Here is a 72,089-nt window from a genome sequence, read left to right on the forward strand (position 1 = left end):
CAGTTATATCTGCCTTGTGCATGTGATGGACTGTGTACCAATGTAACTATCTGCGTTATTTGATTGTCAACGTAAATCATCATCAGCGATATAAAAATTACCTACAACAATCAATATTAAGCCCTGATTATAATCCTTAATTAATTAATCCTGTAGTTCCATAGTCTGCATTGGTTTACTGATTAAACATGAGTTCAAAAAATGCATCACTAGTTGCGGTGGATGCCATAAAAAAATTAATATTTTTGATCGGTTCTAATTAAATGGGTCTCGAACATTCGATATTAATGCGTACAAAATAAACATCCACCGTTTCGGTCGCCTCACACAATTTCCAGCCCTTTCTCGATTATTCGATGACAAAAAATATTATTAATCAATGAATGCAAAAACCCTAGTGAATAATATTAATAAAAAACTATATTACGAAGTTGTGATTTTTTATTTCGACAGTGCCACTCATCCTATTACTCATTAATGATGGAATCAATTGACTGGCGACAGGTATCTAAATTTAAACCCTCACAGCTGAATTTCCAAGTCGACTAAATGTAGTCAATCAACATACGGACATAATCTACCAATCGAACCCGATGTAAATGCACCCCTTGCGATGAAATTCATCGACCTCGTATTTGATCAGTACATCGCGTAATTATTTCGAAACCCGCAGCCAAACGCTACATTTAGCCCGATCAAAGAGATCTCCGCGCGGTCCTCGAGGGCTCCGACTTCACCCCAGAGGCTGTCCAGCCATCATAGTTATAAGGGTTTTTCTAATCGCTCGCTTGTAGCGGGCCAGTCTGACTGTAGCCCAGACTCGAGGAGCCGAAGCAGCTGAAGGACCCCCAGGATGACGACCACCTACATCTGCCTAATTTCACGTCCATCCTAAGGTCACGTCAAATGCTCATACAAAGGACTAACAGGAAAACAAACGCTGAATCTGAATGTCTGGTCGTTGGACACGTGCCAGAAACCGAGAATGTCATGACATTAATAATTTCCTGAAAGAATCAACGGAGACGAGATCAAACTAGTGACAACTCAAGAATTTCTAAAAATCGTGTCTCCCATTCACGAGGATGGATTCGAAAATTCTTAGGTAATAAAATGTTATCGGGTTCTGTCTATCCTAGGGGATTGCGAACCCAATTCCACACCACCTTATGACAGCAGATGTAACCCGTGATCACGTACGTGGGATTACCCCACATAACTGATGATGGATTATTGATTTACCTCGAACTAGGTAGGAGCGACTCAACTAAGCATAAAGAGAATTTTTAAAAAGTGGAAATGAATGTTTGAGGAACGATTCGAACATTTGGAACAGGTCCTTACACAGGACCTTACGTTTCTTTGTTACCCCAAAACTGGGACTTTCCGCTTCGAAGTCTTGGATTTTGTGGTTCTAAACGTCTACACGAAATCCATTGGTCCTTCTCACGTCTTGGTAATTACACAATAGTCTTGAAGGTCCTGGGGAGGTCGTAAAACCCCGGGACCAGCTTGCCCATTCCTATTTTATGATGCGCGTCACATACTGCCTCGGTCGGAATTTTGGCTGGGGATCGACGCACATAACTCATAGAATCTTCCGATATACTCTGGATTCAAAAACTGGCAGGAGCTATGGTCCATAATTTCTAAAAGGGAGAGCACCCGATGCATAATCAGAAGGTCTCGGTTCCAATCCTGTTGCGTATCAAATCACGCAAAGTTACAATTTTTTTTTTGGAAATGAAATGATTTTAAATTATGTTTAAGAGATTTTCTTCATGTCATTTAATGGAATCCATTGCCCAGTCAATTTTTCTTGTAAAATCATATCGAGATTTATCCTGGTTCCTTACCAACCTAATCCAAAATCCTGTCGAACGCTTTCCTGTGACGTCACAAGCTGTGGAACGTTATGTCAATCTCCCTTCTCCTATGATCCACATCGAATGAAGATCATCAGAAATTAACTAGCTGCCAAAACAGGAAATATGATCTGAAATAGATTTAAAGATCTGACATCGTTCACCGTAGTAACCCTTACCTGTATCCCTGAACTGTTTTTCTGACCGAAGGTTCATCAATTTATATTGACAATTCCATGCGCTTCTGATGATGAATCTCCCTTCGTGTTGTTGATTATAAAATGGAATATTGAACAAGACAGAGCACGTAATTCAATCTGGCGTTCTATATGCAAATCAATATCCCCCCATTGGGATTGAAAGAGACCAAAAAGTACAATGAGATATTCCCCTTCATTTTTCGTGGCCTTGTTCTGAGAACTATATTTATTATTAGTTCATAATGCAAGCATTATCCCAATAAAAATTGGAAATCTTCATTAAATCAACGAATGTCAGGAATAAAAGTAAGACATTCATAGCATAAATTATCAAAAGGACCTCACAAGAATTTTTAAAAAATTATGACACCCCTTTGCTGCCCTCCGTTTTGCCCATTATAATAAATTATAGCGAGAAATTTGAACTTTCTCGCTTAGAGGAAGCAAATTTATAGCCCACCTAACTGGACGCACAGTTGAAACAAGTAACACCTTTTCTACTCGTAAAAGCGCCCAGTTAAATTCAACATGCTGATGCTCATTTACATCAGTGGAATATGACGAATTATTTGTTTACGTGTTTTCTCGTAGAAAACTTTGGTATCATTTGAGTGGAGAATTACAAACGGGAAGAGATACCTTCAACCTACAGCACCAATTTTATTTTTACAGAAGTCGTTGTGATGAACGTAACAGAGAAGTCGTATAAATAAATTCACTGCTTTTATATTGTTTTCGTTTTTTTTGTATTTAAAATGTTGCATAGTTATCCTTTGCCTGGATGTTCTACTTTACTTCGACTTTTATAACCAGTGAACGGCATTTAATTGAATTCTGGCGAAATATAAATTCCGTTTTATTCACATCTGGACCTTCAACCTCTTTCGCAAACATCTTTTTCGTGTTTTATCGGAAGTCAGTTTTCGCAATGGGAAATTAAATGAGCATTTTCTTTCATTATAAACGTATTTTCTAACAGGATTTTCATGTTTTCTATTCGTCGAAGGATATTACAGGACTTTTAGTCATTTTTCTAGGGAAATAAGAATAATTGTTTCGTAAGGGTTAGCCAATCTGAAACCGAACTTCGTTCACTACATCTGAAACTTTAAAAATAATTTATAAGATGTTTCTCATTCCGGTAAAGACTTAGACGTCTTGGAACTGGAAACTTTCTTCCCTCAATAACTGAATTCATCCAAAATAATGCACTTCCACCGTCTCCGAATCACCGACGAATTTACCCACTTCAACTCTCCCTACAGCCCTCCTTAATCGGATAAGCAGTTACTCCGTAATGCAGATGTCACAGAATCCCATTAACTTTGAATAACAATGATACAGAACTAACTGTTAACTGCATCCCCAGAGTCAAAGTGCATTAGTTTAATAACCAGACACGATAAGACACATGAATATATTCCCCATTCCATAATAATGTCGTTACCCATTCTCCTTACAATATAACATCATTAATTACCTCTTGAGGAGATGCCCTTTACGCATAATAACCCATTTCACCTCGGTCAGATTAAATCAGAATACCTCAATTACGATGTAGTCAAGAGTCTTTGTTACTCTGCCTACACGTACCAATAATTTTTTTTTCCACTTTGTTGCTAGGGACTAGAAAGCCCTACAGTTAGCATAACAACTGGTATTTGCACATGTGCCAGGATAATACGCAAGGATTACTGCGTCGTGATGAGAGTAACGCAGAGAATAGAGGCGATTGTACACTGACGAATATGCGATAAGAGGGTGAATGTACATTCGTGTACATGTTCATTAAACGTATCCATAAATATTTTATGTAATGCTCCCGTGGTAATTCTGGAAACAGTGTTTTCCCTCCGGAAATAACGAACGCAATATTTATTACTTCACTGATATTTCATTCGAAATCCCGCTATCGTTGTAAATTTGTTGGAAATTCGTTCTATTATGTAACATATTGAAAAGTCACTGGTGAAATTATTTTAATTAAATGGAAACCTGTTAATATTTTATGTCATTATCACTTTTTAAATGAACCTGGGTATGAGTCGAGGGCGAGTCCGTTACCTGCCAGAAACAAAAGGTAAAAGAAAAGGAAAAAACGTTTGAATGCCAGAAGTTCAAATATTGCAGGGCCATGAATACTCTGGTGAATAGAGTGTATAATGGATAGAGAATATGATCTTCAGGATTGATTGACGGGCACAGAATTCATGCAGTTGAAGAGAAAAATCAAGAACTGGATTAAATAGCGAATAATTATTAGGATGTGTGAGGAGTAGAATTTTGTTGATTTTTTTGTTTCTTCTGGTAATATTAATCGTAAATTTCGTTTATTTTGAATACGAAATTGCAGTTGATATTATTCACCGCTGTATTGGATTATTTTAATTCCCTTTAATATCGTACCATTTCAATTTCCACTCTATTTTTCGTAAAGTATCCATTGCCAATTTATTATTTATTTTGGTCAATTAATTTCGTGAATTTTAATGGATAACGCGACACGTCTTTTGATGTAACAAATGCTTTCCCGCAGAATTAGAATCTGTTTAGGCAGCAAAGCTACGAAAACGGATGACAACGAAATTGTAGCGTAAGAATACATATAACGTGAGACTGTGACTTTTCAGTTTGTGACGGGGGAAAATACTAAAATCTCTGGGTCCTGTACCTTCATCGATCCGTAAAATCGAATTAGGTAACTCATGTAGAAATTTAGGCGTCTTCCTCATAAACGACCAAAACACAGCTCCCGGAACGGGAAGACACGTAGTTTTGCAATAATCGGAAGACTCTCCGCAGCATGCGCAATTACATTATCAAACAATTTTCTCATTTGTGGACCGAGAAAGACTCATTAAGAGTCAATTATAAGACTTATCCTCCTTAAAAGATGTTGTGAGTGGAAGAAATAACTTAACAGTTTGGTGATCCTCTTGAGTTTTAAAGGTTTTTGAAAAATTACCGTGTAACTCACTAAAGTCAGTCGATTGTTTAGTAAAACTCGGAAGTCTGAGAAAAATTAGCCAACTGATAAATCATTTTTTGAAGGGAGTTACATTTCACTGAAAATTTACATCAATTTTATGAAATGTTTACTTGTAACACTGGAAATTGCTGACCGTACGGAAATTATCTTCTTTTAAATGTAAAAGAATGAATACTTTCACAAAATAAGGAGATTCGATAAATGAAAACACCACCCGATTATTTATTACTGTCTCGTCTGTTTGAGTCATCGGTTCAACGAAAGAATTTTTTGGAAGAGATTTTTCCACAAAAAAGTTTCTCCAAAAAACCGTTTATGCAAAATTCTTTTCTAGAGAATTTTTTCTCCAAAAAATTTATTGCAAAAAATTTTTTTCTCAATGAATCTTTAGTTCAGAATTTTTACCAGAGAGTTTCTCCCACGGATTTTTCTGCAGGAACCGAATTCTAAAGTTTGAGGACATGTTACGTTGATTCGTGGTAAGACCGAGATAAATTCAATCTGCCATTGGATAATTCTTCATCATTTTCTTTCATTTTGAAATATCCACCGGCAGACAAAGGATTTCTCTCCTAGCATTTCTCATAAGTTCAATCTAACGACATCGGCAAATGCTGAAGTATCTTAGAACCCGAACGATCACCATCATCTGACCTCAAACACGCGCGCCCCTTCAACTTAAGATACGGAAGATGAGTTTAGTTCGGTTGCATCGTCCATCCTCATTGGTTAAGGAAACTGGAGAGAGAACGTGGTCCCTTTCTATTCCCAGTGGTACCTATCCTACATCCCTCAGGACGACCCTAAGGTCGTCTCATCTGTACGGTTTCAGCACCTTCCGCCAACAACCAAAAGCGATTCAACTCCAACTAAAAAACAGTCGCCGCAACGCTGAGAGGTCAATGTACTGTTGTATCCAAAGAGAAGTCACACAGACAGGTAATTTACAAATGTGACGGTTTATTAATTAACAAAGGGAAATACAGGATCATGATCATCTGTAAGATCTACTGCCATCCGATCCAGGAAAACTCTTCTCATTAAGACGTTATATCCACTTGTAAATCAGAAAAAACGTTTTTTTTTCGTTAATTTTCATATGAAGAGGATTTTTATTTAAAAAATACATTAAAAAAAGGTACATATAGTGAATGAAGTGTATTTTAAGAACTCGCGATGCATTCACAATAATATTGGGTTCCGTTGTTCCTGTAGTAGATCTAGAGGAACTTCGCAAAAATGTCTGGTGAGGAAAATATCTCTGATTCAAATTATCGGAAATAGAAAAAATCAAAGGATTTATTTTCAGGATACATGAATATAGGTAATGATCGATGGGATAGTCAAAATGTTAATTTGTGACAAATGAGCGGCTTCAAAAAAAAAGGTTTTGTTTTGCATAAAACTTTACATTTTGAAGTGGCTTAAAAAATCGAAATCTTTTTAAAATTCCTATCAAGGTCACTTTATTTTATCGAGCCTTCCTTCATTTTTTACTATACCACACAGTAATGTTTCGGTCACTCATTGTAATTGGTTAACGATGAGCGCCGAATATAGCCGATTATTGCCGACGTTGAACTTCGTCTTGGGAAAGGTGGCATCAGACTGAAGTTTACGCCAAGATTGTAACGCAGCCCAATAATTTTTATCAGAATCCCACGATAAAAATTCTCAGATTTTTCTCTCGGGGCACTGGATGTTCCATCATAGAGACAGTTTGAGAGGAGGAATTCGAATGGAGATACCTAACAGTACTATTAGAAGCAAAATTCGTAATTAAACGTCTTCATCTGACCACCATATTTCATCTCCTTGAGCATCGGTGATAAAATAAAGAGCAAATTGTTTGTGTGATCGAGAATGGAAAAATAATTGCATCAACAGTTACGAGTCGCGTGTTACGAGCGCTACGTTTATATTCCCATAAAAGTTGAAGTAGAAGTGGGAAAAATTGTTCTGAGTAATTCGGGTATTCTGTCGTCGCTGGTGGATACCGAACGACCGCCATGTCTGGCTATCAGGGACTTGAAATAATAGGGCACTGGGGAATCCGCGCGTGAGAAGAAAAAAAAAGTGTTGCATTTAGTGAGCGTCGACGAGCGGCAGATCTACCGGTGCCGTATAGAATTGGCCCTGTAAAAACCGCAAAAGTTAAACTGCAGGCGTTTTATACGAGATTGTTTGATCGAGGGCTTTGAAAAAAACTGCAGGTGCTCCATCGGTACAATCTCATCAATTTAGAATATTTTCGCACTGAATAAAAATGTTGAAAAAAAATCCCGATCGATTTGACGAAAAATTGGTGGAGAAAGAACATTAGAACGACACCACCCAGGTAGGAAATCACCAATGGCCCAGGCTTCACCCAAGCTATTCCCAAGACTAGGTAAGTTTAGATCAGGCTTGGCATCCAAGCCTGGATCAATAGTGGATGAGCATTGGAATGTAACGTGGGGCCAGGCCTGGTAACGAGGGCTGGCCCAAGCTAACTTATTAAGGCTGGTCCAGGCCTTCGAACCAGCGCCGTTCCAGGCTCATATATTAAAAAATGCCGAGGCTTGGCCAAGGTTGGGATGTAGTTTGTATTGGAGTTTCCTCGACTGGCGCAATAATGAATAACAATTTATCGGGTGTAAATATGTTTATTCAAACAGTTTATAGTACACAACATATCCAGATAAATTACAAATGAACCAGATACCCTATGGCATTCGAAAAATTACTTTACACTTATGTAACAATATGGGGTTAACAATTAGGCATAATACCATAGGACGATGCCACCCTTTGGTTTCACGTGTAAGTAAAATCAGCATGCCGCCTAGTTAAAAAGAAATAAATGTCAGCCAGTTCGTCAGTCTGGGCCCAGGACTGGTCGAGACGCTATGAACCAAGGCTGAATGAACCAGACTCGTCCCAGGCTTGGCACAAGCTTGGTACCCAGGTTTGATGTCAGGGAAGGATCCAAGCCTGGGCTTTCTCTGGTGTGACTAAGATACCAAGTCTGCTGGAGTCTAGGATTACCAAAGCTTGGTCAGCCGGGCCTAACCCACGGTTGGCCCGGGCGTGAAGCTTGGCGATTCCTACCTGGGCAAATGCAGAACGGATAATATTCTTTTCACTCATAACCGTATGGAAAAATGCGGGAATGACTTTCGAGAGTCGTAGAAGAAAGTAAAATAGGAAAAGTTGGAGAAGCTGAGAACCCCCAGCTGCAGAAGACGAAATCAACTACTCAAAGTATTGAATGTGAAAGAGTTTTTCGTCAGCTTTGTCAGGTTTCAGAACAAGGACGGTATTGCCTCAAATAAAGTCTGTGAAGAAAGTTTTACGTAGCATGAATTGTTTGTGAATTTATATGACAAATTGAAGTCGATATGTTTGTGTGACTACTTATTCAGAGTCTGGCTCTACTTTGATAGAATTATTGGATTACTTCGATGGACGGGTGAATGTCTCCACAGGTCTGCACAGTCTTCAAGATGGAGTTCAATGACTAAAGTGGAAAGTTACCAGCAATGAATTTTGATAAAATTCAGAATAAATAGACAAGTCAGGATTTTCATCGATTTCTTTTCCTCGATAGAACCGGAAAATTGTCGATGGGACCTCCGATTATGGGAAATGCTGTATGTGCTCTCCTGACTGAATTTTTCTCTCCATCCGTCGAATAGCGTCGGTTGTCTATTTATTATATAGCTCAAAATTAATAAGTTTACACAACTAAGGAAATAATTTTGAAAAATATTTATGATTGTCCTCCCCCTTTGCATTTTCGCATTTCAGACAATTTCCCATACGTTCCAATAAAAATTAAAGAACGTGAAAATTAACTGACTACAATAATTCTCTTCTGAAGCCAAAATCAACAAATATTCTGCAAGAATTTCGTCCCCTTCATCGACAACACCAAAATCATTTAAGACAAGTTAAATTGATTTACTCCGATAATGTTACGTAACGCCCATCGAAAACACGCAGTAATAGTCGATCACGAACAAAGTTCTTGCATTCACGTTGACAAAGTTATGTGAGATAGCTGACAGCCATTAGATACAGGTTGAATATACAGGGTCTGGCGATTTAATGGAGACGATGTGCGCAGGTGCACCAACACCGCCGGTACTTAGCTACGACCTTCTCCACTTGGTTCACTTTACCTCGAGCTCCTTCACTCGTTCGAGTCTCTGTCTCTCTCAATTTCCTGCCTTCACTCAACCGGCGTTCATTTACCGTTCCTCTGACCCACCAGTTCCCCAATAATGCAATCAAATTTTATGGAGTTTACCCCGGTATAAAGTACATAACATAATATATTACCTATGTTATATTCAAACATAAATAGCGACCAATCCTACCAACACCGTCGTTCACTGTAATTCCGTTGCAAATATACCTTCAACTTCCCGCAATAATTCATCATGATTGTTTAAATACAGAATAGGAAAGTTGATTCCAGAAGTTTGAGTTAACGATCCCCGAGGGAGCTTTGAACATAAAAATATTGCAAATTAAAAAATACTAATTAAATCGTACTTCCTATATATGACCATCACCATTATTATTGTGATTACTCGTCTAACTATTATTGTCGGCAATTAATTATTAATATTATTAAAGTATCTAATTGAAAAGCAATTAATAATACAGCTGATTATGATTTTATAAACAATTGTACAAGACACTTTCATATTTTAGTTTTAACAAATGAATTTTTTCGCCGAATTGACCGAGTGTTGATCATAATAAGCAACTTATGACACGCTAAAGATCGATAGGGCAGTAATTGAAAAATTCCAATGAAAACATCACGGTGCCCGGGACACGGGGTTTTTGCTCTCCTTCTCACCATTCTCTCGGACGAATGAGTTTCCATGAGACACGTCCGTACAAAATTTACGACTTTATACAGGCCGCCGTGTACATAGTGGATGAAATGACATGGGAGTTTTCTGGGCTATTGCAAAATGCTCCTGAGCGCCTGGATAAAATCATATTTTACTCAGTTCATACAGAAGACATAATTTATTTTCTTCGCATATCGGTCTCAACTCAAAGTTGAAAATATCGTGGATATATACCAGACATCAACGAATGGGAAATATCAAGTTCACATCCAGAAATTTTCAAAGTCGGAGGGGAGATGTCTTTTGGTTGACACCAAATGAAAATCTCGAGTGTCATAAGGGTCTTTAAAATTGTTAAGGATTTCAGTAAAATTTATTTATGTTGATCGTTTCTATTGGATTATGGACAGGGATTTTCTGAATAATATCAAAACGATTTGGTTATAAACTTTAATTATTTATTATCACACGCAGAAGGTATGTCTTTCTTCTACGATGCCTCCAGAGCAACTGACCTTTAGTGACCAAAGTTTTCACGCGTTGGACCCGTTCCACAAAAGGGTCTTGTTCACTCATTTCTTTGTTTCCCTTTTTTCTTTCTGTTTATTAAAAATATTTGAAACATTCCAGCACTGATCTGATAAAAACTATAAAATAATGATATAGACTAAACGCAGCTAAAGCACTGTCAATAGTTTCATAAAACAACATAAACAAATTTCAACAATTGTCACGTTCACACGGCAGATCGTTGGGCCCAGATCGGCTGACCGATCATCAGTGAATAAATCTTTTTTTCAAAATTCTACCCCAGGTGATTTCATGAACTAGGCGTAGTATTTGGGCCTTACAACCTCAGCGCAGGCCCCGCGGGACTAACACTCCGCACATAATACGTCAGAAGCTGAGCCCTATCTAACTTAACTAAATTTTAAAAAAGTCAATCAATAGACGAATCAATCAATTAATTATCGAATATGAATTCTTCAATCTCATTAACAACTCTAGCTACATAATTAATAGGAAGCGATCCCTCAACCTGGTTCATTTGTCCGAATTATATAACCAATTCTCTAACTGACACATCCTTTATCATCGTCTGATCTTGAATGTTCTCTAATCTGTGATCGAAAATTCTGTAAAATACTTGACTCAACAGTCTGAGTGGACTGAAAGGTAATCCCAGTCTGAAGCTTTCGTCAGAAGTTTGTGTGCAGGATATAAGTTGTCTTGAGCAATTGCTGTCACGCCGTCATTGCTGTTGGCGAAATCAGATAAGCAGTTACCGCTGATGCGCTTATCGCTCAAACTTCAGAGTATTGGATTTACTTTATCTATTATTGGGGAAAAATTGGGGGTTCTCAACAGGTTTAACAAATTATAGGTGTTCTCTTACAGTGTTGGGGTAACGGTTAATTCAGTTTCTGAGGTGTTCAACCCAGTTCAGTCGACTTAGTCTGAGTTCAGTTTTCAAGTAAAATTTCAGGACTAAGAAAATAGGATTTTGAAATTTCCTGATTTTTATATAGATTGTGTTTATCTTTTAAATTGAAAAACCATTTTTATGGACTGGAATTTCTCTAAGGAATCGGTACAGAGAGGATGTGTTTTCCAAGCACAATTACTTGAATTACGTAATAAAGTAGAGAAATAGTTTCAATTATTCTCAGAATTATTATTTCAAATAACTCATTTCCAATACTTTTTTTTGTACATTTTTAACCAAAAGCTATTCTTCTATAATATTTTTTATTCATACTTGCGTTACTGTAAAAGTGCACAATTCCCTTCACATCAATCTCCACATAAAATCTAATATTTAATGGACCAACTGAATTGCGCGATCGAAAAGAGTTTCAAAAAATTTCCAACACTAATAAATTTTATGTGAATTGGGAGAGCAGTAAAACAACTCGGAAAGTGACATCGTCTCTGGCCGCCTCCGGACGCCGAAACCAGTGAGTAACGTAGAGCAGCTCAGACAAGGCAGCGATCAACGTATTACACTGAAATTGAGGGAAGTATACGAACCGTGACGCACCATGGTTGAGTAAAAGAAGAAAATCTTTTCACGAACGAGACATGCAGCTACTCTGCTGATAGTTGTTTTTCCCTTTCTCCCTTCCTCTTTCTCTACCATTCCACTTGTCAAGTTGTTGCTGTAAATTATGTTTCGTAAACGTTTTTTTACATTTCCGCGTGTCCTTTGTACATTACGGTGGCCCTAGAGTGTGAAATTACGAGAGACAAAGGGAAAAGAAAGATTTGAGTGGAGATGAATTGGCGAGAAGTCGAGTTAAGGGTTAGCAGACCGAAAAAATCAATAGTCTGTGGAGTCTCGTATTTCAGGAGAAGTGATTTTTTTTAAATAAAGATGAGGAGAGTCACAAGGCAGAGAAAAATCAAATTGGTGGGTATTTATATGGTAGAGTTTTCGTTTATTGTCTTTCAAAGATAATCGTGTATAATATTTATTGGAAAATTAGAACACAGTTCTTCTGTTTATCTTCAAAAATCAGTCGACAAGATTTATCACGTGTTTGAAAGAGTCTCCAGAAAAGTACTAATTTATGACCTGTTGTGCTTCGAACTTGAGAGCGTTGCAATCCTTACCACATGTGGTATCCTGAAGAAACTCTGCCCTCTGGAGTCATAAACGTCCTCTTGTTTTTTTCCCTTAGTAAAGGCTTTTCATATAGTAAGAAGTTAGAAGTGACTCCAGTGATAATAGGGACTCACTTAAGTCCAATTCCAACATTGAAAATCATTATTTATGAAAACAACCCCCACCTTTGTATAAATTGATGTCACACCTGGTAGGTGAGGAGTTGAATAGAATTTTAAATAATTAAAAAATTTTAGGAGGAAAACTGGCCTATAGTCCATGTTGAATGAGAACACAGAATGTTTACACAAAACTCTCTTCAGTATCACGTTCAATTTTCTTTGAAAGTAGAGCTTAAACTATTGGTAACAATACCAAACATGAGATATAAATAATTCACTAAATTCCGTTTCGAGTATTCATCCGGGGAGTCAATAGGAAAACACGAAACTCTCATGAACTAAATCATTGAATGTCTCTGTGTTGAATTCACACAGTTCAGACAGCGATGTCAAATCACAGGAATATTTGCATATCTACGGTTTGTACCTAAGACAGAGAAATGCAAGCTCACCTAGCTAACGTCAACGTCATGTTTACAAATGTCCCACGTCGTTAAATATCTCACTGAGCTACAAACCTCGGAAGAGACTGAGATAATTAATCTTAATTGATCCACGTCAACAGTGAAAATATTCCTGAGGAAAGAGAGGAATCGATACACGATGATATTTGCGATTCTAGGAATTCAGGCTCACTGATATGTTCATTACATGTTCAAGTCCTTTAATATCCGGTCAGCAAAGATTTGCTCGGCAATCCAATAAATCCCAATTATCTAATATTATCCAACTCCTATCAGCTGAAATAGCTCATTAACTCAGAGTAATTGCATCAGAATCTCCAACAAGATTTACCTTGAGAATTTTACTGCAATATCTTCATATCCTGTCAATATGAAGTGGTTTCTGTTGGATTTTCCATGAAATAAATAAATAGAAAGCAAAAATCAATCTCATTCTCTTCTGAGTGTTTATACTTTAAATTAAAAAACATTTTTATGAACTGGAAGTCTGAGAAGTGTGAGGTGTGGTGTTTAGGTTTGATTTTAAATATGTAGACAAAGTGGAATGAATAGGACTCTTTCAGAGCATGTGACTAAAGGTACAGGGTGTTGTTTCCCTTTGTAAATCTAGTTAGTTCCTAGAAGGACGACGTGGTAGCAGCGCCAGCTGATGCCTCACTAATCCCACGTCGTCCCTCAAAACGTAAACAAATACAACGCTAAAAATATTTTTGAAAAACGTACCGTTTAGGACGACACATCTCTGTCATGGCAAACAGTAATAGACAACTTCCAGTTGCACCCTCATGTGATATAAAAATCGTGCACCACAGTCTGGAAAATTGACTAGCAAACGATGAATGAATGTAGAAGATAAAGATGGTCTTTACTAACTACATCACCTTCAACAACTCTAATGGTACTTTTTCAACTTGCTCGAATAACTATCTAAAGGTAAAAGGTAACTTGGAAACTTTCAAATGGCCTGTGACTCCCAAGTGCTCGCCTGAGAAACACTCTGATGAATATTGTAAAGTGCCACTTTATCCAATGAAATCCGTAGCAACCGCACGGATACCACTTAAAAGTCGGTTTTGTCCCCCAGTAAATTTAAATGTTGCCATGCATTTAAAGTTACTCAGCACCCATCCAGCCGTGGGTCAGAGAGGTAGTTCTCACTATTACGAATTTACCAAGTTCAAGTGGTGGTTAGGTGGGTGATCGATAGCGAGATGGTAACAGGTATGCGACTACGACCGATTGTGCGCCCTTCTGGAGATATCCAATTTCCGGAATGAGTCCCAAACCTAAAATTATGTTGAATGGCGTTACTCCAAACCAGGTAATTTCTCGTCGAAGTATATATTAGTATGTGCAAGAATCTATTATATCTGCTAGAATTTTATAACGACTATCCCTCGATGACACATCTTCAAGACCCAAATTATTTATTGAAACTCTTGGAGTTCAGTGACTCACCAATTACGAAAGGTCATAAATAATTTCATGTGAGGGGCAGTGTTTTTATTAATATTTTTCCCAGATATATTTTTGAAGAGATTCGGGCCCAATATTTATCAGTTAGGAAGGGGAATACCTTCAACTGCAGGAGAATCATGTCTGGATCAAATGGGGGAGGAATTAGTGTACGGTGAATTATTATTTCCGATTTTAAATTCTCAATTTTTTCTTTATTTTTAAGTGCGAATGGAGGTACCCTGTTGTCAGGAGCGCAATAACTTGCTCATCACGATGAGTTTTTTTTTCTTTTCCTTACTCTCATTTTTTCGCGCCATTTTCACACACGCAATCTAGTGAGCAGAATTTGAGATAGAGAACGATAGGAAAATTATTAGAAAACTTTGTCTTAGACCTGATAATCCTATCACGGACTTAGGAATGACCTTGTATTAAGACTAAAAGTTAATGCATCCTACAGCAATTTTACTTCAAATTGAACTTTTGATGAATATTCTGAAGCTCCCGTTTGTTACTGTTTTATAAAAACAAAGTGCTCTAATCCAAATTTGAATACATGTGAGTCAATAAAAATAAAATATCCAAATCTGCTTGAATGCAGGACTAGGGTAGTACGGGTGTGAAGAAGGGAACGCTAAAAGGAAAGTGACCGGGGAAAAGCGTTACAAAAGAGAATGTTATGAACTGCTTGATTAATAATTAATGGCACCAATAATTAACGGCAAATAATAACTGAATCCTTCTAATTTTCCTTGTGAATGGGGCTGCAAATCTCGATGACTGCACGATCCAAAATTATTTCCCTCGCATTTCCTTACCATAAATAACACAAGACAAGAAAAACAAAAATTATAATTTTGTTGGCGATTTTTTGTTAGTAACATGACGTGCTATGAGCCACATACAGCGGTTGGTAGAGTGTGAAATCACCTTCATGTCTCCAAAACCTCTAGAACTTTGTAATTAGATGGCATATTAGAATTCAGGTGTAAGAAAGTTGTGCGTGACTGAGTTTACAGAAACGAGAATAGCAAGTCATACTCGTTGAGCTACTCATCAAGAAGGTGGTTTTTATTTGCCAGTTTCCACACCCCGAAGCAATTCTTGACTCTGTTACACATGTGTCCCCTCGCCTCGGCTCATCGCCCTGAAGTTTTGAGTCAGGTTCATTAGAGTTAATGCATGTAAACGGCGTATAAGTAATATACATTAAACAAAATTTAATCAGCGAGTTACATCAAGTGAAGCTTCTTAGTGATATTCCAAGAAATGCGTATCATTTCGTATAAGTGAAAAACAGCGAGAGGAAAAGGATAAGAATATGGTGGAGTGACCGAGACTTTTTTTAATTCATATTTTATAAATTCATGATTATTAAATTAATTATCATCTCTGGACTCTGACAGATTAATATCTGTGATATTTATAATTGGATACGCCCACTTTGTCTACACTAGCGCCACTGTTGATGCCGGTTTTGCCGTTGCTTCTTCAGTAATCGATTATCGATTTTCAAGTGTTCGATTATACCGATGACATAATCGACTATCTCCTAGAAAACTGCCATGTTCGATAAGTGACTCGTGTTTTTATATACGACAAGGAGTGCCCAAATGGTTAAGCTCCATATGATCCACATGGCCATCGATTATGGTTATAAATCGATAGTGTCAAGATTTCGATACACCGCTATTATTTCACAATTTCGTCTCGTTATTATTTCACAATTCGATAATACTGCATCTTCTTTTTTTATATAATTAAAAATAATCGATTCTCGATTCTCGCAATTCGATATTTCGATATTATCGCATCTTATTTTTTTGTCTAATTAGAAATCATCGATTCTCGAATCTCGAAATTCGATAATACCGCATTTTCTCTCTTTGTACACTTAGAAATAATCGATTCTTGAATCTCGAAATTCGATAATTCGATACTATCGCATATTCTCTTTATGTATAAGGAGATTTCTCGCGAATATCGCATGGTCAGGCGCTTATATATCACTCCGTGTCTCTTGCTCTTCTCCTTCCGGGTCGCGTTAAACATTCAACGTTACCCCCCCCCTCCCTTCAGGTGCGTTAAACGTTTAACGCAACACTTTCCGAAATTGTCTGTGGAGTTTTACTTCAAAAATGTTACGTACAGTACATTGGTTAGTAAATACGATTTTTTCACTCTTCCGCCACTTTATGTCTGGAGCATTTCAAGGGGAGCTTTCTTAAGGTCTAAAATGCGCTGAGCCCGGACAACACTCGTACACGGTCGACATCGATTGTAACCACTCATGGTAAAAGCCCACTTTTGCAATGAAGCTTTTGATGTCGGACAGCCGACGGATTTTTTTACTCACTCCACCTACATTGTTCCCGTAGTCTCAGACATTAATGTCTGATTTATTTTTATTATCCTGCAGTACATCTCACTACGTTGGAAATCACAAATTCATTTTGTGCACAACGTTAATGGAATTACAGCTGTGGATGAAAGAGATTACCGTGTCTACCCGATGGTGACAAATTTGTTTTCAAGCTGCGCCAGGTTTCTGGATGATACTTAAGCACTTAAAAAATCAAGACAGAATTGTCTATTTTATTTTTCATTCTGTACAAGAGATATCCTGTTATTGGGCAGGAATTTATGATAAAAATTATCCTACTGGTCTGTGAAAGTATACACTGAGAGAAAAATATAATTTTACCAATTGAATATTCTTCTGATAAAAATTTAAAGCGGATTTTCTCATGAAAATTTCGAGCAACTGTTTGTCCAAAACAAATATGATTGACAAAATTATATTTTGCTCTTTGTATATCATGAGACATCATTAACTCATTTAATTTGTTTGTAAATATGTTGTTTAAATCAGTAAGCAAAAAAATCTTTTATCTTTCACTACATTTTACAAGATTTATTCTAAATTTGGTGAGCAGTTAGATCCTTTTCGAGTTTGAATTCGAGAAAAATCGATTGTTATTCCTCTCCCAAATGCAAGGACATGGTCAACACTTGAAAACTCCTTTGCGATAAGCCCTCATACCTGAACTCTACCATGAAGGATGGATCACAGTAATACACTCAAGAGGCAAACAAGTATTAGGCACTTGTCGTCTTGTCACTCAAATACTCCAAAAATTCCAGAATTCAAATCATTCTGGAATTTCGAGGAGGTAATCGCACACCGACAGAAATATTTCTAGCCGTGCACAGTAATGCTAACTACTTCTCCGTTCCTCATCCGGTAATTGAACGATAGTCATTTTGGGCCATGATATTCACTGAAGATCCTTGTAAATTAGATTTGATCTTAAGGTCAATTGGCTCTGACTAAATGCACCACGGATGTCGTACCGGTGGAGAGTAATGAATTTTCCAGGATCACAAAATGCTCTCAAGCCGTTATGTTAACCGTGAGATGCTGAGCATAGTAATGAGCGTCCAATTAAGACGAAAAAATTCTATGGATTAGCATTGCGTCAGAGTTAAATAGAAATTTATGGCAATTCGGCATTAGCAGAGCTCAACCATTTCATTATGCCATGGGATTTTATGTTAAACGAGAAAATTCATTTTAAAGGAAAATTAATAAACTCAAACTCTTTGTAAAATTATTTCGTTTTATTGTTATTTCTTAAGATTTCCATTTGTTGTGTGTTGTTTCCATTAAGGTGATGGCTCTACCTTTTTAGTAAATTCAGAGATTATAGAAAATTACAAATCTTTTTTGTGAAAACTCGATCACATTCGTAAATATATATTATTCTCAATTTAATTACCCATTTCTGCTTTTGCAAAAAATGTCGCAGAATTTTCTGACGCTTCGTAAAAGGTAATTCCCCTTTGGGGAATGAGTTCTATTATTTGTTTATAAGGAGAAAATATTTTTAAAAATATCAATACCTTCTTTCTTTTAATTAATTTAAATGATACATGATTTTTTTTTAATTTTACTCGGGCTATTAGTTCGAAAATTTGGCAACTGAAAATTTTCAAAAATATCGACCTGAGGGAAGAGCTACTTTAAGCCATTATAAAGGAAGTATATTTTCTAACTTTTCTTTGTAGTTGAGGCACTTTATTACTCTTATACTTCGTACTCCGATTTTTAACTTACAAAAATTGACAGAATCGTTCTTAGGTCATGAAGCTATCGGAAGATCCGATCATTTTGGAACATCAGTGGTATTACTACGGATAATATCTCCTGGAACCTCCCATATCCTCCGTAGTGTAGAATTTAGAACCAGAACGTAGCCTGATAAAGAAGATGGAATTAAAAGAATTACACGAACGCGAGATATCGAATAGAATTTCTAAAATCCCTCTCTGCACTCCACATTCCTCGTTTATTTTTATTTTTATGTCTTGAGAGAAAAGGAGAATGGAGTAACTACTTTTATACTAAAACCTTGCCTCAGAGAATAAGCTAGTGGTTCCTGTGGAAAAATTAATTGGATGAGCTCCACATCAACTCTGAATTACAATTTATGGGAACCGTACCAACATACGATTTTCTTTAAAGGGAAAAACTTAACTTAATAAAATTATAAAATAATAGAGTAAAATATTTTATCACATAAAACACATAAAAAAAATTCCAGAATTTTCTAGGGGAAAAGTACAACTACTGGAACAATTGTATCAAAAATAAATCAGGTCCAAGTTCAGGTCCAGGTAAACAAAATCATCTCATGATTTTCTGGAAAAACTAAAGAACCGCTGGAGCGATTTTCTCCAGAATCCGTCCGGCTCCAAGTTGAATGAAGACATTTTAATTCGTCATTCGTTCACCAGATCTCGTTGACCAAAATTTTTGGCCACATACATCTCTCCCCTCCCCCCTCCCCCACACACATGCACATACCTGGGTCATGTTGAAAATATTCGGAGAGGGTTGTGGAGACTTTGAAAAGTGAACATATGATGAAAATTTAATTTTCGATTTTCGGAGTAATTACAATAGTTTCCACATCCCAGGGAATTAAAGATCATCATTACTATGATATTCTAACTGACAAGAGATAATTAAAAAATCTTTTGAACTGCCGCCATGTCACCTTTGAATAAAAATATATAGGAATTGAGAATGAAGAAGATTCAAACATTGAATTGCAACAGATAATTTTATTTCAAATAACAACATTCATAAAAAAATAATTTTTTTCATTAAAATCCATCCGCTCTGCAGACAAATTGTAGAGGAATTATACGGATTCTTGAGCTTTACGATACTCGTACACGCTGCCATGTTCAAGAAAAAGTTTGTTTGTTTGTTGAAATACTGAGGATCGCATGCCAGGTATTCCGTATCCACCTCCACCCGGGGTTTCCAACAAGAACCTATCCTGAAGGAGAAAATAAAAATTAAAAGAACTGCATAAGCGGGAGATGTGAAGGAATAGAATTTTCTGATCCCTCATTTTCATTCTACATGCCTCGTTTATCCGTAGTTTTTGATGTCTTGAAACATAATATTTTCACACAAACACATACTCCTCATTTTCCTCTCCTCTTAAAGAAAATGAGGAAACCCCCTTTGCTATAAAACTTCACGTCATGAAGTAACCCAGTACAGCCCTTGGATAAATAAAATCGAGACACATTTTTCCTCCGTCACAACCCCCGTCAAGTCTCTTAAACCCCTCCGTTCATTTGCTTTCATCCACTGGAGTCGATTTTTCCCTCTTTGTGTTACATTCTACTTCATCTCTTTTCGTCTAGTTATCGCAGCGTAAACTGAAATGAGTTGACACCCCAAAGATGATCCCGTCTTTTTGGATTGCCAAAGGATATATGCCCTTTCGGTTGGTTATATCCACCAAATTATGGCCCTGAGGAAATGAAATGTACAGCGTATGCGCTCCAACTGGCGCCAAACGCAGAAATAGGAGTGAAGCTGAGGTACAATGGAGCCAAAAGAAGGTGAGGTCGTCTCACTCGCCATTCGTACAAATAAAAATCTTTACGAGAGAGCACCGCATAAGACTACGAAACGACAGAATTCTTCAATATCAAGGGAAGCTGTGCATAGAACAGCGGTAGCTGTCTAGCGTATAAAATCCCCAGAAGATGAATTTGAAAAAAAATTTTTTTAGCTCGTTCAGCCCACCTACTCCAGCTACTGCAGTAAAAAAATACTGTACGAATGAATTGATACAAACCCCGGGATAAACTGGTACTGCGGTTTTAGGGCCGAGATTTATTCGTCTGTTATCAGCTCTTATCAGTGTATTTCGACCACGAACACCTGGACAACCGCCCTCCATTCCCGGTGGACAATGTGACCTACGTTCTGTTAACACTGATAGAGTCATGAGTGATCTGAATACTATTTCACGAATTACTCCGTCACCACCTCGGAATGCACCATCACCACCGCTGTTAGGGCGCAGGGAGAATCTTCTCAGTATCACTGGGTAGCGGGATTCCAGAATCTCAGGATCGGTGATTCTCGTGTTGGTCATGTGGGTGTGAATGCCACCACGACCGTCCCATGTTGGGCCCTTGGAGATCAACATAAAGTTATTTGAAATATTTAAATACTTTTTAAACCTATTTCTAAAGCAGACAAGATCAATTTTTCCTGATAAACAGCTGTTCTGCAACTAATGATCGTGTAAAATATTCAAATTTGAGTTGAGTATTTTAAACAATAAAAAAAAACAATTCTTCTGCCAAACGAGAAGAATGTTTTATTTGAAATATCAGATTTTTCGAAGATTATTTTGACTTTTCGAATGAATAAAACATTTTTAAATGACTTTCAAATTCTTTTTTTCAAGTTATAAATACAGTCGAAGTGAGGTTTTTAGTTTAAGAAAAGAAAGGGAAATGGAAGGGTTGCATACGACGTGATGGATCAGTGGTACATCCCCCAGAACAATTTCATTTCTTAAATCTTTCCTCACATTTTACGACTATAACCAGAAGGTCACGCACGACTCGTGGCCCTGGTTCTCACGTGGGTCTGCAGAAAAGTGCAAAAAAAGTCGGTCTCATTTTCTCTAAACACATCCCTTCCACCTCCTACAAAGAATATTGTCCAAGAGAAATAAATTTACAATTCTACCCTCCCAATCAAAATCAAAAATAGAAACTAAAATGTAAAAAAAAATTGAATGCCCCCGGTCACAAGAGCAATCACTGGGGATTTTTATAATTATAAGTAACTCAAAACTATATATTAATTAATCACGAAAATTACTCACAGCCCCACTTCCTCCAGCAACAGTCTCATAATATCCCCAGGACTCCGTTCCAAAAGTCACATTGTTCATGCATCCCTGAGACGCTGCACAAGCTCCAAAAGCCGCAAGTACCACGTCAACAACCCTTTGTGAAGTCAAAACATTCCCTCCAACAACAGCAGCCTCCTCGGACGGGTCTAGTAAACTACCCTTCGGTATTATTATCTTGACTGGCTTCAAACATCCCTGCAAACCCAGAACTTCTGCGTCTCTTAATAACTGAATGAGTGAAAAAAATTATCTTAACAGGTACAGCACGAACCTGATTCAGTGGCACATCCCGGCCGACGATACACCTCAGACAATAAATTATTGCTGATAACGTAACAGCCCGTGGTGCATTACAATTACCCCACACTTCGTATCCAGTTCCCCTAAGTAGGCAGATCAATAAATTTAACAATTTACAATCACTAAGTTTCCGTTTAATTAAAGTCGAATGGCCATGAATTTGCGGAAATTTATGAATCAACTACTTCACGTAATTTAACCACAGAAAGATTTTATACCACTAAAGAGAATCGCGGGAGTTAATTATTTAGATAACGCGAAGACAATGCAAAATGGTGACGGCTGGCAAGCCTACAGAATTGAAGAAAATTAAGTCTTTCATTAAACTGTTAATTTAATGGCTGGGGAAAAATAATTTTGGCCACCGCCAAAGTCGTATGGGTTTCCCAGGGTTTCCAGGGTTTCTTTCTGTCTCTGTGCAAATGCAGTACAGTTGGGAAACAATCAGTTCCATGGCACTATAAGGAAAGAGAACAAAAGGCAAAGGCTCGAGAGTGTATACTTCTGAAGATGGAAATTAAAAAAATAAATAAATAAAACACATTTAAAAAAATCGTTTAAACGATCCAGCCCTACACCAAGAGAATATAACTTCTGAAATTAATTTTACGTACGTAAAATCACAGACAGCCTCTCCCTTATTGACATCAACCTCCAAACGAAGTTGAATAACACTTCCATCGTCCAGATAATCCCTGGCAGTAACCTGGCAACTTCCTGTTTTTCGGAGCAGCTTTTCTCCAACAGTTGTAAGCATTTCTCTCACCGCCATTTCTGCATTACTCTGTATATGACCCATATATGCTTGGACAACGTCCAACCCATAAATGTCGATGAGCTCGTTTACCAGCTGCGTGCCCTGCAAGTCAACACACCCTCCCAACCGGAGAATTTCGTCAGTATTGGGTATAACACGCTTCGGTGAATAGATCGAAGGCATTGCGTTCATCCAACCTTATGATTAGCAGCTATTTGTGCTTTAAGATCACTGAGATTGTCCGGTAGATTACGAGTACCAGAGCTTCCAGGATATTTACTTGGCGACATCAGTGCTTCGGTTACTTCTCTCTCGCGAAATACACCTTTGTGGACTAGGATAAAACTCTTGAAAGTTGCTCCTTCCTAAGAACATCATTATTGCAAATGAAATTGAATTACATCTCTGGATATTACGGGACAGAATATTACTGAATAATTATATATATTTTTCATTAATGTTTTAAAACCCCGTTCAAGGTTCACTAGCTTGAAATGACTACAAATTGATTAGATGATGTTTCAATATTTTGTACTTTGGTTATTAAATTTTTAAGTCGCAGTTTCTCAGAAATTTAGCGCTAGCGTTAGTAACAGGTAATTTTAACGAATGCAATATACAAATAATGTCATGAAATATCACAAGACTAAATATTACTGGATACAATATTAGAAGAAATAATATCATCATATTCATTCGAAATTTGTCGTCCATATGCATATGCAATTTATACCTCTTCACTGACTATATAACAACAATAATTTTTAGTGAATAGTATCATGTTGGTATGATATTTTACCCGATCATAGCATCAACAAATAATCCTGAGATTAAGTTTAAGGGCAATAATAGTATGGCTTGAAATAATTATGGCGATAATATTACGGCCCCATGATATATTTTGTTGTTTATTGTTCAAAGTGAACCACAAGACATTATTCATAATATTCTGTCAAATGATATTACATTCCATCTATTTAAGGACCCATCTACCTAGGGACATAAATAAAAATTAAAGGAGTTAAAATTTATTCTTTAATTTTTTTTGAGTGAAGGGAATATTTAGTACCTCGAGAGAGTTCGCATGATAATTAATTATGTGTCACCAGAGGTTGACAGCATTCCCTATCCCTTTGTCATTTAGTCAGTTCCTCTAAAAAATTCGGACAAAGCCGTTGTGTCTTCCGAAAATTTTATACAAAATAAAATAATAAAGTATCCGTTTATCCGTTGGTTTCATTATTTAAAATGATCCCAGATGCAATATGTCGCTAATTAGTTTCTTTCAACTTTCTTTAACTTCCTCTGAATAAACTAGAACAATTTTTTAGGGATTCTCATTCTAGTTTGAATACTTTATCCGTTGATATGAATCTTGGGAGTTAATTTTTCAGCGATCAGCATTGAATGGAATTAATAAGGAATAAGGATTTCTGGATATTAAAATGTACAATTCTCTGGATAAAAAAAATTCTGGAAAGTCAAATATCATTTGTTTGACGTCAATAAATACTGAATTTGACAATCGATACGACCTATACAATTTCACCGTTCGCACAATGGGACTTTTAATAAGTTATATGTTACATGCAATTTTGATGAATCTCTTTCCATAATTTGATGAAACACGCCATTCGATCAGAACAAATATTCGATGCTAGATACATATTTCCATTGGTCTCATATTAATGAACGATGAGATAGAATTTTGGTGGAAATAATGAAGAATATATGGGAAATAGATACCTTTGAATAATGAAACACCCAAATCTGGGGAGAATTCGGGGAATTTCAAGTCGTTTGAAGGTGCCTGTCAGGGTTTTAGTTACAACGTTTTTTTTTTTATTCCGTTATCAACACCTGAGATATTACAGGCTATAAACAGATTATCTTACACGGATTTACGCTATTTAAATCCTATCTCGATAGAAAAAAATAAGCTAAACGCATGGATGAAAAATATTTGCTCGATCGATCTCCTACAAGCATTCAATGAAGTTAATTACTCGGTGAATATTCTAGTTCGATTCCCATCTTTCGTAAAATATACTATTTCATTAAGGTCAAATAAAAAAAAATCTCATAATTCTTCATAATCATTCTCTTACCTGCAGCAACGTCGTTGAATGAGGGGGCATTGACCCCGGTGTAATGCCCCCAATATCCGCATGATGACCTCTACTAGCGACAAAGAACACCGGCGCATCCAGATCCCTGAATCAAACGCAAAATATACCCCCTCAATTCTCCCCAATCCTTCATATTTTCACGTACCCATGAAAGACCGGTGTGATGACTGTCAAATCCGGAAGATGTGATCCACCAGCAGACGGGTGATTAGCCAGGATTACATCGCCCCGTGTGAACTTACCACTGAATGCTTTCATCTGATACTGAACAGTCTCCTGCATTGCACCCAAATGAACTGGTATGTGAGGTGCATTTGAAACAAGACCACCATCTGGTCCAAAAACAGCACAAGAAAAGTCAAGTCGTTCTTTTATATTCGTGGAGATCGATGTACGCTGAAGAACTCTTCCCATTTGTTCCGCAATACTCATAAATCTGTGCGAAAATATACTCAAATGAATAGCATCGAGTTCAGTCGTGACATTAAATCGTAAACCCTCGCCGATGGTGATGCGAATGTCACCACGAGATGTTATTACTCCTGTGCAATTAGGCTCTATCAGGATAGTGCTGAGCTCGTCGATGATAATAGCAGGACCATTAATTACATGACCAGGTGAGAGTCCATCCATCTGATACACATTAGTGTCCTGATACCCTCCCTCGAAATAAACTTTCGCTACTTTTTGCACTTCCGGCGACTTTGATGATCGAGACAACTCCGGTTCATCCGGAATCGTTGATTTCCCAATTCCTCGTACCCTAACATCGTTCACCAGAATCTTTCGATTTGGCATTGTGAATCCAAATTCAGTTTGATATCTCTCCAGGAAGTTCCCCAAGAAGTCACCATGTTCGGGAATGCTGTCGTTGTCGTTGACATTTTTTCCAGAATCTGGAACGCACATTAGAGCACAATCTGTTCCCTCGTACCGTAGATGCAAACAATATTGGATTTGAATTTGCTCATCGGAAAATCCGTGAGATTGCAATTTTGATCGAACGCTCATCTCCAGGGCTGTCAGTCGTGCATCGAGCTTTGCAAAAGCATCTGAAAGTGAAGGAAAAAATATGAAACAATCCTGTCCTGGGACATGAAGGGTTTTTGTTAATTGGGTTATATCGAACCTGTTTGATAGGCTTCGGCGCTGGGCTCTTGTGCCTCTTCCACAACATCAGCCAGTGCCATTCCATATGCGGATAGGATACCCGCATACTTGTGAATAAATACCGTACCCATACCCAGAGATCTAGCAATGGCACAAGCGTGTTGCCCTCCAGCTCCACCGAAACAAGCCAAAACGTGTGCAGCGGTGTTGTATCCTTTTGCCTATTCACGTATGAACATTTGATAATTGGTTTAGCTTCACGAATTTACATCTCCCTTGAGGTGAAATTGAAAATATTCATACCTGGGTGAGAGCACGTATGGGACGACACATTGCTTCATTTGCTACTTTTAAGAAACCCATTGCCACTTCCTCCAGGGACATCCTTTGAGGTATTTCGGTGGATTTTGATGATGATTGGAGATAATTGTTTATCTGAAGAATTGGGGAGTAATCAATAATGGTGTGTACTTTGTAAATTTATCATGTGATAGGAGACATTTACAAGTGAGGAATAAATCAATAATTATCTTGGCTGAAGGCCTTAGGGCGATGGCCAGTTGTGAGTGAAAGAAATAAACAATTATGAGAAGATAATTATTGAACGGGGCGGAGGAATTACAGTGCCAGCAACATTATTGTTATGATGCAGGAATGCTGGGTTGGAGGATTTTTTTTTTTGTATTTTTGTGGTGAATCGACGTCGATAGGTTCAGAGGAAATTTTCAACATTTTTCATATGTGAAACGGGGAATGAATGTGGCATTTCATATCCTGTGATGTCACAGGAAACTGTTGGATAGGATTTGGATTGGGTGGGAAGAGAACTAGGATTATTGTTGATATAATTTTACTGAAAAAATTTTAAAAACATCGGAGGGATGAATTGTCGATTTAATCCAACCGGGATTCGAACCTGGGTCTCTCTATATCGCGCCACGAATGATAGTGGGAGAATACATAGTTCATCATAGAAGTTCATAATAGATTCCTTGGAATTTTGAAATCGATGATTGAATTGTAGATCCAAGAAGGTGCATTGGAGTTTCTTTTTGAAAAATATGTTACAACTACGAAATGTTAGGGAACAATTTTCAATTAATTATAATCGTTACTACGCTTTATTACCAACAATTACGATATTCAAATTGCCTTAGCATCGATGATATAAAAAACATTTGGAAAAATTTTAACAACTTTGATCCGATAATTCTGTTCAAAAAATCAGGGAAACAATTAACTTTTTATATCTGTTACGATTCGAGTAATCAAGAAGCTCACCGAACTACTCAACCCCTCAAATACTTGTGAAGCAGATGAAGATCGATGTGATTTGGGTTGAAAAGGGTTGACAAGTTTGATCAGAAAATTTGTTTAAAAAAATCGGGAAAAAAATCCACTTTTTCTACATTTTTCAATTAAAGCAATCAAGTAGCTCACCGAATTACTCAGCTCCTCAAACGCTTTCAGAGTTGCCGCTTTATCAAGAGGTTCGTTCTCCATGGGTCCAAAAATTTTTGGAAAATACTCAGGAAGTAGTCGACCAAGCGCCAAATTAGCATCTGTCACAGCAAGTGGTCCACCTTTTTTATAGCAAGCAGGTCCTGGATGAGCTCCAGCACTTTCCGGTCCAACTTGAAATATTCCTGACCGAAAGAACAACATAGATCCACCACCAGCCGCAACCGTATTCACATCGAGCTACAATAAGTTACAAAAATTTTTCGAAATCAACAATTTTGTTAGCATTAAATTTTCGGTCACGTTCACCCACCTGCGGCACTTGAATCGTAACACCGGCAGTTGTGCTCTCGTAAACGTGCTCGTAACTTCCACTGTAACGACTGACATCAGTAGATGTACCACCCATGTCGAATCCAATGATAGGTAATGTGGTTTCCTTACAATAAGTGGTCATTGCATATCCAACAACACCACCCGCGGGTCCTGAGAGAATTGCTCGTGAACCGTTGAAACTAACGTGAGAAATGGGAATAGTACGATAAAAGTATATTGCCATCGTTGATATTTTTTTCATCTCGATAAGTGTCTACTCACGAATTCATTGGTGTCAAACCGCCATCACTCTGCATGAACAGCACATTTACGCCTTTTAGATTATCCTCGAAGCCCGACGCAAAGCTCTTAAAAATAATGGGATCATTAATTTTTGAGAATAACCGGAGAACGAAGGGGTAAAACGAGATAAGTCAAATCCACATCAGACTGAACTTTTTCGAACGATTTTTAATTGTCGAGGGAATTCTCAAATTTATTGATTACGAGACCAAACGCGCGCTTTAATTAAAATTTTCAAAATCAAATAAGCTCTGAATGCAAATGCAAATTAGCCACTTTAGACAGCTGCAAACCAATTCCTAAAACTGTCATTAGACTGTCAACAAAATATATTTCTCTTCAATATCATTGTATGAACTAAAAGTTAGGCAATTGCTATTTATGAAATCGATCACAAAAAAATGTTTAAACAAAACAATTGACTGTTCTTTCGAGTACTTTTACTTTGATCGTAATAAAAATTTGAAGATCATAAACTGTCATTAGAATGCTCTCATTCAGTGACAATAAAAACTTTTGTAATTACGTAACATACATGCAGGTAATTCTGTATGTGAGGTGTTAAATAGGCATCTGCTAACGCCGTAAATCCCCTCGGAACGATTCTGATCATTGGCATGACTTCGTGAGACAGAGAAACATGAAGGAAATCAAAACTTTTCGCCAATTCCCCAACTCGACGTTCATGCTCACCAAACCTGTGATTCCGAGAAATTAATGGTGAAAAAAATCCATTGAAAAGTTTTCCTCTGCAATTGAACAATAATTACTTCAAAACTTACGAATAACTGTGAGCCAAAACAACAGCTAAACTTTGAATTCCATCCTTCTTAAGGCTCTCGAGGTCACTCATTAAAGCCTCCTCATTAAGTTCTTGGATAACAAATAAATCCTCACCCGTCGAGCCTTTAACTTTTCTCCATGAGCTGTGATCTAGAGAGCATTTTTCCGGCAGTGCAGGCACCACTCTGCATTTTACTTCAATAATTTTTGAGTACAAAACACTGGGTGTAACTATTTCCAAGTCGAAGATGTTGGGTCGAGCCTGATTTCCGATGTAGAGAAGATCCTTAAACCCTTCGTTGATGAGGAGGGCCGTTTTCGCGCCCTTTCGCTCCAGGAGAGCATTAGTCGCGACTGTTGTACCCATTCGGATCCAACTGATTTGGGAGCTGTCGACGACGTCACCCATTGGACGCCCAGTCTCCTAATGAATTCATTATCTTTTAGGAAATAATGCACGTGGGACATAAAACCTAGCTCCTCTTGACATAAAAACCGGAGTAGAATTTCCCGCGACTTAATCTGACCAACGTCGGGACCTGATCAGGTTCTGCTCTGGTAATTCTCATATGAAGAGGACCCCATGAATATCTGATGGGGTGATCTTCAGGCCACCCCCGATCGACTTAAATATGAATTTATAAGACCTTTTGGATCATATTCACGGTGGGGTAAGAAACAAAATGAATACACCCTTTTGCCACATAGCACGCGATATTTATCATTTTCATCTTGTGCACTGTCTTCTTATGGGATCATAGTTACCATAATTTCTACATAATTAATAATTAATATAACACAAAGTCAAAATTAAACAATCCTTCCCTTCGAATTAAAAAATCTGCAGAACTCACTTGCTCCAAAATCCGTCGAATACCTTCACGAGGTGCATCATCGTAATTATCAGGATCCACCGACAAAAGTTTCATCACCCTCACCTTTCCCCCCGGACACCTGGCAAAAACATCCGTAAAAGTGCCTCCACGATCAATGGCAAATCCAAACTTATCACCACTCTCCATTGCACCAAAACTTTCCTCTCGATTGACCAAATTACAATTCCACTTGTTCTACCGCAAACTGACGACTTGCTGGTTACAGAAGATAAAAGATATCCGTAAATATCCTGATAACGAACATTCGATAAAATTCCCTCCTCTCTCTCTCTGCACTAAAATAACAAATCCCATTACCCAGAACCGCAAATCATAAATTGCTACCTCGTAATTAACCGACAAATCTGAATATTTAACAGAATCCAATTAATGCCCCAAGCGATTACAAATCAACAGGTGATAATTCCAAACTCTTCCCCTCAAATTAATGAGCAAATCTGATGATGATATTAATCTTATCAGGACCCACCCGACTGAATGACATAATTCACATGACAAATGTACCACACCTGCAACTTGAATATTCAATTACGTATTCACCATTAACAGTGTCCCTTGATTACTGAGTGGTATTTAATCAAAACAAATACTTCCGTAAATTCACGAACCCTTGAAATCATTCAAACAGACGTCAACAACTTGTTGACAATGCGGTGTTTCACATGTACAACTTAATTAAATTCCCACCGTAGTCAGTCCCTATCATCACTATTCACCAACAGTCTTTGTATATTCTCAAATGGTGTTTTAAAAATAGGAAAAATATTTTTTAATTATTCAAAAAAAAACGATTAATTCTTTAAATCAATTAAATATTCGAAGATAATGTAATGCAGACGAAAAATATCAGACAACTGTCATAATTAATGTCACTGACTGATGCAAAACGTAAATACAAGATTTGTTCGACTTGAAATAATGTTACTTGAGCAGTGGTTCTTGGTGAAACTAGGGTATTGCCAATCATTTCACAATGTACAGCTGAATATTATCTACGTAGTGCTTGGGTTGATTGAGAGTCACTCTTACTCATTGAGCCTGCGTATAAGTGTAGAAGTTATGAAACAGATATACCGGGTGGGATGAAAATATCGCGGTGCAAAAGTCTATTAAAGAAGACAGTGTAACATTTTTTCGTTATCGATCTGTTTTGTTTAGCTGAACTAGTCACATCATAATAGAAGAATTGAATTAATCATTCGGTTCAATTATTTGTTAATTCTTGTATTAATGTAGGTATATAAAGAAAACATACAACAGTGTTATACCTATATATCTATATGTGTAATATAAATTATATGTAGTAGTGTATATGTAATTTCTCTACAATGTACAACATTCCTATATATAATGATTATTTTATATTTTAAGGGTTTGTAAACACAGAAAAAAATTTATTGACATTTTCGAGATAACATTTTTACCAAACTAATTTATTATACAACGATACACCTATTGATACAGCCATTAATGATAATTGAGTGGGTTTCCATTATTTGCAGCCCTTCATTCATATTTTTCACTAAAAACCCGAATGGAGAACAGGTGAGTACAGGCGTCAGGGGATTTTCGAGTCGGAAATCTCCTGTAAAAGCTTTTTTAGTTTCGACCGCCTGGACTAAGGTTTAATTTTTTCTGATTTAAGTCATCAGTCATTGATGCGGTCTTAAGGTGATATAGGACGTTCTTGTACCTTGTTGTTGTACCGAATTAAACAATTTCCCATGCCGCTTTACTATGTGTACACGAAGGTACATTTCGGGTAATAAAAAATGATAAAGTAGCAGTCGTATCATCGTTAGGGTGGTAATAAATCAAGAGACAATTTCTCCTTTTTTTATTCAACGGTACAATACGAGTGGACGTAGCCTAGTTAATGATTCAGTCACGGTACATTCTGTAGTTATAGTCTTCTATATATTTGAACTTGCGAATAATTGCGTAAGCTCTTTTTAATCTCATTGGTGATTCATATAAATTATCTCTAAATAGTATGCTAAATGAATAAAAATGGATACATATCCTAACTTTGCACGATATTTCTCACTCCTCGCGATATACTATACAGCTCATCAAACGTGATTCCAGTATGATTGAAAATTCAAAAAATCAACAATAAATATCTCTTTAGCTTTAAAGACTATGATGCTCTTTGCAAACAACCCCAACCTCCCTCATTCCGCAACAATCAACAGCGCAACACATGAATCAATAATTGTTTAAATACCTTTATGCCTAATGAAATATTCTGCGATTTTAAATTGGCCACATAACAATAACTGGGTTCACAAATTGTTCAAATGCTCCCGAAGATTCACAATTAATTTTGTCCTGTAACTCTCGTCCTTTTAATTTAGACACGAATTTTCTCCTCAAGTAAATCGTGATGCAGTTGCTCAGTTAATCGTACGTAATTACCCGACTTTTCCAAGAAGTACACCGGATCTTTAATCTGAGAAATGGAATGATCAAAGATAATATTAGCTCAGTGTCTCAATTGACTGAACCTCTTTACATTTTCCTACCTTGCTAACGTCGAAGCCCTCCACTTGAAGATCTCCTTTTTTCAATTTATATGTACCTACAAAAGTGAATATAATTAAATTATTTCTTGAAGGGGGTAAAATTAAGTTTTATAATTCAGTTTTTATGCGCACCGGTTAATGGTAATTCCGCTACAACCCTGACGAACAACGGTCTAGAATATGCAGGTAACAATTTTTTTAATCCATCGGCTAATTCTTGAAGACTCAGAGTCTGGTTGGGATCGTAAATTGCAACCATTCCAGCTTTACCCTCGTTGCCGGGTACCTGAAAAGTTAATTATCAAATATTGAAAAATTTTATATGAGAGAATACGGGGGAGTTTGGATTATTTATTACCTCTACTCCGTAGACTACGCTGTCTCGGAGACCAATTATATTACTTATAACCCCTTCAACTTCAGCTGTAGCTACGTTTTCGCCTTTCCACCTGGAGAAGACATAAAGAGTGTGGGATCAATTAGTAATGAGGCAGAAAAAAAGTTGAGTAATTTTAGAGATGACTTTTCTCCAGCGAATGTCCTGATGACCTCAGATTTTCAAGTTTCACTCAAGTGGCCAAATTTCGAATGTTTTTGTTTATTTTTTCATGAGTTAATGTTCAAAGACATCGAAATCCATTTTCATTTTTTACTTTTAATCTTTTGTTAGTTCGGTATCACCATAAAATATTTACGACAAAAGATTTATGAATAAAAAATTTAAACAGTAAATAATTACAAAATGCCGACATTCTCTTGTATTTTTTCTGAATTTTTAAGAAGAATCACAAAACTGTAGAAAAAACTCAGGAAAATTTTTGCACCATTGGGAAACTTAGTGAATCACTAAATAATGACAAAACGCATGGACCTTATATTTTTCTACATCAATTTCATCGTTATTTGGTCAGAAAAATTCGGAAAATATGATTTTTGGCGGAAATATTGTATAACATGTGGAGAAAGTGAATTTTTAAATTAAAAAATAACAAACCCGGATTCGTGAACTGAGTTGTAATTGATAGCGATAGATAGGGGCCGGTAGAAGATATCTTTGAAAAAAAATACGATTTCATTGATTCATTAGTGAGCGAACCACAAAAGCAAAAAAAATATTACACACGCATGTACGAATACGGACTAAAATTGCATTTTCGAACATATAGAATCGTATTCAATTGATATAACTTAAAAAATCAAAAACTTCAATTTGATCGATTCCAATACTTTCATTCAGAAACAAGGAAATAATTTGTTTTTATTATTGTCCGCAGTTTTTCAACAATTTTGAAATAAAAATATTTTTTTAATACTTCAATTTAATTTTCAATATTCCAAGAGTTTGTCAGGTAAATAGCCAGAACACAATTTTTCCCTTAATTATTCCTTTTTCCTGAAAAAATATATTTCTGGTGATTGCACTAGCTCCAAGGCCGCATAAAGTGAATAGCAATTGTAGAATTGTCGCAATTTAACGTCTCATTGTAGAGTATTTAGGGGTTCTATCAATGAAAATATCTTAAATTTTCGAATCATCGAAAAATTCCATTGGGAAAAATGTCACGTGATTTTTTCAAATATTAGATCTCGATAAATCTTGATAGATACTGATAAATCGTGATGTTTATGAACTTTCATCTCACCAACAGCGGTTAAATCAGTTGAAAAATTAGGAACAAAAAGAGTGCAAACCTAAACGTATCTCCTCGTCTGTCCTTGAAATAGAAATAACCGAGCTCATCCATCACAAGAATATCCCCAGAATTGAAGAAACGGTCCCCTTTCTTAAAAACATCTCTGATGATTTTTTTTTCTGATTCCTTTTCATCTGCATAGCCACGAAAATCGTGAACCGCCTTCTTCGGATTTATTTTCCCCACAAATATTCCCGGTTCATCTGGAATCATTACATATTCATTGGGAGAAATTGGGTTTAATAAGTAAATAAATAAATAGCACTATTGACAGGACTTTGAATATACCTGGCTTGCATCTAATACATAAACCATCGGAACCTCTCACAGGCTCTCCCGTCTCATCATCAATTCTTAAAAGAGCAACTCGGTACAGAGCGTCACCGAACCTTGGGACGAAGCCAACAGCTCCGGGTCTGTTGTCGATATTCACTGAAAAGAACATTCACAATTAATGCAAAAATAGTATTTCATGGGATTTCAGTGGAACTGGCGTCAGTTCCTCAGTTCATTTTTATCTAAACAGTTTTATACGAAATTTCCATGACGAGATAAAGCTGTAACAATTTATTGCGTCACGATATTAAATATTCTTGAAAAATATGTTAAATATATGTTAAATATTCTTGAAAATACTTTTTAATACGAAACCCCCATGATGCGAAATTCACGAGTTCATCAATTTATTGATGGCATAAAGATTTTGAAAAATCACTCACTGACTCAATGACTTATTTTGAAAAAATCGTTACAGGACAGTCTATTTGATCAACAGTTCCCCGCCAATTGAAGTCCACAATTACTGTTGTCTGGTATGAGAACGGATAACCATTAATTTAGGTCCTTATAGAGAATGAAATCAAATACCTAAGTTTGAATTCCCTTCAGTAGCTCCGTAGAATTCTCCAATCTGTCCAACGTTGAAGCGTTTCACAAAGGATTCCCATATTTGTGGTCTCAATCCATTTCCGTACATCAAACGAATGTTATGGGCAGTGTCATTCGGACTTGGTGGAAGGGACAGCAGAAATCTGCATATTTCACCAATGTATTGAGCAACCTGTAAAATAATCATCAAAGAATGCAGAAAAGTGAACTGTTTATATCTAAATAATTGACTAACTGTTTGTTATACGAGTCTATCTACATGTCTCTCCAAGAAGCCGCTTTCTCCTGATAAATAATTTGACAAAGAATCTTGCAAATTTTTATTTAGAAATAAAGCCTAATGTCTGGAGATCTACCGAGTTCAATAATGTAATTATAATCTTTATAGCTTGATTGCATCTTTATTAGTTTTAAATTAAGGTCTTAAAATGCTTTTAGAAAGAAACAGGGCCAAAAGTTCAACGGAATTATTTTGATATAGTGACCGAAAACTATTACAGCCTCTACTCTTCAATGAATTTTTAATTGAACTATTTCCACAATATTCCGGAATATGTCACGAAATTATATTACTCAAACATATCGGTTTCTTCATCTTAAATAAAATTGTATATAAATTAGATAAGTATTACTTCAAATTACTGATCAACGATTCAGAAAAAAAATCGAAATCTCCTTAAAACATTTTTCTATTACATAAGGAATACTCGCTCTCCTAATTCAATTATCCATTAGTACTCATCATGCATTCAATAAATGAAACTGACGGTTGCAATTAACGATTTTTTAGATTTCAGTTGCATTCATACATCTCCATAAAATACTACACATAATTTATGACAGTTTACTCGATGCGGTAATGACTATATTATTGACACTATAACTCACAGTGCATTTATGTTCAATGCAATCAGCCCAAAATTTGGAAGCACTAAACTTTCGCCTAAGTACAACCGTGATTCCAACGCAAAGAGCAGGTCCAACTCCAATAACTCCACCGGCCGTATGATAAAGTGGCAGTGGATCGTAAACTCGATCCGTGTGATCAAGGCCAAGCATGTAGTATACACCACAAGACATCAGCATGTACCTATGTGGATGATTCATTTTTTCTGTGATTTTCTGGTCACCGTGAAAAAAATCGGATCGAATTCATTGTGACTCACCTCAAGTTATTGATAACAGCGGCCTTGGGCATTCCCGTTGTTCCTGACGTATAAATGTATATGAGTTTATCTCTGGGACATCCTAATGAAAGATCAACTTCCACAGCTGCAGGAGAAACATCTGCCATTGATTTATTCAGATCAACAGCTCCTTGGAGGACTGGGGTATTTGGCTTCTCCGAGCTCTGGTATAGACCAATATCTGGGATTTTCTCTTTGATCTCCTCAATGGCTATAATACCCAAAAAATTAGTCCTATGTCACCTCTATTTATCACGGGTCAGGATAATCACAGGAAAAATGATGACAAATTTTATCAGATGGACAAATGGTCATAAAATATTTTATCACAGGCACAAGTCGTCACAAATCGATTTACCACAGGATATTAAGAGTGACTTATATATTACTATGAGGAGGGAGGGGGGGGGGGGATTTGTATTGGATTAATTGCCGCTCTATTTTCGGGAATGGTATTACAGTAGTGGGAGGGATTATTTCGAATTACTCAACTTTCGAGTTCGATTGTCGTTTAAGTGAACACGAGAAAAAATTTCGGATGAAAATTAGACCTCCAGACGGTGAAACGCAGGATGAAATGACCTTTCGCCACTTTTTAGGGGTGAGTTTCGTCCTAAAAACTAGACTTGGGAGTCTAATTGTTATGATAAAACGAACGGTTGTCTTACGCTTCACTACCTGGACGCCCAATTTTTATAAAAAAATTCTTTCATAGTAAGTTATGAATATAATTGTGTTCCGCATTCAAATCACGTTCTTCAATAAAATTTTTTTCTTAAATTAAATCGAGGTTGATCCTGATTCCGGTCCTACCTAATCAAAAATTCTATCCAACAATTTCCTGTGACATCACAAGACGTGGAACGGTATTCAGATTTCTCATTCTAAAGATGTATTTTATAATGCATTTCTTAATGATCTAGTTGTCTTATGATAAGTAAATGACTTTTCCGTTTCTGTGGAGTAATAATTGAATGAGAAATATTCGATTTTTCTCACCGTCTTTCAGTTCAGCTCCAAAAATAATGGATTTGCAATTAGCAGTTTTAATACTGTGAATTAACACATCTTTTCTAAGGTTGGTATTGACAAGAGCGCCGACAAATCCCGCTTTGCTTAATCCTAACCAGGTCCCCACATACTCCGGACGATTTTCCATTATCACTACAACACTATCGCCACGAGACATTGGCTGAGTGCGGATGTACCGGGCGAGGCGGTTGCTGTAGTCATCCAACTATAACAGAAAATCATTATTAATATTCTAATCCTGGAATAAAATTATTTATCAACATTCTTCAAGATCATGGATAAAACTACGAACTCTTTAAAGTAGATCTACCTAAAGTAGATTTACCTTTTAGTAAATTCAAAAACTATCGAAAACAACAACAATTTTTTAGAGACCTCGATCACATTTGGTATCGCAATTTTTTTGCAAATTTTATTATCGTTTCCGTCTTTCAAAATAAAAATTAAAAAATCCTAACTTAAGGTTTTAGGACTTATTCCCCTGGCCTAAATTCTCCGGCCAAAATCTCTCCGAAAAAATCTTGCAAACTAATGCCTCCAGGAGAAATAAACTCCCGAAATAATTTCCCAAACAAAAATTTCTCTCAGCATCATCCTAATCATGTAATAAAATAAACTTTATAATGAGTATTAGGTTGCCCGACCCAGATTGGGACAAGTCCTCTCCCCACTCCAACAGGAGTATAAATAAGGGAAGGGGGGAATGAGTTCAGGGGCAAGGAGTAGGAGAACAATTGTCCTCTTTCCTTCGCTGACCATGAAGTAGATAATTATTTCTTTGGTAATTATCTCTTTCCATATCTCCCGTGGAATTTTTTTAGACGATTGTTTAAATGCAAATGCAAAACAAAATGCAAATTATTAATTTTTTGGTATTGATATTGTCTTAATGATAACAGCGAAAATAATTTTGTTGTAAAGCATAGAAGCCTGGTGAATAAACAAAAGAAAAAAAAAGAAGACATTATTAAAACTTATAGACACAGGTGACAGAATTTTCCGTCAAGCTGACATCTCCAGTGATAATTAGTGTTCATTTGGATGGAGTATTTGGATGAGCAGTGACGTACCTGCCCATATGTCCATCGCTGATCCTCAAAGATGAAGACAATTTTATCTGGGTTCTTCTCTACTTGTTTCGCAAATAATTTTGCAACTGTGAAACCTCGTTTCTCCCAGTACCAGAGCAGTATATTTATCTTCAGGAACCTGTAGCCTCCTCTGGGGAATGAAAGACAAGATAATATCAAGTTCATAGAAAGTTATGTTTCATTGGTGAACGTGAAATGATTAATAACACGTTCATCAGATTTCATGAGGTACTGCAACGTTTGAATGGCGTATCACTTCATTGTTGACTGTTTTTTGTTAATTTTGAAATAATTAACATCTTGAGAATCAGTTTTCAATAATTGTTATCATCAGACCTAAGTCGTCCTGCAAAGTATAAGGTTTCAATCTCGATTATTTTTTAAGTTATCGCTGCAGCAAATGGTTTCATGGCAAAAATGAAAGATAAGATGGGAATAAAACCCAAATTTGTAGAATTGAGTCATTGGCTTTGCTACAATGAAATAACTACGATGTCATTGAGATCATTATTAATAGCAATTATTGTTGTCACGCGGGAAAGTTTTTGTGCAAATAACAAGTCGACTTTTCACCTTTTGCGAGCGTTGGAGCGCGTAGATGAATTTTAGAAATGAAATATTCTCAACACTTTGGAGGGAGGGATGCATATTCTTGTTTGATCTAGTTGGCGATCATCAGGAGGAATATTTTGAAAAAAATCAAATCGATTCCGTCCTTTTTAAGTCATGGGATGTGACGGGCTGCAGAAACATTTTTATTAGAACAGGAATGAATAAGACAGAAATATGAATGAGGATTATTTACATGGAGCTTTCGTATATATAAAATAATCTGTTAAATGAAACAAATATTAGATCTTAAAAATGAACTAGAAACATGCAAATGAGGTCACAATCAAAAAGTGAAACAGAACCTTTATTAAAATAATTCTGTGGGATTTTTATAATTATTTTTTATCCTTCCCAACCATTTTGCCCCACCCATCCATTTTGCATTCATACCGTTCCCGGTGAATTAGTGTACGCCGCACCAAAACTAGAAATCCTACGAATTTTTCGTATCAATAACAATGACTAAAAATTTCTAAATTAAATGACTTCTGAATTCAAATTAGCGGCCTTAGACAGCTATGAACAAACGAGGAATCAACGTGATAGACCTTCGAGATATCGATAGTATCGATGTTTGTCCGTTTGACAATAGAACTAGCACAAGAAGGCGCGCGTCGCGCATCTAATAATCTAACGTTTAACCGGTTATGACGTTCATAAACCTCGATTATTTTCATAAATCGATTTTAAAGCAATCGATTCTCCAATCTCGAAATTCGATAATTCGACAGTACCGCATCTACTCTTTCAATATAATGAACACACTAATGTTTAAGAGATTTTTCTTTTCGTGATAGAAACATTACACAATTTGTACGCTCCTGGTGCACAACGCGTACAGCCCTGAATGTTTTCATTCTTCGTCACGCAGCAAAATTTGCATTATTCAACGCGTCCACATCCCAAGCCTCTCAGCCTCGTCCTATATTATACATCATTCAAACTATTATATCAATTCACTCAATTCAAGTCCTCATTACTCATCGCTTTAATCCAAATTCCCACATTTTTTCAAACCAACGAGAGTTCATTGTACACAACGGCAACTGGAACAATCCCGTTATCAAGAAATGCAAGTTTTCTCCAGCGTACAGATGCATCTGAGTATCTGCGCATTAACCCGTCGAGTATACCGTACATAAGAAGGATAAAAAGAGATCCTCACGACAAATTCCAAGAGTATCTTATCGCGCGAGACTTCATTATTTAACTACAAATTTGATTCGATAATGAGACAGGCGAATCTCACAATCACAGATTCAACTTTGCCCGGAGACTACTTTGACCTGTCTAATGATTCTTATCTATTGAAATTTCTAATAACCCCATTACGTGATTCTTCATTCAAAGAAGCTAGACCTGTCAATAATAGAAACACGAATGAGATTCGATACGTTTTCTACTTTTCAATCGATCATATCAGCTGCGAAATGGTAAACTGAGATAAGTCACTTTTGACTATTGGCCAGTTTTTACTGAATATTTTGGAATCCAAGGCAGATAGCAAAAATTTTATTACAACCTTTTTGATGCAGCACATTGAGCTTTACAATAAAGGTCTATCACAATTTTCGCTATTTTCCATAGATTCGGAGATATTCCTGGAAAAGTCGACTGAGAGATCAAGTAACTTATCTCAGTTTACCACTTCACTGCGGATCTTCGTCTTCAATATTTTTCGAAGTTTAATTGGACTATCCATTCAAATCTCGGGCAGTTTATGGCCCTATAGGGGCAGAATGAATTGTCTCTACTCTACGAACTTCACCGAATTTTTCCTATTAAAAATGCAATCAAGTTAAGTCTAATCAGATCGTCAATCAATTGCATTTAAAAATCCTCCAAATGTTCATTTTGCTCCTTTTCGGTAGAATAACGATAAGTCGTGATTTAAGAGTAAAAATGACAATAAATACTTACAGAAGATCTCTTGGCAATGTTTTGCCAATGATATACAAAGTACGCCATCGACTTCCGGTGGAAAGGTAGACGGCAATGAATGCCGCTACGGCCGTGAGACCGATTTGATAATATTCCGTCATTAGAGTGACAGAATATCCACTGATCACAATGTTAAATCACGTATTCCAGTTTATCTCGATCACTGACTGAGTTAATACCTTGAAAAGAAAAATTAAAAACTTGGTATTCAATATGTGTAATCAATCAGCAGCGGCGAATAAGCCAATGGCTTAATGAATCGGGAGATATTTGTTGATCAGTTGAGGTGATGAAGTAAATTTGTGGAGCAGCTAACGCTGCTGTTCTGTGATGACTGAACGTATGAGAGTACTATCTGTACGAGAGCGCACAATAAGCACTCGTTTATTGGGATCCATGGGCGTCGCAATACAAAAGTTTGTCGCGCTTGGTGGAATTAAAATGATTTTATACGCCTCCGATGTCACTTCTGGACGTGTGAACTTTCGACGGAATTCGGACGCGTGTGTCTAGATTTTTCTTGAAATAATTTTAGAGTAATTGAAAGAGAATGGAAAAGGTCTGAATTTATTGCTAGAAACATGACATGTGACGAAAATAAGAAGAAAAAGTTGTCAAAGAAGAAATGTATTGAGAGAAAAATAAAATTTTGCTGATCATATTTGTTTTCGATTAACAAATGGACGAAATTTCCATTGGAATATTCGCTTTACATTGTTGTGAGAAGAATATTTATTTGGCTAAAGTATATTTTTCTCTCAGTGGAGAGAAATGAGTATGGGAACACATACCAGTGTACTTTAAAAGAGAAAGATAGAATGGAAGCTTCAGTTAAAAATAGTTATGTAGATGGACATGTGATATTAATTAGTTATAACAATTATACGTGGATGTATTACAAAGGTCCGGGGAGAAATGGGGAGACACTGGCAGGAGGCGATGGAAAAGAAAGAAAAACATTTGTAACATCAAAGGAAATAAATTGAATTGAACTGAATTGAATGAAATATACAGAACGAAAAATAAGCCGTGCGACAGAGGCTTGTGATGGTAATCATATGACAATTATCCTTTGCACATTTATTTTTTGGTTTCGAATGGAAGTCTTGTGTTTGACCGATTTCCTGATTCTCTAATTTCGATTGCAAGATGGATAGCATGTTATGAAACACAAAAAACGGGGTTTTTTTATATCATGTCCGCGTGTATCAGCTGGAAAATTCGCAATTTGGAAGATTAATTTTGAGAAAACTGTAAGAAAATACAGTAAAATTTATAGCTAAAAATTTGAATTTTCAACTTATGATAGCTATCATTAACCTTTACCTTGATGCATCATTTCAACTCGATCGGTCCCGTAGTTCCTGAGACACCAACGGTTGTAAATTTCGTTTTTCCTCCATATCTCAAAAAATACAACAAGAGTTTTAACTTTTGTTCAAAATACTCGTCTCAGTGAGACCTATATCAATCGAAATATCCACATTTCGGGGGAAATTTCGAGATATTGCCGTTTTTGGTTTCTATCAACATAAACGTTGTGAACACCATAAATTTCCAAAAACCAGCGATCGCGAATTGAAATTTTATAAACTTGTAGCTCTCACAACACAAAAGGCTTCTATTTTGGATGGGCGTCATCGGCCAGGCGGTTCCAGAGATATTACACCTTTTGCGTTAATATATTTCCTTGAATGTTCCATGAACCACTCAACAGACTTCAATTTTTTTTTCAAAATCCTCGTATCAGTGTATCCGGATGACACTTGGTGACTTGGTGCGGTAAGTTCGTTGTCTCCCATGCAAAGGGTTCGAAGTTCAGCCGGATAGAGTGATGAAGTATAACTGTTTGTAGTCGATTTAGGGACGGGGCGAGAGATCTCCAGATAAAGGGTGAGACCCTGGACACCAGGTTGGGCTCATCGAACTGATTCGTGGAAATGAAAATTAACGAGGCTCAGGAAGAGTCCAAGTGGGCTGATGAACCCGAAATAATAGTGTGAGAAGTGAACAGATAATTATATGGCATTAATTATTGTTCAAATAAATTACTACTAAGCTTTATTTTGCTCCAAGCGTATACCCCATTAGGTAAACTGTGCCCTCCTATAGAACATATGTACACTCTTGGAAATATGTATCTGTAAAAGGCGTCACAACCATACGGTTAAATGAATTCTTTCAAGTGGGGTAATTTGAAAAAATAATGTTTGATGGAATTAACTCTTTCAAGTGAATCACTTTACAAAACTAATGTTTAATGAATAGTAGAAAATGTACATATATATATATAAACGTGTATGAATACTTTAAAAATAGGTTCTTCAAAAATCTATAAACTTTTGGTTAAATGAGAAGTTGATATTTTTTTTCGAATCCTGCTTGCTATTCCCGCGGGTCCACCGTTCAGGAGTACTTTATGATCATAGGCACTGAAAGAAAATAAATTCATAAATTTGAAAACATTCGCAATGTCTCTATGATACAAGAATTAAGATATTTGAGCATTGCAACGACAACGATAAACTTCAAGCAAAAACTAAGAAGATGATGGATAAAGTCAAATACGATGTGACTTCAAATTGAATAAAAGTTGAATTGAAACTCAAATACCTTAATTTTCTTCATGGCTTTAGGCCATGGAAGCACGACGGTTATTTGAGAACCAGATAAAGTACCGCGACGTCCAAAACTGAAAATTATAGACATTTTTTGCTCATTCTTATCATATTAATGCCAGATAAAATGTCGTTACTTCGAAATAATTGGGGGATTGTCTAGAATCGGTTCACGATTAGTAATTTTGAATTTATATGCCTAATGGCGGATAGATGGTCTGGATGAGTTTTAAAATAGGTCTATCCTCAGGTCAGTATTTTGCCGACCAGATACGCGGCTTTTAAACATTTTCCATTCCCTAATTTTCCAACTAATTGTATCAGCAAAAATCAAAAAAAAATTATGCAAAGTTAGTATCATCTGAATTCCATTTCGCAAAGTATTAATATTTTTTAAACATTTCCTTTTGAAAATTGACTCCTTCGAAATTCATAATTTTTCCGTACTGATCTTCACTTTTCCTCGTCTGGGGATTAACATTGGCCCTTCCTCGAACCCGAAGAAGTAAAAATCACTACAGAATAATATCATTCATGACTAGTGTCCTAGGGATTTTTAATCGCGTGAAATGTCAGTCCTCGCGTTCAGCTAGGACGAAAATTCCACGCAAGTAAAAATCCCCATCGCACTCGTCCTGAAATATACTATTTCGATGGGTGAAACGAAACTAGACATTTACCAAAAGTTAGAATTAATAATGCAACGATGATAGAATAATTTTGAAAATATACTTACCAATGATGCATAGTATAATCGTCAATGTAACAGCAATGATGATTAGTTTGGACCGAAAGTTCTGCATCGCAGCTCGACGTTGTGCTTTTCGTGCTGCATCACGAAATTCATTACCAGCGATATTTAATCTACCACTGGCCATTTGTAAATCTTCCAATCTCTCTCCGCGTTCCAAAACTTTTTGTATATTGTCCCGCATTATATCTGTTACATCGCGGATTTGTACTTGAACACTAGAAAATAATAAAAATACTGAGTGCCAAATTGTAATTCAAGAAGAAGTCAACAAAACATAGTAGACAATACATTTCGAGAAAAGTATAACATTAAACTGAAGCATATATTGCTTCAGTATTATTTTGACACATAATTATTCGATTTTCACTAGTTATGTTTCTCAATGGACACCTCTGATGCTCAACTTTTCAAGCCCATTCTTTATGAAATCCAAAAAAAAAAAAATAAAAAATTGAATGACTACGAAGGCTCCATTCAGAAGTAAACAATTAAAAATCCTTTCCTAGCTTATAGTGATCTTTTCACCAAGAAAATTAAAAAATTAAACTGCTGTCGATGTCATTCTACGAAAAACATGAAGCTTTTCTGTACCGTATTGTGAAAAAATAAATTTCTAGTGGGGAAATATATCCAATTCACCAGATTTTCTCCTCATAATTTTTTGCATAAATTTTTTCAAGTACCTGTCTATTTTTCTATGCACTCTGACGTCATCCAGGGACGATGCACTGCTACGACTGTCAATTTGAACACAAATTAATCCTGATATTCGACCTGAGTTACTCAAAAATCTTACCTGAATAGCATATCTTCATCGGGATCGCTATCATGCTCCAACAATGTTTCCTGTCAAAAATGTCCATTGTTACCCAAATGAAATATTATGTGTAATTATAAACAATATTTCTTACTTTTTCATCAGCATCGGCATGCCTGAAATCATCACCAGTGACACTGCCTCTACTTTTGGAAGTCATTGTTCGTTGTATTCATGTAAAACAGATTGATTGATGTAGAAATGAGTAACAATTACTCAATGCTCAAAATAATCTGTGGACAATTAAATATAACAACTGTGACGCTGAGATAAGAGAATCGATGTATTCTATGTAGTGTCGAGGATTGGCGCTTTTACCAGCAATTTTACCTGTGCGATAAAAAAGTTGTTCACAGCCACAAGTGTCATGTTGCTCAGACTCGTGAAAATCACGTCAACACTGATCCGGTTTTAGGTTTTGGTAAATGAAGACTGCAATATGGAGGATATACAAAAAGTATGGTTATCAACGGACGATAATAATTCGCTTCTTTATCCTCCGCTGATAAATTTAAATATCAATTGATATATTTTTCAATGATTATGAACTACGATGGTGAACGTGCCTTACCGACAGGTCTGTCGGTAATTACCACGCAGAACGCGGCTAGCGGGATCGGGAGGCTTTTGGCTGTAGGGGGCCCAAAAGCAGAGAAAATGCGAATACAGTCAAAACGGAATTTAGAATATTCCCCTTTCGACGTTTAGCCCTAGAAAAATCGGAAATCGTCTCACGAATCGAATGGCGTTAGCCAAATTTTCCTAGCTATATTATTTCCAAAGATATGAAAAAATGGTGTGATACCAAATTTGGGTCCTTGTTGCTCTAGGAGGTCTAGGAGCCCAGAAAAACTCAAAAAACGAAAAAATCGATTTTAGAAAATTCTCAAAGCCCTAGAAAAATCGAAAATCGTCTCACGAATCCAATGGCGTCGGCCAAATTGCTTCAGCAATGTTCCTTATAATCTCTAATTAGACACTTTATATAAAATTTGGAAATAGAAATTAGAATTATTCAGAGCCTCTAACTTTTTATTTCAACAATACGTGGACAGAGAACGAAAGATTGTAGTGGTGTTGGCATACGTCATCATAAAATTTATAATTATGGAACATTATCGTTGTCAAGATGTGCTATAGGCCTCCTGAACGACTAGTTTTCTCAATTGGGAAGGATAGCACGCTAAAGTGCATCTGCAAGTGACAGAATGGGGGTAACAGAAGTCATTAGGGGCAATTCTATAGCAAGGCGGTCTGTTGAATTTAGCACTAGTAGTGCATCACTTCTCCATCGGCTTCAATGATGATGATAGGATCTTTTCCCTCTTCATAGATGCTTACTACACTGTGGAACGGTCCGTCCTTAGTACCCTGTGGTATTTTTTCATCCTTAGGTAGTGGATAGTCTTGAACTTCGAAGTTGTCACCCTGAAAAATCATAGACAATTGATCATAAATTATTATATTAAACACTTATTATATCTATAACTGCATCACCATACAATACTATTATTATATAAAAAACTGTATAAAACACTTCTGAAAGAGCTATATCTTCGATTACTATTCTTAAACCATAATAAACAATCTTATATAATTTTTTTTTAATATAAAACCTTATTATAGATTTAAAAGTGAAGAAGAAATATTTGTGTGACAAATTATTGAACAGAGTTCAGAAAAAATTTAATTATCCCTCTTCCTCTTCGTTTTTAGATTTTTTGCTCTTCGATTTGACCCCGGATTATAATGTCATCATTGTTTATGGTAATATTGCATTCATTATACTGTAAAATCATACCCCTTGGATAGGACACTCCGTCGGGAATTGACCATCCGGTAATCCATGTTCAATCAAATCTTTACCCAAGGTGTCATCATCAAAGATATCACACAGGTCCATCTCTGCTTCTGGAAGATCATCACCATCCAACGAGATTTCTAATTTTACCTACAATTCAACATCAACTTATAAAAATATGAGCAGTACATGAAAAAGTTATACACCATATACTCTATCATTAGTGTGTTTGATTAAAAATTGTTTTTTTTAATCACCAAATAATTTTTATTGCATAAATTTTTAAAATATCATTGATTGATTAGTCCAGGGGGGGGGGGGTGAAGGCCCACAGGTCTCTAATGTACACCTCTAGTGACCCTCAGATTTTCATTGTTACAATCTCGATCTTTTCTGGAATTGTTATATTGTTCAGATACAATAAAACAATATAATTCTATCATTCAATATTATCATTCAATATGATTCAATATATCATTCTGATCTTAGACCAATGCTAGCCAGTCAATATTGTAAATATTTAGACTTCTAGGATTATTCATGAATGTCATAATGCGAATTATTATGAACAAGTTATAATTACCATCTTGAAAAATCATAATCTTACTTTCATGTTCGCAGGAAGTTCTTGTTTGAAGGGAGTCTTGAATGAAATTTTTTCACCAGAAGAATGAATATCAGCAGCCCATTGGCTGAAATATGGATTATCGGCAATATCATTAATTTTAATGCTCTGGACGATGACTTTTTGATTTCCCTGTTAATCATTGTAGAAATATAAAAATGTATAATCGTTTTACACTGAATTATGAAATAATTGGTGGAAAGTAAAATCTAACTTCTCCGTAGACCATTCCAATGGTCATTCCGATAATGAACAGAGCAGACTGAATTCCGATCATATTGTCCTAAATTCTTCACCAAAAAGAGATTGAACTGACGCAGTAGAGCGAAGAAGATGAGACTGATTGCTCTTTCCCCGATTCCTCATTTATATAAAATCCGCAACAATTGTTTATCGTATCATAATTCCTTTTCTTTATATAATGAAATAAACGCAATTAGGTTTTGATTGCGTGTGATAAATTCTTAATGATTGTCACCATTGTTTCTTAGAGGTTGAACATGACACCGGAAGTATATAATCGAATGTATAAAAAATGTAATACATTAAATACTTGAGGATTATGAGGAAATATGATGTTTTTAATAGAAATACGATTAAAGGTGATATTTTTTCAATGCACTATTTTTTATTTATCGACTGTGATGATACTCTGATATTCGAGGATTCATCAGTCAGCAGCTGAAAACTCTCAGGCAATTATCATCGCCAAGAGTCGAAGTGGCATAACATAAAAAAATTATTCTGCACTCTGATTATCATTAACATGAAATCTTATCTCTCAAGTAACAAGTTCGGTCTAGTCTACGGAATTGCTGGTGGCGAGTAAATAAATAATCCTTCGGCTTGTGATTTATAATTTTTATCGCCTGGGGTAAAAGAAGGTATTTGAGGGATAAAATATCATATCGTTGAAAATAACAATAAAATTAATTTAATAGCCAATTGTTCATGAAGTCTCTGCATCAGCTTGAAAAACCAAAATAGGGTTTGTAAGATAGATTTGGACTGATATTGTAATGATATATGTATAGAAGTTTCTAATTCAATGAAATTACCTCCCCTTTTCCCCCTTTCCACCCTCGTCGCAACTCCCTTCAGACCCTTCCTCGTAGCTTATGAAAAAATGAAATATTTGTGCAAATTGAATTATATTTGTTCAGAAAGGCTTAAATAAAAAAAAGGAAAGTAAGTTTCGTAAAATTTCGATTCCGAGTTTCGCCTCGAGCCGCCAACTTCACACTCATTACCCCACCGTCGCACTTGAATAAAAATATAACATTAAACAAAATATAATAAATTGACTCGTGTTAAATCCATTTTTCAAGCTTTTCAGTAATTTTATTGATGGAAATAAATACATTGATTGATTGGACCTATTCATTTATTCCACGAAACAAAAAAAAAACATCTTCTCAATTTATTATTTTTTTACATTTTAACAAGATAAAGTATATAGACTTATTTCGAGCCAATCCTCGAATTCTTTTTCAATATCGGCCTCCGATTTTTAATATCGATTAACTTCAAGATAAAAAATCAATTTTTACAAAATGGAAAACCATCAAGTACGCTTTTTGAAATTGGAAAATAACATTCGAAATGTTTATTTTCAATAAATTTTCTAATAAAAAAAATTCGGGATATTCTTTTGATCATTATTTCGCATTCTCGTCAATTGTTCAGTTGCGACTACCACTCCATCACTGCTTCATCCATCACGTATTAATTAATTAATATACTCTCCTTAAAAATTACATAAAACAAATTTTTACATAGCAACGACTCACCAATCACTCCAGCTCGGTTCAGTTCCATAATAAAATTCTCATTACATCGCTATTAATAACGCAATCATGAACAATATTGTCATTTTTATTTGGCTAACTATATTCTCTATAAAATATATTAATATGATATACAACTCTATATATATTTATGTATAAATTAGTGGTTTCATTACACATATTCAGGCCGATCATGCGATTTAGATAATAAAAAATAAAAATGATATATCAGTGAGATAATGATGTCATCGTTGAGCATTTTCCATTATAACTTAATTTTTAATTCGAGTTTTTCAAGATTAATGAAATGAATATGTGTTTCCAACTATCGACGTGTCAACTGCAATTTGTAGCACTCTAAACTCATAGCTCCGCTCAAAGAGCTAATTTCTCTTTCAGATGCATTTGATACAAATAAAGTGAGAAAATATATATATTTTTTAAATTTTTCTCATGCAATTTAGTTGTAAAATTGAAAAACTAAAATTTTTTGAAAGTCGTGTGGCTCAGTCTGGAGGTACATCTGTTTTAAACTGTACCATTAATAAAAAATTGCTCCTCAATATTAAAAACGATATAGCAGATCATACAAAATTAGTCACTATTTCATAATTGAAATTGAGCAGTTGAAATGTCGTCTAATTGAAAACACATGTCATCAATGAAATGACAGTAAATATAAAATGTCCATGACAATTTTCAAATATGAAACGGCCCTATTTAAATATTGCACAAGGTACATTGAAGCTTCTGCACCAATAGTTTGCACATTGCAATCGAGTTTTCAGATATGTAAAGCATTCGTTGTTCTCAAATAATAAAATATTTGTTCAATTATAATCACTATTATTAACGATTCAGTTCAGTAGCGAAGAGGTAAATCGCACTAAAGTGATTCTTCTCAAACTCGATCTTATAAAATACTTTTGGATCTAAAAGAAATTGCGGAGAGTTCGCCAATTACATTGATTGTAGCACTCAATTGGCTCCATGAAAAAAGTTTAAATAAAATTTGTGTCATCTTTGTTAAATTGCTAGATATTTACTCGAAATTAATCAACAGTCAAAACTGACTTCGGTTTGCCTCTTCGTTAGTGAATCACTCGATTACTTAAATACTAAAAATCACGGGATCTTAGTTAACGAAATGTCTCTTTTTTGTTCATTTTTTTGTGTTTACGTGTCCCAGTTCAGTGGATTGTCACGACATTTACCATTATTGCACTTCGGTAATTATTGTAAAGTAGTAGTACTTTAAAACAAATGGCAATAGCATGGGTATATATATGTACATGATTGTTCTTCCATTAGTGAAATAAACATTATGAATATTTTTTACTGTCGATTCTCATGGGAAGACTCTTGTAATATTTGCTGTGTCACTTAATCAATTAATCAATTTGAAAGGTCGGAGTGTTCAGTGTTTCTTTGATTTTTTTAGGAAAAAATGGGGACAAATAGTTGAGATAATTTCCCTTTGTGATTAGTGTTTGATAAATATCGTGGATTCTTATTACATTTTCCTACGTGATTTATTCCTAAAGATATTTTCAAAAATTAAACTTTCAATAGAAAAAAACACTCTCTCGAAAAAATTATCCTTCAAATCAATCCAAGTTATATTTTTGGTTTGAAACTATTGAAAATCTTTTTAATAGAAATAAAAAAAAATGAATAAATATAATTTTAATAGAATCTGCTTAAAAATAAATAAATTTTCGTTTCTCTGATTTATATTCAAAAATTACAATAGAGATATGAAAGTCAATTAACACGATAAAGCTGCAAAATTTTTCTATAAAATTTCCGTCCAACTTAATTACAATTTCTCTAGAATTTTCGGCAAGAAATCATAATATGTCCCAAAGAAAGTGCGTAATCTTCCCGATGCAGTAACTGTTACCGAATGATTCATTGAACTGAATCGTTCGGTAACTATTAACGAATATCGAGTTCTTCAAATTCAGCAACGACATTCGGTAATAATTACCGAAATTCCTTAACATCAACCGAATTCTTCTATCCGTGTTGTTCACGGTCTTATTGTTACCAACATGTGACGTCTTTGAGATTAGCCACCGAAATGGCGCCATCATTAGCCCGGCTTAACGCAGATATCCGTAAATCTATCAAAAATGTCTGAATCGGCTTTTGGTAAATGTCCCCCAGAAAATAAAGTGAATACAAGAATCCACATCTCTAACAACATGAAAAAAAGAAATACGAAAGCCCTTGCTAGTGAAAAAAAGCTTTAAACAAATAAAACAAAATAGACAATTAAAAAAAAAAGTGAAGAGGGTTTTTTTCCCATTTACTGCATTTTTATACTAAATATTTCATGCAAATGTTTTTCGCAATTTTACGGATCCAAATTATTTATCAAACAATAATCTAAAATCCAACTGAACTATCCCGTTTTACCCCATCACTGCTGATTTAACCTCGCAAGTGGAGGACAGTTTCTGAATAATCTATTCATTTATTTAGCCTGTAGATAATAGATTGAAGGGAAAGTGCAACAGTTTGGTTTCGTCTCTAGACTAGAAAGATCGTGTTACTTAAACACGTCAGGGACTACAGGGCAGGATTCAATCCTTCGATTACTCTGTCACTTTCTCGCTTCGTTGATTACTCATTGATAATTCATTAGTGCTCGCTACTCGAGTGGCGACTGGGCGTGGGGTTGAAAAAAAGGGGGGGGTAGCGGAGGGAAGAGAGAGGATTAATCGAACTGAATTCTTTGGAGCATTCAATGTTAGATGATGGGAGAATTCTAGATGTTGGCGGCCTGGAGCGTCAGCATCTGTTGGCGCTGATCCATATCTTCACGATTTAGCAGGAGGGACCCCATTGGTCTGTCCAACAGCCCAAACGTGGCTGTTGCATGCACCCCTACGTCAGCTAGAAAAATATTTCTGTTTGAAAAGTGAGGGTGTGAATTTTTAAGAACTAATTGTGAATATGAAAAAAAAATGAGAGTTCTGTCGAAAAATCTTTTTTGATGACCCCGGATTCAAAATTTTAGTAGTGAAGCAAAAAGGGTCAGTTTATAATGTCCAATTTTAAATAATCTGTTGGCCTAAAATTCCAAAATAAAATGTTGTATTAATTGGTTCAATTTTGGTAGTTTTTAATATTCTATTGGTAATATTTGTTATTTTATTTAACTGCATTCAGTCTATTTCTCATTGGAATTGATCAACATTCCAACTGGGACCATCGGTATTACCCCTATTGATACTGGATAAGGGCAGTCATAGGACAAATGATAATAAATTTTATCACATGGACAAGTGGTTTTCAAACATTTTATCATAGCAAGTAGTGATCACAAATGCTTTTATCACGAGTCATTTTGATCCTTGCGCTATATGTTCCTATATAAAAAGCGACACGGGTCACTAATCGAACATGGCGGACTTCATGAAGATAATCGATTATTGGACATTCGATAATTAATCCTATATAAAATGCGACACGGATCACTTATCAAACACGGCGAATTTCGTAGAGATAATCGATTATGTCATGGCCATGATTGATCATTTGACAATCAATAATCAATGAGTGGAAAAGCAAAGGCAAAATCTCGAATGAGAATTCGAGTGAAAACTGGAATCGAATCGAATCAGAATCGATTATCCGAAAGTCAAATGAGTACAAGCTTCAGCAGAATCAAGACCGGTTGCCATAATTCTTCGGAATGTCCCTTCATTTGAAATCACATTGTTAATTGGCGCGAAAATGCAATACATATAAACCAATATATGGGCGTATGTAGGGAATTAAAACTAGTAAATGGAAGCCTTTTTCGCTCGACTTCAACAGTGTCGATGAGGTTAAAAAAGGGAAAAGGACAATGAAAGGGCTTCAACATCGTGGACCCAGTGGTGGTTATTGAGCTACATAAATTCAATAATTGAAATTACTATTTACCTACGCAGTTAGTGGGTCCATGAACTCGGTGATGCCAAGGATCCATTGACGGTGAAAGCGATGCATACGGAAAACAGACGACCGTTGGAAAGGGCGGGGGTGCCAGAAGGGGTAACCCTTGGGGCATCATCGCCGTCTGAGGTGGAAATATCGGACCCGGTGGATAACTCGGTGGCTGCATCAGTATTTCATCTGTGATAGAAATAATAATTATTCAAAATTTTCTTCCTTGCGTCACGCACCTCGATACAAATCAACAAATTTTCGTCGTTCACAATTCAACGACAATTCACAATTTTTACGATGCCAGAACAAGTTTCGGTGAATGAAAAAAATTGTATCAAAATATTGTGTTTGAAAATGTTTTGGAGTTGAAAAAATAGAAAAGAAAATTTTAATCACCCTAATTAGTTTGTAATGAAACACCGAATAGGATTTTAATGACAATTTCAATCGCAGGGGAATCGTTGAAAAAATCATATTTACAATAACAATAAATCTTTGCAAATTGAACTAAAATATATCGTTTGGTTCACGATATTAAATAGTGCTATCAACATTACGATGGAATTTTTATTTCAATTGAATAGTTGAATATACAATTTTTATTGTTACCGTAATGATTTTTTTTAATTCTATGGCAATTGAAATTACCATTGAAATGTCTCTCAGTGTAATTGAGAACGCGTCACAGTAAAGTGACCGACAGATTGAAATTAAATTTAAAAAATGTAAAGTTAAACGTTTGCATACATGAAAACAAAACACCAATAACCAATTAACCGATGGACCCAATGATTCATCTATTTACAGTACGAAAATAAATTTTTTTAAATATGAAAAAATTACTACTTGCTAAGGCACCATGGCTGGACCTCCTGCAGGATAACAACTATGGAATAAAGACAGAAAATTTTCGGTTGATATTATCCTGCACGAAGTTTCGAATAGAATCAAGGTGTATTAATCATTTATCGACCAATTGTAATTGGAAGTATGCATGAGAAAATGTTAATCCAGAACTAATTCAGTGAAGGAGTGGAACAGACAGATAGTCGAATTGTAGCAGAAATTTATTGTGAATCTTTCAGAAAATCTGAGGGAGAAAATAAATTTTTAGTGCATTTTCACCAACAAAAAATTGTAATAAAAAATATCATGGAACAGTTGGACTTCTATTAGATTTCTATTGAACTTTAAATTACATTCTGACAGGAGCTATTTATATGGTTGACAGAAAATATTTCGTACCGTTCTATTTTACCAAATTCTTTCCTATTTATATATGAAGAACAAATATTTTTGAAAATTATGTTTCGACACAAAATATTACCCCTTTCAAAAATCACATCAATTACGTTTCAAATCTCTGATTTTACGAGTATTTTTTTCTGTATACGCTCAGTAAAATTTGTTGACTGTTTGATAAACGTTATTTACCCCTTATTTACAAAATTATTGAACAATTGGGGGATTTTCCTTGAACAGTCGGATAACTTTTATCAAGCAATTGATGAATTTTCCTAAGCACCCAATAAACCAGACCATTACCATGTGGTTAAGTGATTTCCTCTCAATTTTTCTTTCCATCCGGAGCTGATCTTCAAAAAATAGTCCCTCGCAAATAAACATATTGCAAAATATTATGAAAAAATTGATCGATTCCCGTATTCCCAATCCCACTGTCTCCGTCTGTTCCATCACTCATCTTCCTTCATCAATTAATAAATTAATCACAGTACACCTTGATCGCTAATGGAATAATGAATGGACTTGGCCTACCTGTAAGCACAGAAGTTAGTATTTGTACGTAGATCCCCCGCTACCATACCGATCGACACTTCACCATGTATTTTGCTTTATTGTGACAATAAAATACGTAGTATGTAGTAGGACCGCACCAGCGATTTCTTGCCCCTCTGCCAAACCACCAAAATAAGGAGAAAAAAAAACACCCCCTCAATCACTCCACAAGGCATTCAACCGAACATTCACCCAAAATCACAGTCTCCAAGTTTAATCCCCCCCCTCCCTCCCCATGTGCGTGTCATCCCGTTGAATTCCAAAATCCTTTTTTGGCCAGAAAACACTCCATCGTACCTTCTACAACCACAGTAAGCCTTGTTTTTGCTGATTAAAAATTATAAATAAGAATAGACAGACAAAATGCCACACACCGTGTTGCCAGATCAAATTTTCATTTTTCTTTTGAAAACTCTCCTTTTGTTATCCGATACATAGAATAATATATTTTTAAAAATATGTAAAAAACCATCCTATCATTCGTTGCCAGCTGAAACGTACGGAAATGGTTCTGATTATTTTCATTAAAAATTATTCGCCCAGTAAAAAATTGTTCAAACAGGTTGAAGTGACATAATATCGATATTCAAAAAAGCATTTGCTTTAAATATCGTGAAATCCAATGAAGACGGTAAAATTCTTAGGATGAACGTTTTTTTAATTCGTAAAATGGTTTGCAAAACAGGTGTTCATAAAGTTTTTTTATCTTCCTTGAAGGATCGATTTCTGGGATCGTTTCATTTTACCCTACCTTTCCCTATCTGTTTATCTTCAGAAATAGGGAAAATTAAAAATTAATGGGAGTAAAATGGCATTATACTCATATAAATGTTTAATTATTGATGTAAATGAAGTCGCTTGTACGTCATTTTTTTCGTTCAATAAGCCAAATTTATGCTGAATTGCAATTGATTCAATATTAGGACGCGATAATGGAGTAAGAAAAAATATTACAAAGACAAACAGACGGACTTTCGAGTAAATATCGCTGAGTTTGATAATTTTAGCAGTGACAGTGATTAATTCATTGGTGAATTGATATTCAATCATTCGAAAATCTTACATAATTTTTTAAATTTAAGAACATCAAGATGCCCAATGGCAAATGGTGGGGATTGTTCATTTTGAAAGAAGTAAAAAAATAACAATCGATGGAAAAAATAGCAAATTACTGTGTATTGCTAACTACTAATTTATTGGGCGAATAATAATTAAATGAAATAATCAAACCCACCAAAAATTAATTTGCAAGGCAAACAAGAAGATCGCCAGTAAGAACAAAATAGAGAGTGTAGAGTGTGAGGCAATAGTAAGTGGCTATAGTACTCAGAGCTGATGGTAATGGAATATAGTTAGAGATGATGGAACCTCTGTGATAACCCTGTTTATTTCCACCGTCTCTCTTACTGAGATGCACTGGGAAGAAAATGTTTCTTGTCAAGAACATATAATTTTTTATATCTTTTCGTAAGTATTAGTAGAAGAAAATATCTCTTTTGAAACTTATATATTCAGACCAGTCATGCTCAGGCGAACTAAATGCAATTCCGGTTACGAAAATTATAGCAATCAAGAAGATTATTATGTCGAAAAGTATTTTAAGAAACTTTAAGATGTGGAAAATTTAGAAAATTTTGAATAATTTTGAAAATAAGGGTTTTTCGCTAAGTTATGTACAGTATAATCGTTAGATCGTTCAACACAACTGTAATGGGTAGAACTGAAGTACTCAAAAAGATATTTTCTTCTGTCGAGAATGTCAAACTTTGGCTGAAGTAGAAATAGAAGAACCTTTTATTGGAATATTTCTAATTTTCGACTCAAAAAACCCCTGACGCCTGGACTATTAGTCAGTAGAGGCAAAGTGTAACAACAATAGTGTCTACATTGCCATCAAACTGTAGTTATCTTCCGGGCAATGATCTATCGGGGGTTGTTTGAATATTTTGAAACATAATGAACAATTATGAAAGTAAGAGTACTCATCAATGAAAAATAATGGAGAAGGTAGAATAGAAATAAAAACCAGTGTTACGATACAATCTTCTCAATAAACTCTGTAAAAAAATCTGCAAACCCAAGTGAAATATTTATCGCTTACGATCTATATTTTATTGGTTTAGATAATGTGACAGGAGCGTTAGACGTACTTTTACTGACTTCTCTGGGAGATACGTTGAACTTTCCGGTCATATCTGCTGTGAACGGAGGATTGATAATTAATAGGGAGTTAATGACTGAGTTAAAGTGAATTCTAAAAAGATATTAAGAGATTTTATGTTATATTTTGTCATTGTTGTCTTCGAAAGGGAAAGGTAGGCACGAAGAGGTTCTTTGACATTTATTTGTAAATTTTATCTCCCTGAAATTATTTCAATAGCGAAGTAGCCAATTATGTTGAATTTATTTCCTAATTTTGGCTAATTTTACTATGAATACGAGAATAAACATCTACTTCTACGCGCGAAAAATAAATAATGCCTTTTGTTATCGATTCGTGAATTGAAATCATATTTTCTAACATAAAATTGGGGGCTCGGTCGCCGTCAATCTTGCAAATATCGCTGAACTCATCAGGTCAATTGAAAATATTGCAACAATTTTTTAAATCTCTCCAATTTCTTTCCAAATCAGTTTTTTCAACATTCTCTCCTCCACGTGCTCTTACCAGAGATATTCGTGAAGATACCTGTATCAGCATTTTCCCCCTCGCCCCCTGTTTATCCCAATGTTCACAAAACGGTAAAAATCACTCTGAAAACCCCATGCATTTCCACACAAACAAAAAAAAAATACTGACCTGAAAAAAAAGTAAAATAATGTCCGGAAAGCCCCACGAGAATCCACAAATAGAGAGGAATTGAAAATACCAAAAATAATGATGAAAAAAAAAAATAAAAGTACGTCCCACGAGGTATAACAAGGATAAGAGCCCACCAAAACCCAGCAAGCGCATAGATATCCATGAGACACGATTACATTTATTAAACATGATTATTTGAATATTAATATAATCATCGATATACAGAGAGTATACAGCAAATTAAAAAAAATGTGTTCCAGGTATGTGTTCTGCGTGAGAGCATTACGTCATTCTTTCTCATTTTTTGTGCATTTTTTTGCACTATTGTGATACGGCAGTATAGCCTGATCCCATACAATTGCCATACCTTCATTATTTATAATAAAAATAAAAGAAATAAAATTTTCGCAGAGTCAAGTTCATTTAGCAAATGAACATGACGAACTGATTAGCTTTCGCTTGGGCAGAGGCATTGGAAAAGCAGAATATTCATTGATCCTGAAATCCATTAGGGTGCATCAATCAACCGTTTCATCCCCCAAAGATAATTGCAATTAATTGAAATTAATTAATTCATTTATTCGATTAATTAATTTAATTAACTGTGAAGAGAATGGACGAAAGCAAATGGAAATCTAATTAATTACATGTTCAATGGAATCAGTGGAGTGGTGAAGCGAAAAGCTAAAATTAAGAAGATGGTGAGAACAAGGATTTTTTAACAAAAAAATCACAAAATTGTTTTTCCAGAAAATCGAATTTCGTGAAAAAAAATTTGGGATTATTTTTATGAAAAGCCCGATATTTCTGAGATATTCCTGGAAATATGCGAGGATTATTGGGGGACTTTGTCTCCTTTCACCATTCCACCAAGTAATTAACACTAATTAATTATTATATGTATTTGGGGATGTAGAAACAACACTGACAGTCACCATATTAGCAGCCAATGACACCGGGTGAATGAATAATTCGAAATTTATTCTTCCACTAGCTTCTGTACTCGTAAATGCATAAAGAACAGGCACTGGTACTTTGGAAATTTAATTCGATGAACTTAATTGCAGAATTCAATCAATTCATCCCATTAAGTATAAACAAGTGGCAAAACTAAACTATGAAGAAATGTAAATAATTTTTCATACTTCAATATCACGGTTATCCAAGTATTGATTTAAAAAATTGAGTTAGTTTGATCTAGTTTCTTCTCATTTTCTGTTTTTTATTATTAAACACCACGAAATGAAGGCTCAAATAATCCCAGCGAAAGCCAACAGTGTAATGCGATTTTGTTGATAGTAATTACATGAAAATTTATGTAAACGTACAATGAGAATTATTTCCCCAACATTGCAAGGGGGAGTTTCCAATTCCCTCAGTGGGTCCATTTATTTTTGTACTTTTCTGGATTCAATGGATTTTAATGGAAACATTAAGATTCTTGCAATGTTCGTTGTACGTTTACGATGCTATAAGCAGTATAAAAAAGTTCGATGAATGATTAATCCATATTTTTAATCCTCTGATATGTTGAATAGAGTCTGTTTCCAATTAAATCAATAATAATAAATTTTCCCATCACAGTTGGAAGATTTGCATTCCTCGATTATTCACTTAATGAATTAATAGAAAAAATATTAATAATCCGCCGTAGAATTTGTAGAAAAAAAGTCAAAATTTTGTTACTCAAATAGTCATGAACAAACACCCATTTCTACTTGAATTCGATACAAAAAAAATTGTATTTTCATTCTTTAAAAATTGTGCAAAACTCATTTTATGTTTAGTATTCACATGAAATTGAAGAAGCCCAGTAATCACAACGAGACGAGGCTCGATATTTCATTAGGTTTAGGGTAATTATAATAACAATGATAATGCATTATTTTCCAAAACACCACTCCATGCAAAAATATGATAATTCATCAGGTCTTACCTCGAAGCTGAAGAAATAATACTGTGTTAATCAATCAATTGGCAAGAGTTTGTAAAATTACTCTCCTCCGGATCAACTAATGTCAAATGACAGTAAAATATACTTGCTAGAAAATTCTATTGAAATTATGTATATTATTTTATATACTTTTTAGATATTTTCCGTTTATTTCAGTTTTCTATGCTCAAAATTTGGTCTCTTTGATTTGCAGAGAGTGTGAGTAATATCGTCTATTTGGGAAAAACCCTCGACGAATTTTTAAAATAATTTTTCCACTTCTAAAACATGCAATCCGAGTTTTTAATTGACTTTTTAGTTAATTTTAATCTATTGTTTCAACGGAAAAATAGTTTTTTACCAAATTTTTTCGTTGAAAATACGATTAGTCACCGGAGCGGTTTTTATTTCTCCTGCTTCGAGATGAAATCATTAATTTTATCATGTAGAATCGTAATTAAGGTACTGCCGCGTTATTTAGTGAGCTCACATGGGGCAGTCGATTGTCAGGCATTTTGGCAAGGCTGAAGGAACAAGTATAATTACATGATAATTAAGATTTACGGCTCTAACACTTAAGCGATTTACAGGAAATTGAAAATCATGATGGAATCAAGCAAAGGAAATGAGGATCACATGTTCAGGAATCGATAGATATTGTGATACTCATGTTGAACAAAATGAAGAGGACAAGATTGTAAATTGATTTCTCGTCAAGTTCACGTTTTCCCAACATTGAACATCTTTTATGAACTAGTACCATCTCCAACTACTCCAAATAATGAGTTTGAAAATTTTAAAAAAGGCAAAACCGACAAAAAATCAAGTTTCTTCAACTTAATTGGAATCATCCGAAGGAGATAATAATTGTTTTCTGTAATGCGAGGTAAAATGGGACGGGTTGAAGATTTTTTTTCAAATTTACGACTACTTTGTGGCCTATCAAGAGTCAATCGATATCGATCAACCGAAGAAAAAAAATCATAGACATAGTCCCTCAATAGTAATAGACTAATGTTATATTTACTGTGGCATGCACGACGTAACTATCAGAGTCTCCGCTTTCTACTGGAATGAATAGATGGGAATGCAATGGAAATTATAAAGAATACGTTTTAGCTGCACAATAAAATTTATCGTATTTCGTGGAGTACTTGAGGTTAAAGTCGCATTAATGTATTGCAGGACGGTTTTACTGTCGACATTTTTATTCAACATGGGACGGAAAGTAAGAGAGAATGATAGAAAGTGGGTATTAAATTCTCCTAGCATTATTCAGTAGAAAAATTGAAAATAACAAATTATTTTCGATTTATAACGGAATATTTTTATAAAATTATACTTCTGAAATTTTTCCTTTTGTTACCATTCCGAAATATTCACTATACAATTATTATTAATGAAGTCCAGTCATTCTGACTTACATCCCTGCTATGGAACTAACTAATCCGTAAATATTTATTATAAACTCTAAATCTAATAAATAGAAAATATGTTATAATTCGTTGAAGGAAAATATTTTCATCAAAATATACACCGATAATTATTTTTTCAGATTTTATCAATTTATTCGTTTTTCCCGCAGTGAAAAATATGTTAAATATGTTATAATTCATTAGAGAAAAATATTTTCATCAAAATATACACCGATAATTATTTTTTTTCACATTTTCTCAATTATTTTCGTTTTTTCCTCGGTGAAAAATATATCTATAGATTATTATCATCACTCATAACATGTGCAATTTCAAGGCACTCGAAAGTAATCTTAAGCTAGAGAATAAATTTTCAAAATTCTATATTGCAAATTATTTTAGATTTTTAAAAATTAAAGACTAATTAAGTCTCTGAGATATTGCTTGTCGAATGAATGGTCGTGTCACAAGAATATAGTTTCGAGTTTAAGTCTCAGGATGAAAACCTAAGTACTTTATTTGCATTAAGACGTCCGCATTAGGGTACGTGTGCGTATACAAATAGATAATATATGAAAAAAATTATTATCAATATTGGTTATCGGAGTTTCAACTTATCACGATGGTCTTGATTGATTAGTCAATCAAGGAACGTTAAAAGTACGGTATATGGGGGATAAATTCGAGGAATATATGGTGGGGGGATAGTTCCTTGTGAGAAATGGAAACAACAGTCGAGAAATTCCACGTTTGAGGCAAGTGAAGGGGAGGGGGGTAAAGAGGTGAAATGCAATGATTTTAGATTCTAGATATTTAAGACTCTATAATTATCTCGATAATGAGGGATTTTAGAAGAAAGTATCAATATATTTTCTTTTATGGGAATTCTTTTATGGGGCAAATGTTTTTAGACATTTATTCTTTGCAAACTTTGTTATTCAGATTTCTAATGAAGAAAAATTTAGGAGAAACTGAAGAACCCAAAAATCAAACTCTTACATCTTGTTAAGTAGCAAACAATGCGTCCTTTTGAAGTTAATCGTTCGCTATTTAGGGAAATCAATTTCATGAATATATTCGTCATTGACTTCTCCAGATTTGGCAAATGTTTCATCATCGAACCAACCAATAGTTTTATAAGCAAATTTCGAAAAATTCTAATCAACTCAGTATTGAGATTTTAAGGTTTCTAAAAGTGAATAGATGAATTCGGTTTCATATTTCATTCGTTTTCAAACGAATTATATCATAACACCATCATAAAAAAATATATCCAAAAATTGCATTTCAGGAAAACAATCTCTCTAATTTTATCCCTACGCTAAGTCAATAACGAATCGAAAATTGAGAATAAATTCTGAAAATTTTATATTGCAAATTTACGTTTGTGTCTGCCGACATTAAGTGTCCTTGGGAATGTTCACTGTTGAGTAACTCTTGATTCATCTCAATTACAAGTAGTTTTACGACAAAAATTTTAGTGTTTTTATGTTTATAATTTTTCTGACTGAAAGCGGACTTAGAAAGGCCGTTCCAAAAAATGTATGGCTACATTTCCTGACCTGCAAACTATCTCAACAATGATCTAAAGCCAAGGATCCCCATCACCCTCTAGAGAATTGATAGGATAATTTTACGAATTAAGTTGATAATTATTAAATTTCTATTCATTACTTTATATGGTTTCTTACAACCTGTTAATTTCGAATTGAAACTTTCAATTCATGAACCTAATTAGTCTCAGCCCTTCGCCCTCTCAGCTGAATAAAGGCGTCGAGCCCAACTACCAAATTCTCCTATAAAATATATCCCTTAAATAATATGAGTAAAATTGAGCAAGATAAAGACCAAGAAGAGTGGGTTCAGCAGTGTAGAACAGCAAAAGGAAATGTCTGTCAAGCAGAGCATGTACAAACATTACTAAAATCAATCAATCATCAATCATTCATCATCAATAAATCATCCTAATTCATTGACGAATTGCGTATGTTGATTGTGATTTACAATTTAGCAGTCAGAATAAGGCGCCCAAGTCTCTTCAGGTCTATGAGAGCAGAATGGTTGATGGGTCTTTGAATGGGTGGCAAGATAGTGGACTAAGTCAATGTAGTATGAGATGATAAGTCAGTGCTTTACCCGTAGCAACACTACCAGCACCACGGCATGATGCATCATTGCTTGGCGAATCATTAGTTTAATTACTGGCACTAGCCACAAATCGTAAATCTTTATTTCTCGTACTAAAAATACGAAACCAAATGCGCGCGCCCTATTTGAGTCTTCCGCCTCGAAGACATTGACCAATTAAAAACAAATTTTACGCATGAAATTAGCCGATGACTAACTTAATTTATGCACTTGGGCTTTCATCGAAAGGATAGGGTGTTTTTGATATTTTCTCCTGAACGCCCGAATCTATTATTTCAGGAAGTGATCGACATAGATTATTTTGTTCAATTTTTATTATTATATATTTTTTTAATTTGATTACCCGTCACTCAGAAACATTATAAATTGAAAGCCCATTTGTTTTAATATCGAGGAATGCTGTGATCATAGAAGATCTGAATAATGAGACCCGATGAAACAGGAAATCTTTTAACGCATCGCAAGTGGACAATTAAAATTTTAAAATATGTCCATAAATATTTCCATGAATATTTCCATGAATATTTGGTCTACGCTTCTATAAGCACTAACTAAGTACTTTTTTCAACATAATTAATGAAAAAATGTACTACTAATAAACTTATCAGTTGTCACTTTCCTGGAGATGTTTCCTGGACAGTGACAGCTGATCAGCAGTATATTTTTTAATTCAGTAATTTAAAAAAGGGCTTATTTAGTGTTGATAAAAGTGTAGACAAACAAATGATAAATTGTTTTTTTTAATTCAAGTGCCTTAGTCAGGGCAATGGTGTAGTTGCTAGATGAAATGATTTCCTGTTCTATCCTATCTCTATCTACGATGGCGACTGGCAGGTCGTCATTGCTATGGTAATTACACATTATCCATATCCCCTCCAATAAAAACAGTAATTTTTTTTAATGACTCCAAAGCATCCGAACCTTAGAGCGCCTTCTGCTAAAAAACCACTTTTCCATATAAAAATATGCTCTTCCGAAATTTCCAAATGGTCTTTACGTTTTCTTTCCACCTAAAATTATAATCTTTGAGGACCTCTGAGTGTCGGGTATTCGAGTTAACGTTTTTAATAAAAATTAGACAAAATAATGTATGTCACGCCCTGAAGACAACGAACCTAGACCTTATCTGGAGACCTCCCCAACTGAAAATCCCTATCATCTTCAGTGTTAACCCTCTCAATAAAGCCCTATAATCGAACCTCGAAAACCCCTTTAACTCATAGCATTTCCCCTCTACCCCTAACCAACGAGCCCCTCAAATCTGTGGATAAAATTGAGCGGGATAAAGAGCAGGAACCGTGGATCCAGCTGTGTGGAATGCAGCAGCAGCAGCAGGAGATGTCTGCCAAGCAGGACGTTTAGGAACGCTACCAACCCCATCGGCAGGAAATGCATTATCCCAGGGTCTCTTCAGTCCCATGAGAGCAGCATGATTAATGGGGGGTGTTTGAATGATAGGTGGCAAGATGGTGGGATGTGGTTGGGGTGTGCGCATAATTGGTATTCTCTGTGGCATATTGAAAAATAATAATGATGGATGTGGTTGATGCTGATGTAATGCAGCATGAGGTGACATTGTGTAAGTTGATATTTGATGCTGACCAGGTGGTGGTAGTGCCAATGCTTTACTGGTACTTGCACCACCACCACCACCTGGTGATGATGCAGCATTGCTGGTGGAATTATTAGTCTGATTACTGGCGATAGCCATCAACCACAAATCCTGATTTCGCATTGCTTGAACCTGTGCCTGAGCCTGTGCTTGAGCCGCTTGTACCTGAGCCTGTGCCTGTGCCTGTACTAATGCGTGTATATCCCATAATGGGGCCGGTTGGGTCTGTTGGACGGGTAGTTGGGGGGGTTGAGCGGCTGGTGCCGCTGCTATTGCCGGGGGTGTGTGTGTGCTCAACGTACCGGATGACAGCAGCGATTTAGCGGGCAGTGGTGCAGCACCAGTCAACACCAAGTGCATGTCATCACCACTGCACTGGAATACCTCGATGTAACGCTGCTTTTTGCCAAATATCATGTAGCGGTGGTGACGCTGGGACGCACAGGCAAATGCTGAATTCTCACTGTCCATTTGGATGAAGGCCTCGCCCGAGGGTTGACCCTGAAAGAAAAAAATAAGGATTAGGGAGAATTAAATGACTGGGGTTTAGGAGGCATTTTCTTTATAACGTCATTTAAGTAGCTCGACCGGTGGGTTGAAAGTTTAACGATCGGGTACACTGGTTTGGACTAGTTTTATGTTTTAAATTGTCATACTAATGGCACCAGTAATTATTTGCCAAAGCTATAGGTAGTCGGCGTAGCCTAAATCAAATGCCAGGAAGCATTGATAGTTTAGTGCGGATTATCTGGGGTTTTCCCCAGAATGGGCTAAAACTTTTCGGGTGGCGCTCATTAACAGTTAATCTGTCCAGACCAACATCATCACCCCACCATCCTTTTTTTATACCTTTGGGGCTTCCGGAGAAACCGGGAATGGGTTTAATTCTTATAATGTAACTTTCGTTAGGTCACATCGATTTGCTCACACTGAGCAAAGAATTATTTTTAAATTGGAAAAATCAAACATTTGTTTGCAATACTGGGATCGTCGGTACCACCCCTTTTCGATGCCCTTTTAACAAATCAACAAAGAAGTGTATTTTTTATTTTACATATTTCTCATTTTATATTGATATATTTATAATTTTCGCGAGAGCTTTTATTTTGCAAAAAAAAATCAAGAACAGCACAGCAATTAATTTGTGTTTCTCTGGAAATTCTCTATGTTGACAAAGCTAAGACCATCGATACTACCCCTTTTCGATGGCGTTGTAAAAAATCCACAAAGCAGTTTTTTTTTTGCTTCGATATCATGTACTTCAGAGTTTTCCTAATTAAATCTTCAGTAGTACTATTGGGCCGCGGAGATGAGAAGTCAGGATTTTTCACTCGTATTAAAATAGGCAATTCCCTTAACCCGTACAAAAAAGAAACTTCTTGGACGTCAGTACTCCGAAACGGGTAAACATTTTTCAGGAAATCATGAGTCCTTTGAGGGAATAATTATGGCACATTAAAAATCACGGGAAATCCCCCGAGGTGATTTAATCCGTCGCGCCAAAGGGGATTATAGTTGCAGGTATGCCGGCACCTGTGGGGTAACAGAGGGAAGGGCCTAAGGGATGATACTCTTGGAAACGCCTGATTGGTTCTCGATGACCAACGAACTCGGAGGCAATAATGACACGATTTTGTATAAAAGGCGGCTTCTAGTTCGGAGCGACATCACAACCCGAACATTCGTTGCGGTAACAACATCGTTCTACAAAATTAAACTGACAAATCGTCCACTTGAATTTTTGGAAGACTTCCGGCAGATCATTTACTAAGGTAAGTTTCTATGAAATTAAATAAATTTTCAATCGCTCCATTTTACTCAGCGTTTCAAAATAATTAATTCTCGATTATTGTTCTGTTTCAGATGCCTGCACTTAATTCATCACCCGCATCAATGAATCCAGCTGAAGAAGGTGCCAGGGAGCGTATGTTTCCACCCAGGAATAGGGGATTCCCACCTGTACAATATCAGATGACGTTACGACGCTGCTGCTGCGGCGGGTTGGTTTGGGTACGAACGCCAATGTATGCATTGCCTGTTCATTCAGGAAGGAGGAGAGAAAGATGCACGGCGAACATTCATGTGGAGAATGACGACGATAGTGATGTTGATCGATGATTGTAATTTTCGATCACTTGAACCATTCATTTTGTTCATTTTGTCATGTACCAGACAGGAGTTAGTTGACAATCTAATTGAATTGTACTGTACGCAACTTTTCACAACTAAAAAATGTGCAGATGCAACTCATAAAAAATATGCTGAAATTGTATGTAAATATCTGAAAAACTCTAATTTACGAATGTAAATCGAATTAGGCCATAAGGGAAAAGTGTAAAATAGTCTGTGTGACGTTAAAAACAGTGTAAATACTCCCCGCCTTATACCGTCTACATCACTTGTAACAAATAATAATAAATAATAAAAAAAGTTTTCTAATATTTAAAGAATTTCAATCATTTGTTTATAATCATCATAACTTGAAAATTAAGGATTCAGCGCAAATTATACTTTTGACGCCGTTGAATGTGAATAAACTAAAACTTCATACCCCAATTCAATTGACAAATTTCATAAGTCAAACTGGCTGGATTTAGTGTACCGAATCGTAAAAGTCACTTCTAAAATCCTCAGTTCATTATTTTCAGTTATTATTAATGAAGAACATACCTGTGCGTTGTAAACCATATGAACTCCACGATAAACAATATGTTTAGCGTATTCACCCATGAACTCCAGGATGTGCTCAACAAGAGCCTCATAAGGTAGTCCACGTAATCTAACACAGTCTTTTCTCGTTCCCGACGTGATGACATATTGAGGAAGCAATTGCGGTGGCAGCGGCAACATCGGTGGAATATCAGGCTGTGGTTTAGCATCAATTGCTCTATTCAATACCTGGGATCATTATAGGAAACATTAGATGATTGAATTAATTGAATCAACTCGGTATAAATGGAAAATGTAATGAGCCCACCTGTTGCACTTCTGCCGTTGTACTGCGAAAGAGTTCAATGTATCTGACGCCAATGCAGTCGCGATGCTTGCTCAGAGCTTTCTCAGCATCTTCCTCTTTAGCGAATAAGACGAATGCATCTCCCGTTGCTCGGCCATCTGGCTTTTTCACGAATAATACACCTTCCTCAGCGTCCAACACCTGACAAGGATTTTGACCGTTGGCGAAAAATTCAATCTGTTGAAGAAAATGGTAAACTTTTTAGTGGTTTTATCGCGATGCACGGTAGTGCGTGGGCCAAGAAAGAGTTTGTAAATTACTCTAAATGTCCATCTCGAGCCTAACCGACTCAGGCCGAGATGTACCGAGTATAGACGGAAAGAAATTTTAGAGAAAAGTTAGAGTTCCAGGGAGTGAAACAACGGATGAAGGCCAGTTTTATCGGGAAAATTGGCCTTTCAAGTTTAGTTTTTCCAACAAAACGTGACCTAAAGTCAAGTTACAATAAAGTCCATGAAATATGAAACCTGTGTTTTTAATTTAAAAAAAACTATGAAATTTACTGAATAAATTTAGCCCTAAAATCCCTCTTTATATTACATAACAAAAGAATCGTGGAACTATCCGATAATTTCGAAGGTCATTTGGGCTTAACAACCTAGTATTTCCCTTCCTACAATATTCCATTTTGTTCTGTTCGCGTAATTATTTTTTAACAATTCTGACAGGTAAACAAACTCAGAAATTATGCCATATTTAATTACCCCTCATCAACGTTGACTGAACCCATTGTCAATTCTACTATGCTACTATGTACAGAGTCGCCAGTGGTAACTCAAAATTGTCTAGTAACAAGTTACAAAATTCCCAATTTTTTTGAATTCTGATAATATTTGGGCCAAGTTTTAAAAATCTAGTTACAAATTAATTTGCACAAAAAAAAAATAAAATGAAAAAACGCTCCAATTGACACGTTTGCGTAACTTGCTTATCATTCGTCAGAGCCAATCGGGCTTTTAGAATTTAATCGTAGCTGTGATAGACTTAAATTATTCATTGTAACCCGACGATTGATGAATTTTAAATTTGATGAATGCATACTTCTATCTAAAAAAAAAAATCCAAACCGCATATTTAGAGGGCTACTAAGGTTTTATCTAAGAGGAAAATCCCTCTATTCGGTAGCAAAGATAGTGAATGAACTCACAACTTGTTTAGCTACGCAGTCATATGGTAGTCCTCGCATTCTGACGATGACTTGAGCTCCTCTGGATAAGAAAGCGTGAGCTTCCCCGCTCGCACCACCAGCAACTCTGACGAACTCTTCGCCAGATGATTTGTACACTTCGATGTACCTGGAGCCAATGTGATGCTTATGCCTTTTCAACGCCATGTCCCTGTGTTCTTTACTCACAAAACGTACAAGTGCCTCGCCGTTACGTCTGCCCATAGGGCTCAAACACAACGCAACTCCACCCCTGTTGATACAAAATATTAGTTAAAAAATGCTTAATTGGTTGTCTGAGAATAAAGTGTCAGATCGAAGCATAGTTGAGTGCACATGAACAAATTTTCCTCACAAGTTCAGTAATAGTAGTAATAATAAATTATTTGTCACATTCTTCATTGTTGAGTTAAAATGCTAATAAAAAGGTTTACCGAGACCTAAAGCAATAAATGAAAGTAAAATTCTATTGCATTGATCACTAGCATGTTCCCAATTTTCATAAAAAAATATTACATTATTCAATGACTATTTCTTAGCAATTTGTTGTACTATAAAAAATTCTCTCAATAGTAGAAAACCGTATTTAATAAATTTTAAAAACTTTCAAAAACTCTGATTCAATTTATTTAAATGGATCAATGCACAATGTGTCAATTTAATAGACCATAACGTGGTTTATTAATATCAATTCAATAATTGGGGAAGACCCTAGTCTCCGGACTAGGGTCATTAAAATTAACGAACATGTAAAACGGAAAATTTATCTTGCATTCCATATTTTGTAACATCACAGGAGTTGTCAAATAAGATTTTGGATGAGGTCGAAAGGGAATGAGGACTATTCTATGATATTGCAGGATAAATTCGCAACTCTTTTTTATTTCCACTTGAATTGAAATTTCACCCCCTCCCCACCACAAATCCAACTGTCCATGAAATTCAAATGACTATTCAATTCTGCGCGATCAAAAAAAATGTAGAAAGAAATAGGACTCACTCTACTTCCATTGAATTACTTCGTGATTAATTATTACGAGCAAATTCTAAGAAAATCAGATTCATACCTCTTCATTAAATTTACGTAAATGAGTTCTCAATTTCAAGAATGTACAGACTTTTTAAATTTAAGCTAAGCCAGCGACGAAGTGATTCGATGACTAGTGATCCTTGACCCATGGTAACTCTTATCTGAGTTTTACAGATCATCTGAAGAATTCCCATGTCAGTCTATTTATCGTTGCTATTTGAATTGTGTAATCGCTGATGTTTATAAACATATGTTGGCTATGCGTTGAATAGACTTTTATAGTCAAAGGTAATGATTTATGATTTATGAAACTTGCACATTTACTGGAACAATTGTGAATAAGCTCAATTACCTTTGTCAATCCGTGAGAGCTTGTGTAGCAAGTATTTATCGATTATTGACGAGCTATGTATTGTTAAGATGCAAGTGAATATTAACGACCTTCATTTGGTGATAATGAGAAAATAATTAACGATAATGTGGAATAAAACTCACTTGGCCACATTCAGTCCTCTGAAAAACTTAGCAATGTCCTGATCCGAGGATTGCCAAGGTAATCCACGTGCTCTTACTACACAATTATTGTCTACTTCCTCATCCTTGGAACTGTAACAGAAATGATATCCGTCATATCAATCTCACATGTTAATTTGTTAATTTAAAATGACTTGAAATTTACTATTTTTTCCGCTAAAATTTTGTGGCTTAAACTGGATCAATGGCGCAAGAAAAAATATTATATCATCAACGATTTCATAATGAATATTATAAATGAGTTAATCCGCATTATTTACAAGCAATTATATGACCAAATTGAATTTATATGACTAATGAGAGATGGAATTTCCATATTTGCCTGAAGCGGAAATTTAATTCTTAAAGAAATAGACTGATTATCAATTCAGATTTTATCAAAGTTTTTCCTGTCATATTTTTTACAAAAAATGATTTTTGTTTTTTTTGCCATATAGTAAATACCCCAGGGGTGTAGATAAAATGTAGATATCAAAACCAGACAGGTTGCACAGAGAGAAATTTCTCCAAAAATTGTAAAAATGGCACTAGTACGAAAAAGAGTAAAAATTAAAATGCTGTCAGTGGAAATTCTATTGCCTTAATCGTCAATTTTTCCCAAATTCGCAGGAATATTCTCCGGAACTTTTAGCAAAACTCAGAGGCAATTTTCCCTTAACTGCATTAGATTTTTTTCGCAAGCGAATAACCTTTTTCCAGTACTTCTACTGAAATGTTCATGGAAAATTTCTCTCAGTGCATGTTATAACATAAAATGAAGTTTTTCAACGTACCATATACCGGGTTCCAAAACAAGATTTATAACTTCAGGATTCTGGAATACGTGGCCTGAAACAAGAACGACTTTTTAATGGAAACTAATTACCCATTAAGAGAACAGGTAAATTTTGGGACTAGTTTTGGGAACAACCTGACCATCTCATACGTGACTGGTTTGTCAACGGTTTCATGTAACTGTACACCCCCATCCTGTCTCTCATTTCTGAAACATTCTTTCATCATCCCTCCCCCCTCCTCACCCTTGAGACTTCGATTATGAAGAGCTCAGCAGAAATACTTATTTTGGTTTTAGCTGATTCAGGGGGATCGCTCTCGATTCAGGCTTATAATGCTTCATATTTAAGTGTATTCTAAGAAGGGGCCTTTATTTATTGCACCAATTAATTTACTACTTTATTTCGAAGCGTATCCAAATACGCTGGCCTTTTTGCTTCCGAATAGAAGTTTTTTTCCCCTTCGAAAGGATTTTCTACTTTTCTATTAAAGTTGAATAGAGTTGATCAGAGTTTTCGTTGGAGTTTTATTTATTCCAAAATTTTCGAACAATGATTTTGTTAGTTCAACTTTACAGTTCCAAATTTTTTAGTTGACAATATGTTCAAAATTTGAAAATTAGGAACGTCCATTATTGAGAAAAAAATGATGGAATAAACAAATAATTTTTGAAAATTACGGTTATTAAGGTTGGAATAAC

The 72,089-nt window shown here is 35.6% G+C and overlaps 5 protein-coding genes across 12 annotated transcripts in view; all 5 read right to left on the minus strand.

Moving 5' to 3' along the window:
• Positions 1-19,660: 19,660 nt before the first annotated feature.
• LOC135161660 (5-oxoprolinase) lies at positions 19,661-30,839 on the minus strand. 5 transcript variants are annotated; one of them, XM_064119425.1, is made up of 17 exons: positions 30,774-30,839; positions 29,807-30,043; positions 28,952-29,376; positions 28,705-28,867; positions 28,149-28,234; positions 27,865-28,066; positions 27,531-27,791; positions 26,394-26,525; positions 26,110-26,311; positions 25,126-26,032; positions 24,960-25,065; positions 23,049-23,216; positions 22,709-22,953; positions 22,066-22,177; positions 21,765-21,989; positions 20,718-21,059; positions 19,661-19,901 (listed from the first exon to the last, which is right to left on the minus strand). In XM_064119425.1, the coding sequence occupies exons 2-17, from the start codon at positions 29,972-29,974 to the stop codon at positions 19,761-19,763; spliced, it is 3,885 nt and encodes a 1,294-aa protein (XP_063975495.1). In that variant the 5' UTR covers positions 29,975-30,043; positions 30,774-30,839; the 3' UTR covers positions 19,661-19,760. The 5 variants fall into 5 exon arrangements, with proteins under 5 accessions (XP_063975495.1, XP_063975492.1, XP_063975494.1 ...); XM_064119422.1 differs by lacking the exon at positions 30,774-30,839 and adding an exon at positions 30,457-30,767; XM_064119424.1 differs by lacking the exon at positions 30,774-30,839 and adding an exon at positions 30,389-30,767.
• A 421-nt stretch (positions 30,840-31,260) lies between these two features.
• LOC135161662 (long-chain fatty acid transport protein 4-like) lies at positions 31,261-41,171 on the minus strand. The gene is made up of 12 exons (XM_064119427.1): positions 40,798-41,171; positions 38,245-38,395; positions 37,142-37,379; positions 36,122-36,353; positions 35,844-36,045; positions 34,935-35,127; positions 34,356-34,499; positions 34,066-34,270; positions 32,732-32,822; positions 32,506-32,659; positions 32,374-32,429; positions 31,261-32,300 (listed from the first exon to the last, which is right to left on the minus strand). Exons 1-12 carry the CDS (start codon positions 40,917-40,919, stop codon positions 32,202-32,204), a joined length of 1,887 nt encoding a protein of 628 aa, XP_063975497.1. The 5' UTR covers positions 40,920-41,171; the 3' UTR covers positions 31,261-32,201.
• Positions 41,172-43,055: 1,884 nt separating this feature from the next.
• On the minus strand, positions 43,056-45,486 carry LOC135161665 (uncharacterized). Of its 3 annotated transcripts, none has more exons than XM_064119432.1 (7): positions 45,338-45,486; positions 45,102-45,263; positions 44,987-45,036; positions 44,874-44,927; positions 44,173-44,405; positions 43,432-43,510; positions 43,056-43,250 (listed from the first exon to the last, which is right to left on the minus strand). In XM_064119432.1, exons 2-6 carry the CDS (start codon positions 45,165-45,167, stop codon positions 43,473-43,475), a joined length of 441 nt encoding a protein of 146 aa, XP_063975502.1. In that variant the 5' UTR covers positions 45,168-45,263; positions 45,338-45,486; the 3' UTR covers positions 43,056-43,250; positions 43,432-43,472. The 3 variants fall into 3 exon arrangements, with proteins under 3 accessions (XP_063975502.1, XP_063975501.1, XP_063975503.1); XM_064119431.1 differs by having other exon boundaries at positions 45,102-45,240; positions 45,338-45,475; XM_064119433.1 differs by lacking the exon at positions 43,432-43,510 and having other exon boundaries at positions 45,102-45,240; positions 45,338-45,475.
• A 532-nt stretch (positions 45,487-46,018) lies between these two features.
• On the minus strand, positions 46,019-47,806 carry LOC135161664 (uncharacterized). Its single transcript, XM_064119430.1, has 4 exons — positions 47,648-47,806; positions 47,416-47,565; positions 46,809-46,958; positions 46,019-46,435 (listed from the first exon to the last, which is right to left on the minus strand). The coding sequence occupies exons 1-4, from the start codon at positions 47,708-47,710 to the stop codon at positions 46,277-46,279; spliced, it is 522 nt and encodes a 173-aa protein (XP_063975500.1). The 5' UTR covers positions 47,711-47,806; the 3' UTR covers positions 46,019-46,276.
• A 942-nt stretch (positions 47,807-48,748) lies between these two features.
• LOC135161663 (RNA-binding protein fusilli) overlaps positions 48,749-72,089 on the minus strand; it is a 52,798-nt gene continuing 29,457 nt past the window's right edge. The window contains exons 5-12 of one of the 2 annotated variants that reach the window (XM_064119429.1): positions 71,389-71,443; positions 70,577-70,687; positions 69,034-69,304; positions 67,848-68,063; positions 67,541-67,768; positions 65,173-65,371; positions 53,161-53,348; positions 48,749-52,121 (exon numbers count right to left, since the gene is read on the minus strand). In XM_064119429.1, coding sequence (XP_063975499.1) covers positions 52,113-52,121; positions 53,161-53,348; positions 65,173-65,371; positions 67,541-67,768; positions 67,848-68,063; positions 69,034-69,304; positions 70,577-70,687; positions 71,389-71,443 — 1,277 coding nt within the window. In that variant the 3' untranslated portion in view covers positions 48,749-52,112. Of the gene's footprint in view, positions 52,122-53,156; positions 53,349-65,172; positions 65,372-67,540; positions 67,769-67,847; positions 68,064-69,033; positions 69,305-70,576; positions 70,688-71,388; positions 71,444-72,089 lie in introns of both variants that reach the window. The other variant, XM_064119428.1, reaches the window with a different exon arrangement.

The sequence above is a fragment of the Diachasmimorpha longicaudata genome, chromosome 4 (genome assembly GCF_034640455.1).
Source record: "Diachasmimorpha longicaudata isolate KC_UGA_2023 chromosome 4, iyDiaLong2, whole genome shotgun sequence".
NCBI lineage: Eukaryota > Metazoa > Arthropoda > Insecta > Hymenoptera > Braconidae > Diachasmimorpha > Diachasmimorpha longicaudata.

What these genes read in the sequence shown, in the direction of transcription:
- LOC135161660 (XM_064119425.1), bottom strand. Translation starts at nt 29,974, where the DNA reads ATGGAGAGTGGTGATAAGTTTGGATTTGCCATTGATCGTGGAGGCACT. An exon ending in GAGGCTGTCTGTGATTTTAC is followed by an intron (nt 22,178 to 22,708) that starts GTACGTAAAATT and finishes CTGCCTACTTAG; the next exon opens with GGGAACTGGATACGAAGTGT. An exon ending in CAGTACCAGTTTATCCCGGG is followed by an intron (nt 19,902 to 20,717) that starts GTTTGTATCAAT and finishes TTTCTCCTTCAG; the next exon opens with GATAGGTTCTTGTTGGAAAC.
- LOC135161662 (XM_064119427.1), bottom strand. Translation starts at nt 40,919, where the DNA reads ATGACGGAATATTATCAAATCGGTCTCACGGCCGTAGCGGCATTCATT. An exon ending in AGCGATGGACATATGGGCAG is followed by an intron (nt 37,380 to 38,244) that starts GTACGTCACTGC and finishes TTTCTGTTATAG; the next exon opens with TTGGATGACTACAGCAACCG. An exon ending in AGACGAGGAGATACGTTTAG is followed by an intron (nt 32,823 to 34,065) that starts GTTTGCACTCTT and finishes TGTCTTCTCCAG; the next exon opens with GTGGAAAGGCGAAAACGTAG.
- LOC135161665 (XM_064119432.1), bottom strand. Translation starts at nt 45,167, where the DNA reads ATGACTTCCAAAAGTAGAGGCAGTGTCACTGGTGATGATTTCAGGCAT. An exon ending in ATGCCGATGCTGATGAAAAA is followed by an intron (nt 45,037 to 45,101) that starts GTAAGAAATATT and finishes CATTTTTGACAG; the next exon opens with GAAACATTGTTGGAGCATGA. An exon ending in GATGAAGATATGCTATTCAG is followed by an intron (nt 44,928 to 44,986) that starts GTAAGATTTTTG and finishes TCAAATTGACAG; the next exon opens with TCGTAGCAGTGCATCGTCCC.
- LOC135161664 (XM_064119430.1), bottom strand. Translation starts at nt 47,710, where the DNA reads ATGATCGGAATTCAGTCTGCTCTGTTCATTATCGGAATGACCATTGGA. An exon ending in TTGGAATGGTCTACGGAGAA is followed by an intron (nt 47,566 to 47,647) that starts GTTAGATTTTAC and finishes AATGATTAACAG; the next exon opens with GGAAATCAAAAAGTCATCGT. An exon ending in AACTTCCTGCGAACATGAAA is followed by an intron (nt 46,959 to 47,415) that starts GTAAGATTATGA and finishes GTTGAATTGTAG; the next exon opens with GTAAAATTAGAAATCTCGTT.